This window comes from Colletotrichum lupini, chromosome 9 (genome assembly GCF_023278565.1).
Source record: "Colletotrichum lupini chromosome 9, complete sequence".
NCBI classification, from domain to species: domain Eukaryota; kingdom Fungi; phylum Ascomycota; class Sordariomycetes; order Glomerellales; family Glomerellaceae; genus Colletotrichum; species Colletotrichum lupini.
This window is the reverse complement of record NC_064682.1, coordinates 2,337,361-2,403,909: the sequence shown is the minus strand read 5'-3', so window position 1 is coordinate 2,403,909 and position 66,549 is coordinate 2,337,361. Positions and strand designations below refer to the sequence as shown.

The window sequence follows — 66,549 nt, the reverse complement described above, 5'->3', positions numbered from 1 at the left end:
TACCTAAGGGCTATAATATTAATTATAAGCCTTTTTTTCTTTATCGTTCCTAATTTAATAAAGTATTTATATAATAAATAAGAATTAGTATAAATAACTATTAGAATAAGTAAAAAGCTAATTCGATTAGTAATCTTCCTTAGCGTTATTAAAATTGCGTAAGAGAGGTTAACGCCGTTAATTATATTATAAACCTCCGATATTAATATACTTCTCGTTACCCGCTTATTTTTAATTAACGAGTAGTAAATTATATTACTATATATAGTAAATTCGCTCTCGCCTATACTCTTATTAGCTAGGATAATAATATACTTTAATTACGAAATAAGGTCGTTATTATTTATAAATAACCTATTAACGAAGACGTAGAGCTTATTAGTTATAAAGTCGATTAAGTAGTAAACGAGACCTCGATCGAGATTCGTTTATTACTACTTAAGCCGCTTATTAAATACTTCGACGTCTTATTTAGTTAGATTTATAGTTTACGCTACTTTAATATAATTAAAAATTACCTTAGGTTAATAAATACTTATAATATATACCCCTCGCGCGAGCTTAGCTTTATACTACTTTTTAATATTAATTACGTTCGGATCGACGAGGTTAATTTTCTCGCCCTACCCCTTTTATTAAAAAACGACAATTTCCTTTTTAATTATAAGAATCCTATTATTAAATACTAGGGGGGTATTTATTATAAGAACCTTTTTTAGCTTTATTATAAAGCCCGCTTTTTATAGCTCCTTATCCTCTTTTTTTATAAAGTTAATATTAAATAGGCCTAATATATCGTTAGTTTACATTCCGACGATCCTAAATTAGTCGCCTTCGTACTCCGTAACTAATAAGTACGGGTTATATATAGAAATAACTATTAATAGTTAATTAATATAAAAATCGTAATAAGTAGCTTACTAATAGGTGCCCGATTCTGCGAGCCTATATAGTGGCTTAAGCACTTTAATAATCGTACTTTCTAGGTACTTACTAGCTATTTCCTTTAGTAAATAGGCTAGGATTTTCCTTATAAGCCCTGTGGCCGATTAGGTATAGGCCTAGGTAATATTACGGCTCTAAATCTCGTATCCCTTTTTCCGTAGCGATACTATTAATACTATTATTAATCGTTAGCTATAGCGCTATATAATAAGTAATTATATAAGTAGCGTTACTTTTTTAACGTCGCTATACCCCTAAATTACGTATTTAGACTTCTTATACGGCTAGGGTATTCCTTTCTTTTTAATTTTACGAACTATTCGTAATTTAAATATATAGAGGTTTATATATTTTTCTAAGTTATATAAAATAAATTAATAGACCCCTCGATCGCAAAGAGTATTTACTTCGATAAGATCTAATCCCTTATACGGCTTTTTAGTAATTATAATTACGCCTTCTTTACGTAGTTTAACTACTAACTCGAAATCGGCTTTCTCTTTTACTATATAAAAAGTATTCATTACCTCGTTACTAATAATAAATTGCTACGTTAGGGCTTACTATCGTAGTTTTTTATCATGTTTTATTAGTAGTATTAGTACCCTTTTAGCAATTTCCTCTTCCTCGTCGTCTATTAGTACTACTATAACGATTTCGTTAAAGATAATTTCCTATGCCTCTACCGCGGGTTATATAATTTCCTCTAGCTCTTTTTTTTTTTATAAATTAGAAATTACCTCGTTAGGATCTATATAGTACGGTCTAACTACCGTAATTAATATTTTAAGTAGCTAGTTACGATCTCTCGTAACTATATAAAAGCGCTCGTTAATAGAAATTAATTTATATAGCCTAGCTTATTATCAAGTAATTTCGTACTATACTCGTATATCCGAATTTAATAGTATATCTAGATTATCCCCTATATTAGGCCTATTACGCATAGTAATTACTTCGTTAACTTATTTTTTTATACTTACCTCGCGCAGTGCTCGTATTATTTTTTTAATTACTCGGGCTCGTTAGCTTATACCTAGCGACGGTAGCAAGGCTAAGGTCGTTTTTAAATATGCTCTAAATATTAATAGCGTTAGTATAAGTCCGTTAGGCCCTATAGTATTATTATAGTATTTAAGTGCTATTTAGAAGCATTCGTCGTCGGTGGAATCCGGATTTTCCTCTTTAATAATTCTAAACGCCCTTTTTAATTATTAGTATACCCTTTCTACTTTTTTAATATTATAGTGCGCTTTAACGGGTACGATTTTTAGCTATATACCGTAAGCCGTCGTATTATCCCTAAATTCTACTAACTTAAAGCTAATATTAGCGTTAGTTTTAATATTATTTAGCGGTCCTTAGTATATATTAATTTAGCTTTTTTATAAGGCTACTTATACTATTTTTATTTATAAATCCTAGAGGAATTGCCCTACTTAGAAAGATATAGCTACGTCGATTATATATAGTACTAGCCGACTATTTAAGTAGAAGATATCGACGACTATTTCCTAATTAAAGTTAAGCTTATTACGCAATTTAAACTTAAATTTGCGTAGGCTCTGCGTATTTATTTAGTATTAGTAATATACTTTCGTTAACTACTCTAGTGCCCCTATTTTAATATTATTATTATTTAATTACTTTAGGAGGTTATATAACCTTATAACCGACGGGTACCTAAATCTCTAGTATAGTTTTCTAAGCTCACTTTCCGTTAGGTAATTAATTAACTTCGTGTTATTAGTAAGTTTTATAAACGTATGCCCCTATCGTTATTTAACTATTTCGAAGTACTTATTACTAGAGATTCTATTCTTTATATTATCGAATATAATACTTAGTCGATCTATATTTTTTAAATATAAGAGAAATAGGGTATTAACGGGTAAAATATAGAAAGTTATCGTTCCGAAGTATATTTTTATTTTTATTATACTTAGGGCGACGATTTCCCTACTTAGGCTAAAACTAATCTTTATAATACCCGCTATTAACGTATTAAGTATTACTAGCGCGATCTTTTATAGCGCTTAGAATTACCCTTTTCTTTTAGTTAACTATTACGATGCCCTAGTATTTAGGATAACCTTATAAAAATTGTCTAGGCTATACCTTTTGCTCGTATAAAATACTTATACGAGCTTAGTATTTAAAGGATCTAAGTAATATAAAAAGGACCCCTCTAGCTACCCTTAGATTTACTTAGTATTATATTCCTTTTTTTTAAATATTAAAAGAGATAGCGTCTTCTCCTTAATCGTTAAGAAAATAGGCTTTGGCCCTATTAAATTCGCCCTTTCGGCCGCCTCTATATTCGTTATCTAAGGGACCTTCTCTTACTATTTATAAATAAAAGCCTACTTATTAAGAGCTTTTACTACCCTTTATTTATTTAGCTTTATATATCCTCTAGAGGCTAACGGGGTAAAAAAAAAGTAATTAATATCATTAATTTCGTTATAATTTAATTCGTTAGTATAGGGGGTAAGATCTTCCTTATTTTCCGAATCTTTTATAGGGAGTATATACTTTAGGCTACTACTTTAGCTATTATTACTAGGTTCTATACCCCTAGATCTACTCTTATATATAACGAGGAATTAGTTAAACTAACGAGGGCTAGTTTTGCTATTTACTACTCTCGACTTTTTATACTATTCGTATAATTTAGTACGCTCTTTTTTAAAATAGTTACTTAACTAATATCTATTTTTTTTATAAATATAGTATTACCTCTTTTATTACCCTACTCGTAAGTTAAATCTCTATTTATTTAACGAATCTAAGCCTCCTTACTAGCGATTACTATATCTAGCCTCTTTTCTTTTCTTATTATACGTTCGATCGACTTAATATTATTAATAAGGGCCGTTATATACTTAGAAATAGGTTTAGTATAGTATTTTCGCTTTAATATTAAAACTAAATCTTAGCTTTGAGTAGAGCGTTTCGTAGTTTTTAGGTACTTAGTATAGGGTAATTTCTATTTTTAATATACGCTAGACTACGATATAAAGATATCCGATTTTTTATTCGTTTATTCTCTTATTTCGCTAGGTTTTTACTAGCTTATCGATTTAATTAATAAGCTTTTTAAGGATCTCTACTCGCAATTTACCCTTTATTATCTTAGTTATAAATATAAAAAAATCGCTCGTAGCTTAAATAGGAGCTCTAGGTTTTTATTATAAATCTTAAAGTAGCTTTAGATTATATTAATTATATTAAAAAAGTCGTTTTAATCGAGATTATATACCGCTTCGTAATAATAATTAAAGGCTTTACTTACGAGTACGATATTAATTACCGAATAGTACTAGTGTTCCCTAATTCTAACTTTTTCGTAATAATCGTAAAATATCGTTAGGGTTTTTTATAAGACCTTATACTTCCCCCTAGAGTATAATTTCTTTTTTAGGAAGATCTTTTTGAGGTTTATAAATTACTTCGTATTTATTATTAGATTTTTAGTATTTATATATAAACCCTGCGTTGCTATGTACTATTAGTAACTTCGGGTCGTTTACTTCCTTTTTTATTAGCTAATTGGCGCCGAATTTCGTATTAATAATAGTAACGAGTTATAGATCGAAATAAATAGAATTATCGATTATTATACTTTTAGTACTATATTTTGCCCCGGTATATCCTTTTATAACGATAGATTTCCGTTAGTTATTATAGGGAGGAAATTTAGGTCGTTTACCCTTTTTTTAAATTCGTTAAAGCGATTATATGCTCTATTAACCTATACTTAGTTCTATAGTACGAATTCCTCCTTTATAATTATCGCTATTAGTATTTTATATAGCTCTTACGATTATAATTGCGCTAATAATACCCCTCGCTTATAAAAAGATTTATTAACTACTTTCGCAATTCTTAGGCTTACGCTCGCGAACTATTTATCTAGTTAGTAACTAAGGTCGTTTACGATCTCGTAAAATAGGGGTTACCCCTATAGCCCCTTTTTCTTATAAACCTTAGTTAAATAAATTAATACCGCGTCTATTTACTTACCGTTAGGCTAATTTATAATTTTATATATTTACGTCCCCTAATAGTCCAGGTTAATATTTACTTATTTATAAGGGATTAGGATTCTATTTAGGATCGGGTTTCGTCCTTTTTTTCTTTACCTTAACTCGCTAAGGGTCGTACTCTAACTTATACTTATATTAGTAATTACTAGTATATTTAATTTTAATAAGGATATATTTAATTCGCGCACTAGTCGTAATAAATCCGTACTTTTACTACTTAATAAATTTATCGGGGTTTAAGAGATTCCTATTTCCTCTCGCCGTCTTATTACTACTCTCGTTTTTATTATTTTTAGCGATTATTATTACCTTTTTAAATCGCTAGCTATCGTATTTACTAAGATCTTCCTTTTTATTTAGTAAAAAAGGGTAAGTTTTAGTAATTCTTTTTAATAATAATAGCGGTAGACGTTTATATTACCGTAAAAAGATATAGTAATTAATCTCGGGATCTTTATTAGTTACCGATTTTTACTATCTTATATACTTCTAGTTTCCTAAGCCTCGTGCTCTTTATAATCTCTAAATAGCTTCCTTCCTTAACTTACCTCTTTTAGGGCGGTATTCCGTAAGAATAGTTAAAAGTAGACGCCGGGTAGCTCGTAGAGGAGCTATATAGGCTATTAAGAGCCGTATAGGCTATTAAGTACGGTTAACGAAGTTAAGCCCTCTTTTTTATAAAATCGTATATTTTAAGGAAATTATTAAAGATACTTATTTATTACTCGTACGCAGTAGGGTTAAATACTTTAAAGATCTTATCTTTTGCGGCCTCTCGGTACCCTATTTTATATCTTTTAAGTAGTCTTTTTCGTAGCTTAATTATAGTTAAGTAATTATCGCTTACTAGCGATCCCTTTTATTACTTAGTTAATTTCTCATTACGGGCCGGCTACAGAAAAGTCGTTTAGTAAAAAAGCTACTCGGGGCGATAATAAAAGGCTAGTTACTTAAGCGGTTCCGTTAATTAACGTAGTTTAATATAATAAACGTCGACCTCTCGTAAATAATAAAGGGCTATAATTACTTAATTCCGTACGGTATTCGAGAATCGCCTCTTTTTTTTTTTTTTTTATAAAGTTAATTAGTACGAATCTCTTATCCCGTGTAGTATTAAAAGGTCGTCTTTTTTACGTAGCGAGATACTTTATTAATTTATAATAATAGAATTTAATTACTAATTAGTATTAGTATCCTTATTATAGGGTAGTTAGTTCGAACCGTAGTTAATAAAGAGATTAATTAAACTATATAAATATTTACGTAATAAGTATAAAAAGGAGGTTCTAACTATAGGTTAGGCTAGCTATAATAATCGTAAATAGGGCCCCTAATTGGCCCCTGAGCAGTCGGCTATATGCCGCGGTCGAATTAGACTTCTAATCCGATACTATAGGAGCGCTACCGAAGCAGCCTACTAGGAAACGAAAAGTGATCAGGCTTTCTAGGCTATTACTACGGGCGCACGCCACCGTCTAACTAAAATAAGCAATAATATATAGGCAATATATACTAACACGCCCGTAATAATCAGTAAGCGGCGCCAAAATGAGGGGTCCGACGATAAACCTAAGAATATAGACTATAACATAGAAAGAGCCCAGAGCCTTACTACTCCCTTCTAGCCAAAAGGTCTCTAGGACTTGCGGGACGCTAGGTACTAGCATCATCGAGACAAGGAATCTGAACTTTGGTCAGTCTACCGAACAGCCTACCTTTTGGCATTAAATAGTTCTTTAACAAGAGATATACGTGAGATATTCGCAGTATGCTGCTAGGCCCATAATGGGCCATTTCCGTAATCTAGGCCATAATTGTGGGTTGTTACTTGTTAATACTTGCTGGTCTTCATGCTACTTTAAAGTAAAGTAAAGAAGATCCTAAGACTTAGAGTCGCTAGTAGGGGAGTTGTCCGATATAGTAGATAGGAGCCTAGTGTGCCGATTCAGAAGCATAAGGTGCTACCTCGATTACCTAAAATCCTCTAGCGGGCAATCGCTCTATTTGTTTACTAATAATAGGGGCGAGCACTTTACCTAATATCGCAACTATGCAGAGCTAATAGAACACCACGCCCGGGTTTCTTACGGCTTTTGTATAACGAGACGTCCCTGCTAATATAACATACTACCTTATATAGATATATACTGGGATAAACTGCGCCGCACCAACCGTCTTAAACGGCCCAGCCTGCTACTTTAATAATAATATCTATCTTAAGATCGGAGTATTAGTAGTATATATAATGGAAAAGCTATTAATTATGCAGTATACGGTAAGAGTACAAACGTAAGCACACCTACCTATATATGAACCACAAGGCAGTCTAATAGGCTATTTTCTAAGGCTATCGCTCACGCAACACAACAGAAATGAGGGGTCGACACGTTTCCCGAGCAAGAAACGATAAGCCATAATTGATTTTAGTCCCGGAAAAAGCATTCCTAGCGGCGTCCGAAAGTAACACGCTCTTCCCCGAGTCACCAACCTACCGTAAATAAAAACAGGGCCCTCTAATAGCGATTTCTGTGGTTCCCAAAGCCGGAACAACGGCTAAGCTAGACGCGAAGCTCCGGTAGGTCCTAATTCTTCTATATCTTACACCTTTTATACTAACGTAATAAAGAATCATCCTAGTTCCTGGCGTAGGAACGTCGCCCCCGGTAGAGGACTAGGGGTTTCTTAAAGGGGTCTGGAGCGAGGAGCTTTTAATCGACGGTAACCATATTAATATCTCCGGGCATTATCCGACTGTTAGCAATAAGACCAGATTCAGCGTTCAGTAACTAATAGATACTAGAAACGAACTAAGCAAAGTCCTAGACAAGCTAGTAAAAGAAAGCCCGGTGGGCACTAATTCTTCGAGCGATATCTCTCGTGTCTTTTTGTTAGTATCCCTATAATAGGGTAGTTAGTTCGAACCGTAGTTAACGAAGAGATTAATTAAACTATATAAATATCTACGTATAAGTATAAAAAGGAGGTTCTAACTATAGGTTAGGCTAGCTATAATAATCGTAAATAGGGCCCCTAATTAGCCCCTATATAGTCGGCTATATGCCGCGGTTAAATTAGACTTCTAATTTAATACTAACTTTCTCTTTTTTTTATTAATTTAACCGCTACGGTTAGAGGTATAATTCGACCTCGGGCCCGTTTACTAAGTCGTCTCCTTTTCCCCCTTTTTTTTACTCTTTTCGTATAACCTATCCCTCTATTCGTATAGTAACTTTTCCACTACTTACGAATTACTCTAATCCCTTATTTAGTACTACTTTTATAAAAGCGTCTACGAGGTTATTTTTATTATTAATCTAACGGATCTCGAGTATCTCGCGCCTTTCGTACGATTACTTAAGGGCTATAATATCGATTATAAGCCTCTTTTCCTTCGTTATTCCTAATTTAACGAGGTATTCGTATAGTAAGTAGGAATCGGTATAAATAATCGTTAGAATAGGTAAAAGGCTAATTTAATTAGTAATTTTCTTTAGCGTTATTAAAATCGTATAGGAGAGGTTAACGCCGTTAACTATACCGTAGACCTCCGATACTAATATACTTCTTATTACCCGCTTATTTTTAGTTAATAAGTAGTAAATTATATTACCGTATATAGTAAATTCGCTCTTATTTATACTCTCGTTAGCTAGGATAATAATATACCCTAATTATAAAGTAAGGTCGTTATTATTCGTAAATAACTTATTAATAAAGACGTAGAGCTTACTAGTTATAAGGTCGATCGGGTAGTAGACGAGACCTCGATCGAGATTCGTTTACTACTACTTAAGCCGCTTATTAAGTACCTTAACGTCTCGTTTAGTTAGATTTATAGCCTACGCTACCTTAATATAATTAAAAGTTACCTCGGGCTAATAAATACTTATAATATATACCCCTCGCGCGAGCTTAGCTTTATACCGCTTCTTAATATTAGTTACGTTCGGATCGACGAGGTTAATTTTCTCGCCCTACCCCTTTTATTAAAAAACGACGGTTTCCCTTTTAATTATAAAAATCCCGCTGTTAAATATTAGGAGGGTATTTATTATAAGGACCTTTTTTAGTTTCGTTACGAAGCCCGCTTTCTAAAGCTCCTTATCCTCTTTCTTTATAAAGTTAATATTAGATAGGCCTAATATATCGTCGGTCTATATTTTAATAATCCTAAATTAGTCGCCTTCGTATTCCGCGATTAGTAAGTACGGGTCGTATATAGAGGTAATTATTAATAGTTAATTAATATAAAAATCGTAGTAAGTAGCTTACTAATAGGTACCCGATTCTGCGAGCCTATATAGTGGCTTAAGTACTTTAATAATCGTACTTTCTAAGTACTTACTAGCTATTTCCTTCGGTAGATAGCCTAGGATTTTCTTTATAAGCCCTATAGCCGATTAAGTATATACCTAGGTAATATTATAGCTCTAAATCTCGTATCCCTTCTTCCGTAGCGATGCTATTAGTGCTATTATTAATCGTTAGCTATAGCGCTATATAATAAGCGATTATATAAGTAGCGTCGCCTTTTTAACGTTACCGTACCCTTAAATTACGTATCTAGACTTCTCGTACGGCTAGGGTGTTCTTTTCCCTTTAATCTTACGAACTATTTATAATTTAAATATGCGGAGGTTTATATGTTTTTCTAAGTCGTATAGGATAAATCGATAGACCCCTCGATTACGAAAAGTGTCTACTTCGATAAGATCTAATCCTTTATACGGCTTTTTAATAGTTATAATTATGCCTTCTTTACGTAGTTTAACCGCTAGCTCGAAATCGGCTTTTTGTTTTACTATATAAAAGGTATTAATTACCTCGTCGCTAGTAATTAATTGCCGCGTTAGGGCTTACTATTATAGTCTTCTGCGACGTCTCGCTAGTAGTATTAGTACCCTTTTAGCAATTTCCTCTTCCTCGTCGTCTATTAGTACTACTACGACGATTTCGTTAAGGATAATTTCCTATACTTCTACCGCGGGTTATATAGTTTCCCCTAGCTCTTCTTTTTCTTATAGGTTAGAAATTACCTCGTTAGGATCTATATAGTACGGTCCGACTACTATAATTAATACTTTGAGAGGCTAGTTACGATCTCTCGCGACTATATAAGAGCGCTCGTCGACGGAAATTAACTTATATAGCCTAGCCTATTATTAAATAATTTCGCGCTATACTCGTATATCCGAATTTAGTAGTATATCTAAATTATCCCCTATATCGGGCTTATTATATATAATAATTACCTCGTTAACTTACTTTCTTATACTTACCTCGCGCAGTGCCCGTATTACTTTTTTAACTACTCGGGCTCGTTAGCTTACGCTTAGTAACGGTAATAAAGCTAAGGTCGTTCTTAGATATGCTCTAAATACTAATAGCGTTAATATAAGTCCGTTAGGCCCCATAGTGTCGTTATAGTATTTAAGTACTATCTAGAGGTATTCGTCGTTAGTAGAATCCGGATTTTCCTTTTTAATAATTCTAAACGCCCTTTTTAACTATTAATATGCCCTTTCTACCTTTTTAATATTATAGTACGCTTTAATAGGTACGACTTTTAGCTATATACCGTAAGCCGTCGTATTATCCCTAAATTTTACTAACTTAAAGCTAATACTAGCGTCGGTTCTAATACCGTCTAGCGGTCCTTAGTATATATCGATCTAGCTTTATTATAGGGCTACCCACACTATCTTTACTTATAAATCCCGGAGGAATTGCCCTACTTAGAAAGATATAGCTACGTCGATTATATATAGTACTAGCCGACTATTTAAGTAGAAGATATCGACGACGATTTCCTAGTTAAAGTTAAGCTTATTACGCAATTTAAACTTAAATCTACGTAGGCTCTGCGCATTTATTTAGTATTAATAATATACTTTCGTTAACTACTCTAGCGCCCCTATTTCGATATTATTATTACCTAATTACTTTAAGAGGTTATATAGCCTCGTAACTAACGGGTACCCGAATCTCTAGTATAGTTTTCTAAGCTCACTTTCCGTTAAGTAATTAATCGACTTCGTATCGTTAGTAAGCTTTATAAACGCATGCCCCTATCGTCGTTCGACTATCTCGAAATGCTTATTACTAGAGATTCTATTCCTTATATTATCGAATATAATACCTAGTCGATCTATGTCTTTTAGATATAGGAGAAATAGGGTATTAACGGGTAAAATATAGAAAGTTATCGTTCCGAAGTATATTTTTACTTTTATTATACTTAGGGCGACGATTTCCTTACCTAGGCCGAAACTAATCCTCGTAATACTTATTATTAACGTATTAAGCGTTACTAATACGATCTTTTATAGCGCCTAGAATTACCCTTTTCTTTTGGTTAACTATTACGATACTCTAGTATTTAGGATAATCCTATAGAAATTGTCTAAGCCGTACTTTTCGCTCGCGTAAAATACCTATACAAGCTTAGTATTTAAGGGATCTAGGTAGTATAAAAAGGACCCTTTTAACTACCCCTAGATTTGCTTAGTACTATATTCCTTTTCTCTAAATATCGAGAGAGATAGCGTCTTTTCCTTAATCATTAAGAAAATAGGCTTTAGCCCTATTAGATTCGCCCTTTCGGCCGCCTCTATATCCGTTATCTAAGGGACCTTCCCTTATTATCCGTAGATAAAAGCCTATTTATTAAGAGCTTCTACTACCCTCTATTCGTTTAGCCTTATATATCCTCTAGAGGCTAACGGGGCGAAAAAAGAGTAGTTAATATCGTCGATTTTGTCGTAATCTAATTCGTTAGTATAGGGAGTAAGATCTTCCTTATTTTCCGAATCTTTTATAGGGGGTATATACTTTAGGCCGCTATTTTAGCTACTATTACTAAGTTCCGTGCCCCCAGATCTACCCTTATATATAATAAAGAATTAGTTAAACTAACGAGGGCTAGTTTTGCCGTCTACTACCCTCGACTTTTTATACTATTCGTACGATTTAGTACGCTCCTCTTTAAAATAGTTACTTAACTAATATCTATCCTTTTTATAAATATAGTATTACTTCTTCTATTACCCTGCCCGTAAGTTAAATCTCTACCTATTCGACGAATCTAGGCCTCTTTATTAGCGATTACCGTATTTAGCCTCTTTTTTTTTCTTATTATACGTTCGATCGACCTAATATTATTAATAAGGGCCGTCGTATACTTAGAAATAGGTTTAGTACAGTATTCTTATTTTAATATTAAAACTAGATCTTAGCCTCGAATAGAGCGTCTCATAGTCTTTAGGTACTTAGTATAGTATTATTTTTACTTTTAGTATATGCTAGACTACGGTATAAAGATATTTAACTTTCCGCTCGTTTATCCCCTCCTTTAGCTAAGTTTTTATTAGCTTATTAATTCGATCGATAAGCTTTTTAAGGATCTTTATTTACGATTTACCCTCTATTATCCTAGCTATAAATACAAAAGAAATCGCTCGTAGCTTAGATAGGAGCTCTAGGTTCCTATCGTAAGTCTCGAAGCGGCTTCGGATTACGTTAATTATGCTAAAAAAGTCGTTTCGATCGAGATTATATACCGCTTCGTAGTAGTAATTAGAGGCTTTGCTTATGAGTACGATATTAATTACCAAATAGTACTAGTATTCCCTAATTCTAACTTTTTCGTAGTAATCGTAAAATATCGTTAGGGTTTCTTATAAGACCTTATACTTCCCCCTAGAGTATAATTTCTCTTTTAAGAAGATCTTTTTAAGGTCTATAAATTGCCTCGTATTTGTTACTAGATTTTTAATATTTATATACGATCCCTGCGTCGCTACGTACTATTAGTAACTTCGGGTCGTCTACCTCCTTTCTTATTAGCCGATCGGTACTAAATTTCGTATTAGTAGCGGTAACGAGTTATAGATCGAAATAGGCGGAATTATTAATTATCGTACTTCTAGTACTATATTTTACCCCGGTATATCCTTTTATAACGATAGATTTCTATTAGTAATTATAGGGAGGAAATCTAGGTCGTTTACCCTTTTTTTAAATTCGTTAAAACGATTATACGCTCTGTCAACCTGTGCTTAGTTCTATAATACGAATTCCTCTTTTATAATTATCGTTATTAGTATTTTATATAGCTCTTACGATTATAATTACGCTAGTAATACCCCTCGCCCGTAGAGGAATCTATTAACTACTTTTACGATTCCTAGGCTTATGCTCGCGAACTATTCGTCTAGCTAGTAGCTAAGGTCGTTTGCGATCTCGTAAAATAGGGGTTACCCTTATAGCCCCTTTTTTTTATAAATCTTAGTTAAATAGATTAATACCGCGTTAATTTACTTACCGTTAAGCTAATCTACGATTCTATATATTTACGTCCCCTAATAGTCCGGGTTAATATTTACTTATTTATAAAGGATTGGGATTCTATCTAGGATCGGGTTTCGTCCTCTTCTTCTTTACCCTAACTCACTAAGGGTCGTGCTCTAGCTTATACCTATATTAGTAGTCGCTAGCGTATTTAATCTTAATAGGGATATATTTAATCTGCGCGCTAGTCGTAATAAATCCGTACTTTTACTACTTAACGAATTTATTAAAGTTTAAGAAATTCCCGCTTTTTCTCGCTATTTTACTACTACTCTCGTTTTTACTATTTTTAGCGATTATTATTACCCTTCTAAATCGCTAACTATTATACTTACTAGGATCCTTCTTTTCGTTTAGTATAAAAGGGTAGGTTTTAGTAGTTCTTTTTAATAATAGTAGCGGTAGACGTTTATATTACCGTAAAAAGATATAGTAATTATCCCGGGATCTTTACTAGTTATCGCTATCCCGTATACTTCTAGCCTCCTAAGCCTCGTGCTCTCTATAATCTCTAAATAGCTTCCTTAGTTAATTTCTTAAAATTAGTAATCTCGCGCTAAGAGCTAATATAAAAAAGAAGCCCTTTAGCGGCTTTCTAAAGGATTCTTTTTTTTTTCCCTTAGATCCTCGTCTTTTTAGCCTTTTCTTAGGCTAATAATAACTCTAGCGGGAGGTCGTAGGACTACTTTAGGGTAGCCGCCTTCTTCCTAGGTTAATATTTAAGATCCGTAATACTCTTAACTCGATACTATTAGGACCTCTAAATCCCCTCTTTTCTTATTAAACCGTCCTTTATATTATATTCCTAAGTAATACCCGGGGGGTAGTTAAGGGAGCTACGAAGAGGTTATTTAGATCGCGGGCTTAAGGTCGTACTTATAAGATCCTCGTAGTAATAGACTTTTTTATATACTATAAATCTCTTAGCTTAATAACTCCTATAAAGTTACTTTCGCTACTAAGTAAGAATATTTACGTTTAGAGATCCCCTTTTTCGATCGCGCGGTGCTCTTTTATATTATATTATTAAGCTCGTTCGTTATGCTAATTAATTAAGTAGGTAGTCGTTACGTAGGTATTTCTTTTTACTAATTTAACTAGTTAATTTCTAATCGCAGGCCGGCTATAGAAAAGTTGTTTAGTAAAAAAGCTACTCGGGGCGACGGTAAAAGGCTAGTTACTTAAGCAGTTCTATTAATTAACGTAGTTTAACGTAATAGACGTCGACCTCTCGTAAATAGTAAAGGGCTACGATTACTTAATTCCGTACGGTATTCGAGAATCGCCTCCTTTTTCGTCTATTTTTATAAGGTTAATTAGTACGAATCTCCTATTCCGTACGGTATTAAGAGGTTATCTCTTCTACGTAATAAGATACCTTACCGATCTATAATAATAGAATTTAATTACTAATTAGTATTAGTATCCTTATAATAAGGTAGTTAGTTCGAACCGTAGTTAACGAAGAGATTAATTAAATTATATAAATATCTACGTAGTAAGTATAAAAAAGAGGTTCTAACCGTAGGTTAGGCTAGCTATAATAATTATAAATAGGGCCCCTAATTAGCCCCTGCGCAGTCGGCTATATGCCGCGGTCGAATTAGACTTCTAATCCGACACTTTTGCTAATACTTAATATTTCGCACAGATACCCATCATCTTCGTGACGCATAGCTTAGGTGGTATTGCATTGAAACATGTCAGCCATTCCGGTTTCTTTCCTACTTTATGATTGTGTGGAATATCACTGATAGGAAGTCACCAATAGGCTTTATCACGACTAAGTCATAGAGTTGAAAGCAGTGGACCGAACACAATTAGTCTCGTGACCGGTATTGTCTTTGTGGGTTGCCCGCATGGTGTTGATCCGAGTCATCGTGAGACACTCAAGAACAATTGCTCCTACCTGCTTCGACAATGTCTCCAAGGCAGGTCGATCCGGAAGTTCCTAGAGATGAGGAATTGGGAAGAGAACATCTTGCACGTCAACAATATGTTCACTAGCTGCCAGTTCAGCTTCCCTATCCTTAGTATCTACGAAGGTCGGCCTACCATCAAGAGATCCTTCATTCACAACAAACAACAGACTGTAAAGCCCCGAAGACTTTCGAATTTGTGGCTCTCTCACTAATTGTTTGACAGATCGTCAACTCACAGCTGGCCAGAACGGACGCTACTATTGAGAAGCTAGTCGGCATAGATGCAGATCATTTTCAGGCTTGTTATCTTCTTGAGTGCGGAACTCCGAATTGGGAAGTCCGGGCATGGCTCCGTCAAAGGATCAAGGCAGTCGTTCGGGCTAACGAAACTACTACGGGATGTACGATTGGCTAAAAATGTCTTTTCACCATGGTAACTTACTGACTATCAGCTCTACAGCACAGCTTTCATCCAATGTTCTAATCCAAAGTCCACGGAATAGTATTGGAGCGGGGCAGAAACCCTCTGTATATGCCCTGCAGCAAGGTGATTACATGACCCATTATTTTTCACCTGTATTCTGGCTTACAGATCATAGCCTTTGGCGCAACATCCTTAGATGACGACGCTACGACCCAGGTATCACTGCCGACACCGGATCCGCCGAGCATGGAGTCAATTTTCCGTGGGTTTTCTAGGTCGACCGTGGAACTCGCGCTTCCTTGTCATATGATGGAGCAATTATCCCTGAATAGAGACTTCCTCGGCCGCGTAGACATCATGGACAAGATTGATGCCGCGTTATTACCAGCCAGCACAAGGAGCAACTCACCGGCAACACAAAGCCAAACACCAACCATAGCAGCGGTTTTCGGTGTAGCCGGCCTTGGGAAGACTCAGCTTGCATCGCAATATGTATCCACCCGCAAGCAGAATTTCGATGCCATCTTCTGGATATGTGCTGAAAGTGCCGAGAAGCTGGAACTTGGCTTTTGTAAGATAGCCACTCGAATTCGCCTTGTCCCGGAGAACGAGCCCAGCAACCCGACATCAGCCAAAGAACTTATCCACTCATGGCTCGCTAAACCAACTTGGACAATTGGCGGTAAAGATGATCACGTCTTGTCCCCCAAATGGCTCTTGGTATTCGACAACGCAGAAGACCCTCAAATTCTGGACGATTATATTGATGTAGACGGGCCGGGGTCGATCCTCGTAACGTCGAGAAACCCTCTAGCTTGTGATCTTCCTGGTAATGTTGTCCCAATACCGCTGCCTCCTTTCTCGGAGGAGGAATCCCTGGAGTTCTTGAAAAAGACTTCCAAAGGCTTGATCAGGTCCCCCAAAGATCACAATACCGGACGCCAGCTACATCATCAACTTGATGGGCTTCCTCTCGCTCTAGCTCAAATGGCGGGCATCGCGAAGCAACAGTTTCTTTCATTCTCTGTCCTTAAGCAGCGATTGGACGATCATACTGATCGTGGAAATCTTTTCGAGGTCCAAATCAACAAGAACTCTCGCGGCAATCTTTCGTCCTTGTTCACGATGGATGGCTTAGGTGCTGAGCCACAACTCCTTGCTGCCATCATTTCTTGCTTCCACCCTGATCACATTGAAGGGTCCATCTTCGATCACCTGTCCTCAGATGATATTTTTGGGGGGCACTCACCAATGAAACGCAACGACTACTTCAGGGCAAGAGCGACGCTCCTTTATGCTTCAATCATCCGAGAGAACAACGATTGCACCGCGACACACCTATCGATGCATCGAGTACCTCAACAGGTTATCAGAGCCAATTTATCCAAGAATCCAGAACAATTATCCAAGGTTTTCTCCATCGCGGTAAAACTTATCCGCAGCACATGGCCGATGTTACCATTTGAGCAAAGGCATGCGAGGAGACAGGGGCCTGTGTCACGGGAATTGCTCAGTGATCATGTCAATTCTTTGCATTACATGTACGAAACAGAGAAGTCTCTTCTCATGCCTCGAGTTGAATCTTTTGAAGACACCGAGTTTGACCTCGGCACAATTCTGCAAGAAACAGCCTGGTACGTCTTCAAAGGGGTTGGGGAAGCTCTAGTCTTATTCGTTACTTTCCAAAGTCTTTGATGTTTATGAGCTCACGAATATCAATTTAGGTGGCTATACGAGCGCGGCAACTTCCTCAAAGCGCGTGAAACAGCTGCAAAGATACTTCTGTTGTGCGACAAGTACGAGGGTGTGGAGAGATGGCTCGATCTATCTGCTCTTGTGTACGACGTCATGGGATGCGTTGCGAATGGGACTAATCGCCCTGAAGAATCGGAGAAGTTTAACTCTAAGCAGCTGATAATCCGAAAGGAGATCTCCGGCAAAACGGGTAAGGAAAACTTCCAACTAGGATACGCATTCAATCAGATGGGATGTTCCTTGATGATGTTCAAGAAGTTTGAAGAAGGTGGTCAAATGTTCCGGCAAGCATTGGACATCTGGCATAGGGTGCCAGGGTATCGGAAAGGTCTAGCTTTGATGGAATACGCCAACTTTGGTATGAGTCTATGGCTTCAAGGGAGAATAGGCGAAGCTGCTGAGGTCCTTGAGGAAGGACAAAGAGAAAGCGAAGAAGGCCTTGGGAGATTGAGCATGGCCTCATTCAGGTAACGCCAATTGACTCCAGAAATTCTCAACTTTTCAAAGGTTCTCTAACAGATTATTGCAGGCCAGGCAGAGTACTACACGCACTTGGAAACGTTCGACTCAGCCAAGGCCGCATGGAAGAAAGCGAGCAATTCCACAAGGATGCCCTCAAGACGTATCAGGGAGCTGTCGGCAGCAAGTATCATCGAACGGCCGACATGTGCTACAAGCTAGCACAACACTCTGTTCGGCGGGGTGATAGGGTTTCACTTAATATTGCCATGTAAGAGACATTTGACGCCTGGGCTTCTGGTGCTGATTCAAATGTGAAATAACCAGGACATTAGTTGATCAAGCTCTTGTTACCTATGATGCCAACGAAGGCGTACATGTGCCCGAGATCGCGCGGGCCACCTTCATGAAAGCAAAGATTCTCTACAAGATGAATCTTCTTGATTATCAAAATGAGGACACATCGCATGAGGAAGACATAGAGTTACTAGAGAAGGCTCACCTGATGTATAGGCAGCTTGTTCCGTCAACGCGGATACTGCCAGGGGCATTACGAGAGTCCCATTTTGAGGATTTGGTAACATTCTGGTCTAGACAGTGCCTTCCTCGTGTGCTATTTCCGCTTTCACTTCCAACGCAGACTAGTTTGCTAGAATAGATGGAGTCTTTCTCTACCAGAACAGCGCAAACATTGCCAAACTCCAGGTTTCCTTCGCCAAGAGACTCAGTACCCCTTTAACCTATTACTGAGCGAAGGTCTATATCATTTGGCTTGCTACAGATCAGCTAAGTGGCCGCTGACAGATGAATACCTAATGCGTTCCTTTGACACGATGTGAATTAACAGAGTTGAAGCTGTCAAATCATTAGGTGCATGAGTGATCAGAGTGGTCAAGATCACAAGATCAGCTATATTATAGTAGCCTCAACCGTCAAAGGTCTTCAATCACTTAGCCAGCCTTCATTCCCATTTCATCGAATTCCTAGTAATATTTTTAGCTAGCACTATCCTGATGAGTCAGGAACATGCAATATTTTAACGCCATTTCAGATCGTCGGCCGAATTCCAAGCTGAAAAATCCATCGACGCAGAGCCCTATTGATGTTAATACATGGTACTTATAATGAGTATCTCCGTGAGGCTTTAATTTACTAATCGTGTTCCTTCCAAAGATAACTAGACAGGATTGAGAGAACCTGCTAAGGCATAGATCGTAGAATCATATTTTCGAATACCCTGCGGATGACGCTGACTCCGTGTGTCGGCGATGTATTAAGTCCTAGTCTTAGTTGAAATCGCACGACCATGATCATCTCTCTGGAGACTTGACTGAACTCTTATGCAATGCAAAAGTTCCCATCGTCTTCCATGCCTGCCGAGATTATTGTTAACTGATCTATCGTAGTTCAACAGCAATGGCGCTGCCGCACTTGTGGTTTTACTCTGGCCACATCCCCCGTTGCAGATTTGTTGCATCGTTGATACATCCAATCTTACCACGTAGAGTAACCCTTGGATTGGAAGATCCTGAAATTCTCTGCGCATCCTGGTATATTATGTGACCTATCCTCTTGATATACTTAATGTCAACTACAATTCGACTCGGTGAACACTCCCATGCTATGCAATCGATTTTTGAGACTTCGACCGGTCATTGAAAGATGCTAGGATATCACCAGCATCATTTGGAGATATCCAGACGTCTCTGTTGAATTTCAAAAAGGTTTTATGGGCTTGTTGAGGGCACAAGCATTCTTGCGTACTTGTTAGGTAGTCCCAAAGGGTTACTTACGTGCCATGCTTTTGCGACATTTCTATCACACAAAGGAGAGAGCATTCTAGAATGGAGAGGGTGTCAGGGTGTAATTCTTAGAAGACTTCCGAATTAATCATGTCTTCTAGTACTTAAACTCTAACTTCGTCGAACGGACGTAATTATGACTGCATCACACGCTTTCTGATATTATAGCAGGATTAGTCCTCCTCAACGTCCCCCCCAGGTTGTGTGATAGTGTTTGGCCAGTGGCTGCAGAATCTCTCGCTCCACGTCCTCTTGGAAAGAACTTGCAGTTGTTGTGAGAGAAATTGCCCCAGTTTCCCGGACCACTTCACATCTCAAGCATGCTTCTACTACTGTCTGATAAGCCAGACTGACTTCGTCCTGCAAGACTTTCTGCTCCAAAATCGTCATGGCGGTATCATAATCCTTTGCATCTTCGCTGATCTCCCCGATATCTTCCACGACCACGCTGCTATACATCTCCTTTGTTCTTAATCGAGACAATCTCATCCCCATCGCTAACTCAATCAACGCAAAACCCAGCCGAATTAGCAACGGTTCCCTCAGGGATTTCCAGATTACAGCTGGCTTCTCTGTTGCTTTTCCCCGGCAATTTGGTGCTAAGATAGTCCGTGTCACGAAAATTTCGAGGTCCCTGGGTCCATGCTCCTTGATTGAGAAATTCTTCCATGTCCACCATCTTTCAATCCAGGACGTTGACCAAAATTGCACAATGGCCAGCGCAAGCCTCTGGGCAATATCGTGGCGACTTTGGCGGGACAAAAGCCAGTCTTCAGTTTCTGGAAGCTTCTCATCAAGAGATATGACTTGATCGTCAGGCACTCCTGGTTCCATGAGGCGTGCTGCAAAATGTCTGTCCCCGTACCCAAGTGTACCAATTGTTTGATACGATCTCCGGGTGTTTCCGACATTCCCATGTAGACTTTTCACCAGTTTGCACATATCGCCAATCACGTAGTCCTTAGATTCTGAAAGCGGACGGTAGAACATGATTGGAAGTGTGCGGGTAATTCGTTTTCGGTGATATTCGCTGCTTTTACTCTTTTGACTGGATCGAGACCATGGTGTCTTGATATTATCCTGGCTTCTGTATTGTCAGCCTCAGATAGATATTATAGGTAATACAAAGCTTCTTACCTTGGAGTTCTACTGAAATCCGTCTGTTGAGGTGTTCCAGGAGCTATGTTTTGTTCCTTTCTGTCGGATTGCCCCTCAATTTCGTCACCAACATGGAAATACACTTGGTAATTGGTGTCCCCATTGATGTTGAGATCCACTCCGTGTCCCCTGCTACATTTGCAACGGTAGCTATCTTCTAGAATTCGTGAGAATTCGTTTATGTGCGTTGGAAGTACGCATCTTGGTCTCGTCATGTTGAGGATCTGTCGTGTTCGACCTGAAGTCCAAGATTTCTGTTCAATCGTGATTCGAGGCTGTTCGAAAGCCTGTACAAGCTGCTGTAGATCCTTGTTGTGTTCCTTGAGTTTTTCAAATGATTTTTGAAATTCCGAGTGCGGCATGTTTATTCTCATCTGACGAAAGTGATGCTTCATCCGACTCCGACGTGTGCCTGGAATTGTCTAGCCAACTGTTAGATTTGCCATGATGATTGATGTACATAAATCTGGGCTCACAAGATCTGCTTGGCCGCTCTCAAGTTGGCTACGTAAACTAATCATTGTCTTTTCGATCTGCTTCAGGACAGACTCTAGCAACTCAAGTTCCCTTGTACCAAGACGCTTCCGCAGTCTGGTTCGAAAGGATAGATTTTGCCAAGATGAGGTGCCGAGTAGTCTGATCTCCATATTGTTCAAGTTATCGCCGATACCTTCCTCATTTTGTTGAACAAGCTGTCTTGCACAGCGTTCGTAGATAATCTGCTGAACGTCAAGTTTAAGCAGAAATAATTCGCGGTCATCGCCGTCCTTAGCCGCGTTGTAACCTTTGACAAGATTAGCAATAATTGGCCACAGCCCGAGGACTAATCCAACGGCCTCGATGCCCGACATTTTGCACTCGAGTTGTGAGATAGTGAGTGTTAAAGACCGTACACAAGAAGGGCGATATGAAGAGGAAGATATATTACCGTAGTATTTGTTGGTATCACGTTCTCCAAAGTAATCCAGGGCGAAAGAGCCTTGTCGGCCGCATCTTGGTTGAACCTACGAATGGGCTAGCGCTCTACACCCACACCTACTTCCTTACCATCAGTAAGGCATTTTATGCCGATGATGTAGGGTGGGGTACATTCGTCACAAAGTCTAGTCCTAAGGCAGTTTCTGAGGTTAGGTCAGACCCCGTCGCTGCGGCTCGCCGCTCACTATAATGTAGGCAGTCATGCCCCTCTTCTGCAAGTCTCCTCACTTCCGTCACCGAACAGGATGGATCAGGTGATAGTGGTGATCCTCATGCCAACTCGACACGCTCTGCATCAGACTACTCCTTGTTGCACAGCATGCTTACTGCATCCAATCTGCAACTTTCGTAGGCTCCGCACGCCCGGATGGTGACAATGATAATGCATTTATTGGTCAAGCCTCAGCCGGCTTTAACAGTACCGTATACCCCATTCTGTACTTGAAAAGCACGGTACTTTCCATTCGCAGGCTGTAAGCATTCCGCCTCGCACAATCCCATCCAGTCCTGTGCTGCGTCCCAAGGCACACTGCTTAGCGTGTTTACTGCGTTTGCCTCTCTTCTCACGAAAGAGGGCCGGCAGAGTGTTGCCCCATAATCTGAAGGTCGGTCTATACGACTCCTTTCGGTGATCTTTTCCAAGATCTTTCCAACTTCAATGCTTCGTTCGCCATGAAATTGACCTCTGTACTAACCTGGACTCTCCCTGGCTGTAGTTCACGGCCACATGATGTATCCTCGTTTCTCATCGACAGTGTATGCTACCATACGTCCTGGCAATGACCAGAAGGCAGCTTTCGGCGAAACCGCTCTGATAGCAGCCAAGTTCGAAGAATGTTGCGAAACTCTACAAATTATCTGTACGATTTGCGAAAATCTGAAGAGCAACCACCCTGATATTGAACTTAATGTCGCTGGTCAAGTTTTGACAGCATTCAGAACCTGGGGCCATGACATCGGGGCATCCAACTACAGTTTGGACCGAAGTCTCCGGTTGAATCAAAGGCTTCGTAATCAGGTCGTTGTGCTATTGAACGTCTTTCAAGATGAACTGAAGCAAGGTAATTACCACTCACTGCGCCGACCTCGGGCTTGTTTGCATCTGACCCCTGTTTTTGACTGACAATAATGGCATGTAGACATTGAAGCGCTTCAACATGGAACCTATCAATGGAACGACATAGATTTATCGGATCCTCTTTTTGACGATGCAATGGGCACAGCAAGCCCACTGCAACAGACCGAAAGCACACGCATAGCTGCTGAAATCCAAGAGGTCTTCCTGTGTGCGGAGGATTCACTGGATCAGCTTAAGTCTCTCAATCCTGCCTTGAGAGAAGCTTATCCAGAAGACCTAGATGACGTCCCTGGCAATCCGAATGCTCCCAACGACCTGCTGAATAACCCATTGCGCGAACATATAGAGTTGACTAGATCAATGTTTCCCGGCGCATCAGAAGTCTTGATTGAAAGGCTTGGACGGGCCAACTGGAGACGACAACAGTCCCTGCGTATTATGCGGGAGAGACTGACCAACGATTCGAGTATCAATGCCAGGACCTCAAGACCGGGTTCCCGGCAGGGCCTTCGGCGCGGTATCGCTGTTGATGCTATCAGTTTCCAGCATCCAAAGCCCTCGATTCCTCGAATTGAAGAGATTCCAGAAAGAACACACAAACACGGCTCTATCTCTGCGTCTGACAATAGCTGTTCAACACGTACAGAGACTTCCGTTGCACCGTCCCGGCTCCCTCATCCCCACTTCCCTCGTACGGCATCCTCCACTTCAGATACGCAGTCCACAGTTCATAAGGCAGATCCATCGCCTTTTGTTGAGGGCTTCCAGCATCGAGAAGTACCACTACCGCCCAGATCCTTGGATGGTCAGCCATTCACCTGTCCGTATTGTTGTTTCGAGGTCAATCTATACGAAGAGTTAAGAACCCCTGAAGACTGGGAAGCTCATGTATTTGAAGACTTACTGGCTTATTTCTGCACCTTTGATCAATGCGATTGGAGTCGCAAAACATACGGTGCGCGTGACGAGTGGTATCAACACGAGCTACGACACCATCTCATACCTCAAGTTTGGGGCTGCGAGTCTTGTCAGAAAGAATTTCAAACCAAACCACAACTAGCACAGCACTTATTTGAGTCACACTCGTTTGAGTTCTCGCCGGAAGAGGCGACTCAAATTGTGTCATTCTTGAGGCCGATCCACTCCCGAAAGTCCTTCTCGAGAGAAAGATGCCCACTGTGTCTGTCTCCGTTGGTGCCGGCACAGATGAAGGAGCACATAGCGGTGCACTTGGAGCAATTAGCTTTGACAGTTATTTATGGGGAGGGGTTTACGGAAGAACATGATAGCGATGATTTTATGTTACAAAGCGGTAATAACAACATGTCCGAAAGAGGAATGAAACTACGGATGCTGCACGCCTTTGCTGAAGAGCAAAGCGCACAGTTGGGACAGCGCCCGTACCCGGCCGAGAATATAGACGAAACCGAGGGTGATGATGTCTCAGTCGAGAGTGAACCAGTATCGGGCTTCCCTGTTGAAGCAGATAGTGGATTGCTCGTCCCCTCGGGTGCTTCGGAAGGACAGGAGGTAACAAGTCTTGGCACTTGTCCGAGCCGCCCTACAGAATATGCTTCAAGCCGATTCCACCGCCGAACTCGATCTAACACAGACTCGATGCGAAGATTTCCAATTGTCCAAACAAGGGCCTTTCCCAAAGATGAAAGTTTCAAAGGCCGCGAAAAAGAGTTGGTCAATCTCTACAAGATTTTGTCAGAACCTGGCCGGGTTTATGTTCTGAGTGCCGTTGGTGGCATGGGGAAGACAGCTCTAGCCGCTGAGTTCACCTACCGATACGAGCAGTCTTTCGAGTACATCTTCTGGGTTCAGGCTGAGACCCAAGTGGGTGCTTCGGAAACCTTCAACCAAATTGCTCTTGAACTAGGCTTAGCAGCACTAGGCAATGATTCAGAGGAGCTTACGAAAGTTGGGCGTGAGTTCCTGGAAAATACCGAGAAGCGATGGTTGATGGTTTTTGACAATGTGGAAAATTGGGATAGTATTGACGGGTTCACGCCAACAAAGACATCAGCGACAGCAGGAAGTATTCTGATCACCACGAGATGCCAAGGCTTTACGGCACCATCAAGGCCAATCAACTACTATCGCAAGACACTCGAAGAAATGTCGATAGACGAAGGAAGGGAACTTTTGCTTCACGGGCTTCCCCTGGATCTTCGCCCATCCACTTACTCCCTGAGAGATCCCGAGTACAAAGCCGCGGGAGATCTGGCAACACTAGCCGGCTTGCCATTGGTAATTGTTCTGATCACTGGGTACATGAAGGCAATGAACTGTAAGCCGTCTGAGTTTGTCAGCTACTGGGATTCTTGGTGGATGGACAACAACCCGGGCTCTGGTCTAGAAGACGGAATAAGCACCAACGGAAAGCTTGACACCATCATGAAAATTTCCACGGAAGATCTAAGCAGCGATGCCAATAAGGTTCTCCGTATTATGTCTTTCTTAGACAGTGACGGGGTTCCAAAAGACCTTCTACTCATTGAGAAAGGTCAAAGTGGGCCATCCTATCTACAAGCCTTCAGGTACGAGATTCAAGTGACGTTTCGGCCCATTGACTAATCATTCGTCAGGATCGAGAAAATTTTGAACCAGTTGATATCCAAGCATTTCATTTCTGAGAAGACCCAAAACAACAAGAAGATGTACATCGTTCACCGATCTGTGCAAATCAGAATCTCCCGAGAGCTTCACAAGAAGACTCGACAAGCTGAAGAGCTGTTCCAACTAACTGTCGAGTTGGTTCGTCGACGGCTCCCGCGGCTTTCTTTGGACTTTCCAGACCCGCACAACTGGAGTCATTTCAAGGAATACTTGCCACATGTTGCGACCCTTCAGGAGTTTTATTCCGATCCGGGTACGATCATCGCTTTGACACCTTTCATCGAACTTGCCGAGTTGTTCAAAGACGGCGGAGTGTTCCTGTGGCAAAGGCTCCTCCGAAGTGACGCCATGCGACTCTTGTTGGCCGCAGAGAGAATCCTCGACCAATTGGAAACGAATCACGACGAGCTAAGAAATGAGATCCATGTCACAATGAACCACTTGCTCCAATATCTTGGTATTTCCCGTCGCAAGGAAATTAGTGAGCGGGCAAAGAAGATACTGGACTTCAACCAAAATCGTGCAAGGCAGCTGGAAGCTTCAGGCAAGCTCAGCGATGTGGACAGGATCCGAGTCATCAACGCTTTCGCGGACTACGCCAACTCATTGCTCCAGGGCAACGACTTCAAAGCTGCCGAGTCGATCTACAAAGGCTGTCATGAACGACTGCTTACCATCACCTCTGAAGAATCGGATCCCTTCTCCTTTGCAAAGCTTGCCCATCACATGGCTTATTGTAGTATGTATCGGCACGATTTCGGGGAAGCCATCCTGCTTGCCGAGAGGGCTATTCGACTCATGCAAGTATTTGGCGACAAGTTGCTTGTTCTGCGATTTCAGTTCGACCTTGCCTGCATCGTGCTGCAGAGTGGCGACTTGAAGGGCTCCCTAGACCAGCATGAGATTATCCTAGCTGAGAGGATCAGGCTTCAGGGTAAAGACAGCTACTTCACTTTACAAAGTCAGTATGCTGTGGGTGCATTGTATTCCTATCTTGAAAGATGGAACGACGCCGAGTAAGTTAATTCAGTGTAATTGAAATCTCGTCCTGACTAATAGATTGCCAGGTGGCAGGTCAACAACGCCTTGCAGAAAGCTGAAGGTAAGCCGGGGAAAAGTGTCTGGTCAGATGCTGCGACCGCGAGAGCCAAGTTCCATCTATCCCAAATATTGAAAGCGCGGAATGGTGGCAAGATGTCAAAGGATGCAGAAAAGCTAGCCCAAGAAGGGAAGGACGTGTTATCAAAGCTACTTGTGTATGATGACATCTCTGGAGTCGAGGAGGAAGATACACTAGCACTGTTCGATCATTTGCAGCCGGTCTTCGGAGGACGTTGGACGGGAATGAGTCTTTTGAAGTACGTATCCTAGCCAAGAACAACTAGTTTTTGGCGTGGCGAAGATGTCGCGTTACCAAACTCTTCTCGTTCTCGGTCTTGGATTCTTGACGAGGTGGTGAAGCAAATAGGCATGTCACCAAACTACAGAATGCGCATACTGGGAGTGAGCTGGCTCGTGTTTGTGGACAAAGGTGGCAATCAAGTCACCTAATTGACAGGACATTACGCAAAAAAAAAGTACATAACCAAAGTCCAAGTTATAGACTCAGAGTTTGGTTGCTCTCAAGTAAGTGTTATTGAGTACCTGAGAGGTACATGCACTGCACCAACAAATGCTTACTCACGTTAGCATTGTCAAGACAACACTGAGTAATGCAGGCTGACAGCTCCCAAAGCAAATGCTCACTTCAGGCCTCCTGTTCGCCGAGGAGGGCAAGGTGCGCGGTCATGTAGTCATGTAGGTGCTGCAAAGTTCCTCTGCCTGCAGCCCCTTGAAATCAGCCTCGGAAATCTATCCAGCCCTCTCCACGGTCCATGTCGACAAGACCGCCTCGCCAGGGCGACATGTGACTATGGATTCGCCAACAGCGAGGTTGGTTCTAGCCGCGCCGTGTGGCATCCGCAATGCCAAGCCGGCGATGAGTGACCTTGCACCAAGGTTTTGCTCCATCCTCTGTCCTTCAGATGGATCCCCATCTAAAGGCTCTAGTGGGTCGGAGATGTCAATGTCAGGATAACCGATCGCACGCAGTGTGCGCATCAGTCTAGACGCAGCCCATCATGCGTTTCTCTTCTGCAGCTTGGCTCCCGGCCACTTTTCTCGTCCATCAGGTACGCCCTACGGAAGCAAATTCGGCCTAAGGAAGAGCTACATGTGTAATGAAGACTTTCGCGAGTAGCGACTTGCAAACTTCTTTAGTAATGTTAGTGATCGATTCTTGTCAAAAGGTAGATTTTACCAGACTAGGCGAAAAGTCAGACCATGCCCATCAGGGGTGCCCCTTGAACGCGCTCTCATTCTTGCTCCAACTTGAGACGAACCGATTGCCACATGCGAAGTAACTCGGTCTGTTCCGAAGAAAGAAGGCGCCAAGTCATTTCCCACGATGCAAAGGGACTCTTGCAAGTTGCGGACCCCCCATGTCTAGCCCTCGGTTAGACAAATGCAACCCCAGGGCTGAAAACCTCCCTTGTCTAGCGTTGCCACTAGTCTACGCTGAGATGATCCTCCGGTAGAGGACCTTGCCTGGACTCCACGATGCCGAAGGCCGGATTGGACGGATGGATCAGATAACGAGGGTGGTGGGGTAGCAGAGCGGATCTGATAACTTGACTTGGCATCATGTGCAAGAGAATAATTCGGCGAGGAACTTTGACTTGGATTTGTGGCGTTTGCGCCACCAATTCTAAGCGAGGCAATTCGTGATACTTCTCATTTATGAGGTACTTGGAGACCGTTGAGGGTTCTTCGTGTTCCTCTTGGGAAGTTTTAGACTGCACTCTAGTCTGGTTGCTTTAGAACCAATCGTTTTTAATATCATGATGTGGATGCCAACACGCACAAGGCCCGCACAAGGCAAGACATGAGGTACCTTGAATTACACTCGCTGGGCCCAGCTGTTGGTTGTAGCTATATGTCTAAAGCTTGGCAACGACACGGCGGGGAACAGTTCCACAGACACGTTGGCCATGGATCAGTGGTCTTTTGCTAGTTCATTCGTATGTCGGGTCGGCATGAGTTCATAGCTGTCCCGCCCATTTGGGTGGGTGGGCGAAATCGAGTCACAGAGTCTGAGAGTCCGCAAAAAAGGTTGCAGCCATCAACACTTGGCCGAACATCCTCAGGGGTCTAGGGCGTAGCAGAGCGGGGGACCAACACGAGGGCGCGAGCAGACTTTTGCTGCTAGAATGGCGGATCTGATAACTCTAAACGAGTCTGGACTTTGGACCAGGTGGAATCGCGCCGAAGTGCTCGCTACCTAACTTAGCAACTTGACTGGCCCACTGGCATCTCCCTTTGGAGTTTCCGTACTAACCTGGTCCACGTAGAAGACTTGAAGGTCCGCATCGCAGAGACTTCTCCGTAGGTTGGTTGAGCCGGAGGCTTCTTTGGTCTGGGCGAGACCAGACCATTTTTACCTCCTTTGGTAAGCTGGTCGGGAGGAGACTCCGCATGAGTAGGGCAGGGGTTGACTTTGAAGCTCTATCGTACTCCATCGGAGTGGTTGGACGGGTTGGACTATGGGTAGATGATAGATACATGGATTACTCCGTACAAGGAGGGACAGAGAACATATATAAGTCCAGATTCAGTCCTCGGTCACAGCTATCACCCCAAAAGATAACTCAAATCATTGTTCTTTGCCATCTTCCATTACTCATATTGACATACTTCATATCCATATTTCTCAAACATTATTGAACTAGATTGGCTTCGAACATCAGTCAACATGGGTTACGCAATTCTGCCAGCGCTGATTCCCGACATCCAGAAGGTCTACGATTCATATTTTAGTGCCTTCACTGGTGATGAGATGGGAGAGATCATGGTCAAAGTTCTCTTCCCCAACGGCGTAGACTCTGAAGAATTCCGCAAGGCACACACCGCTGGCACGTTGGCCTGGTGGCATCACAGCGACTGCCAGTACACCTACAAGTGCGTCGACACCGAGACTGGCGAGATAGTGGGCATGGCCCTGGGCGACATCTATCTCAGAGAACGTACCGAAGAGGAGCGCAAGAACCATGGTGTTGGCTGGCTCGAAGGCAAGGACAGAGAGCGAGCCGAGGCTGTTCTCAACCCCCTGCACGAAGCTAGAGAGAAGCTGTTTGGCGGTCGCCGCTACATCTGTAAGTCGACGAAACCTACAAAAGGTACCCTGGCAAAAAAAAGACTGACTCGACCTTCTCTTTCCAGACTCCCATGTTATTGCGGTCGATCCCAAGCACCAGGGCAGAAAGGCCGGTGCCCTCTGGTGTAAGTGGGGAGCGGAACTCAGCGACAGCCTGGGTCTCCCTCTGTACTTTGAGTCGTCCCCTTCCACATACAAGCTCTACGAGAAGATGGGCTACGAGACTCTGGACGAAACGATTGTTCACAGCGCGGAGCTCATGGGACAGCCGGAAGACACAGTCGTTCCCCTCATGGTCAAGATGCCTGCATGCGCGGGGGGTATGACTTTCAAGGAGTGGCGTGCTGCCGGGTACCCTGCCTTCAATGAGGTCAAGAGCGTCCCGGCCGCTTCCGTGGTCGATATGATTGGTGTCGACAAGAAGGCTAGCAATGGTACCATGGCTGTGGAGGTGCAGGTTCAGGAGGTACATGTCTGAGAGAAGACTGGAGGGACCTTGTATTTGATATCGACGTTCTAGCATGCTTGAAAATTCCCCAATTTGGTTAATGCAATCGACTCCTCTAATGTTTATTCTGTCTGATAATGCTCCCCTCCCTCCCTTTCAAAGGGTCTTTTGCACGCGAGGTCCGTCATGGAGAACCATGACTCGTTGCTTGGATGGCCCTGGCTCGGTTCTCGGAGTGGAAATTAGGCTCCTTGTCCCGGGACAGGGGCACCGGCGTCGGCAAGATCTCGTCCCTGTTGGCCGTACGGGCCCACGGAGCTGCTTAAGCCGCCTTTGGATCTTCGTACCGGGTGTGGTGAAAACGCTGCAGTTTTATTTCCATTAGAGCTTACAAGTAGAACGAAAATGGGCGAGGGATTCTCCTCCGGCGGAAACGTTTGTACGTAATAAACGCTCACAACCGTCCCAAAAGTGTAGCACGTTGTCTTAGCGCCCGAACTCTTGAGGGACGATGGAAGTTATGGGAGAGTAACACCTGGTTATTTCATGCTCAGCGGCACTGCAAATTCTCTAGGTCAAGTCAAGGCCGAGGTCAGTACCAAAAGCCCGAGGAGCTGCCTCTTTTAAATCCGCCTCGCGTGCTAACCAACAACTGAATCTGAGCAGTTCCGGGGATAGCGTCGGCCGATGCGACATCGGTCAATTCAGAGCCGATTCGTCCGCCGAATGACAACACGCTACTAAACGAGGCCAGTTCCTGTTTTGATCTAATCAGATGCATCTGATAAGTATTGAGACCATCCGCTTAATCGGATCTCTGTCAATAATCATTGTACCACACCTCCCTTGACTATTTCCCACCAACAAGCCCGCGGACTCCGGTTATTGGCCGTGACTCAACGATGGACAAAATCAGGAAGGTCGTCCTTTTCGTGAGGCTTGTGGGATACTCGCTACGGCTTTACGCGGACTTTTTCTCGCGATCTTACACCACCAAGAAACTCCCCGCCGGTCCCGCATCGAAAAACGGCGAGCCGATCAACATCGTAGTCATCGGCGCTTCTTTTGCCGGGTATCATGCTGCCAGGGTGATCGCAACCTCCCTTCCCACAGACGGTCCGTACCGACTCATCATCGTCGAACCGAACCAACATTGGCAATTCACCTGGACGTTGCCTCGCTTCTGTGTCGTCGAGGGGCATGAGCACAAAACATTCATTCCCTATGGCCCCTATTTGCCAGCGGGCTCGGAGAGAGTTGTACGATGGGTTCATGATCGCGTCTCTACGATCACCGAAAGTACGGTGACGATCCAAGGCACGGGAGAGAAGATTCCATACTCGTACATGGTCATCGCGACAGGGTCGGGCGTGGGCATGTCTTTGCCGTCAAGAGTGGGATCAACAGGCAAAGCTGAAGGAATCAAGCTGCTGCAAAACTTCCAGCAACGCATCAAAGCCGCCAAGAATCTTGTTGTTGTTGGCGGGGGCGCTGCAGGCGTCGAGCTTGCTACGGATGCTAAAGACCAGTACCCGGACAAGAATGTTACATTGATTCACTCTAGAGACGCAGTCATGAACCGCTTCGGCCATGATTTGCAGGTGGGCGCTCTCGCGGGCTTGAAGGATCTAGGAATCGAAGTCATACTCGGGGAGCGGACAACATCCGAAAAACCCGTGGATGGTTTCGTCACACTTCGCTCTGGGCGAAAAGTCGAATGCGATTTCATGGTGAGCCAAGTTTTGAACCTCCATTTTCTGGGTAGCCTTGTAACAAGTTTCGGACGTCTAGGTGAACGCCACTGGCCAGCAACCTTCTTCTCAGCTCATCAGCGATTTCGTTCCCGAGGCAATCGCAAAGTCAGGCAGGATCAAGGTCAAGCCAACAATGCAAATCGACGTCGACTCGCTACCGCACATTTACGTGTGCGGCGATGTTGCCGAGGCCGGCGTCACCAACCCCAATGCCCGAGCCGCTATGAAGCAGGCCATCTACGCCGCGGATAACCTCGTTCTTGCCCTTCAGTCGAAGAAGCCTTCCAACATTTACGAGCACTACTGGGCAGACGGCGTCATTAAGCTGACGCTGGGTCTCGTAAGTTTCTATCCTAAACACTTTTCCACAGTCTATGAAGCTTCACGTCTAATGCTGACCAGCATAAATCCATTACGGCCTTCGGTGTTGGGGACACAGAGCTGCTCTTCCGCGGAAAGGAGAAGGATGTTACGCTAATGATCGAGCGTGCTTGGACGAACATGGGAGCTAAGCCTTATGAAGACAAGGAGTATGACACGGGAAGAGCGCAAAGCAGCGTCGCTGATAAAGCTCTCGAGGTGGCCAACGAAACGGTGTAATACGCATCTAGCGCAACCGAATTTCACTGTGAAGAGCTTGCTTTCGGAGTGTTTAGATATAGAGATGTTCTTTCGGGGTTCAAAGCTAGAGGATACCAGCACAGGTGTACAGGATCAACCAATGCCCTGTCTAATGCATCGATTGACGTGATTAGATCAGACCCTCATAGGCTCCGCCTTTCTAGAACATCGTGAGATACGGCTTCTCCCACATTCCGGGTGGGACAAGACCAAAGCCCTGCCAGGCTGCCAGTCCCCAGACTATACGTTGCAACCCGCTGTCCGCCTTACCCCATCGGCTTCGAGACGCCTGCAGATCTGCCGGTCACACAGGAACCAAGTATACTAGTGGGATGGGCTTATTTTACGTGCAGGAAACCTTGATCAAACCTCATGGTTCTGTTTCTCATTGGCACTAGAGAGGTCATGCGCTCTTCAGTTGCAATACTCGAAGAAAACGACTTGCCAATCCCTCCGTATACCCATCCTCCTCTTGAGGCTAATTCATTTCACAAGAAGTTTACTGATCCTTGTTGCACAATGCTCGAGACTTGCTATTGAGATCACATTTGGCCATTGCACACTGTTACCTTACACTTCCGCCCCAGGTCCTTCTCCCCATGTACACCATCAACCTTGATCCAAACATCCACCTTCCGGCACCTCTCCTCCTCCATCGAATTCCACAATTCCCCACACCGCCAGCAAAGATAAAACACTTCTCCTCCCTTCTTAATCGGCTGCAAGTGCCCATACCACCTCTCACGAACAGCACAATCCCAGCACCGCCTCATCATCAATGTCGGATTGGAAGTCCAATTCGACCGCGGCGTACGGCCGACTGCGCAGGGGCCAATTGGGGGCCCTATTTACGATTATCGTAGCCAGCCCAACCTACGGTTGGAACCTCCTTTTTACACCTACGCAGATATTCATATAGTTCAATTGATCTCTTCGTCAACTACGGTTCGAACCAACTACCCTGTAATAGGGATACCAACAATCAACGACTTGCGGAACCACGACTTTTCATACCTCCGCATTCGGTCGCCGAAGCATTTCCTCTCTAGGATACGACCGCATTCGTAGCACGGCCATCGCCCTCCGAACCCGCGGTGCCCGTAGCGATAGCCGTAACGCTCCGTCTTGTAGAGGTACTGATTCCGTTGGTGTTTCGGTATGAGGGTTTGGACGTTGAGGTGGTCGTGGAGGAAGTGATTGGTGGCTGAGAGTTTGAGAATGTCCGCGTATTCCAGGTAAACGGCAATCTGATGATGAATATCGAAAGGCAAATTCTGGAAGGGACAGGATATTTTAGGTGTTGTACCGGGGTCAAGCTCCCTTGCTAAAGCCATACTCGTTGTGGGCTGGATCATGAGTTGTAGTATTTTCTGTGGTCCTCTTTCCTGCCATTGAGGGCAATTATTTCCCAAAAGCAAATCGAAGCTCTTAGACGTTCCAAAGTTTCAGTGGTTGATGATAATGTTACTTTGACCAGGCGAAAAACGGGTTCTTTAACTCGTTGCTGCCTGGAATTGCTGATCGCGGTGTAGGAGTCATCGTTGCAACCGGCTTAACCGGCCCGGCTTACCGTGCTTGTGTTAAAAGTGAGGACCGGTGCATCTCTTTAGGATTGAATCATACAGGAATCTTTGGATCTATTCCTCTCTTTCAGATCTACTAAATTCATACAGCAAAAGACTACGTTAATACTGTTAAAGTAGGGTTCGAGGTTGTTTCTCGGGATTAAGGGGTCTTGCCCAATATTTTGTCGATGTCTATTCAGTAGTATTCAATGCTTAATATGAATACTTTAAAATGCCCTTAGTCAAACAATTTTGTTTCCATGTACCCATGTTACCCATTACACCCCGTGACTCCGGACTCTCGCCATGCACATGGCACAGAGAAGCAAACTCATCCCAAAAGTCCTCCATTTTACCACAATACCGATATGAATCCCATGGACTCATCAGATTTATCTCCTCATGTCAACGACTGCTGCAAATTATACTCTCTAGGCTTTCCACCATTGATATACTCCCATAGCCTGCTCTTTTGGCAAACCTTGTGCCCTTCGACGTCGCAACTGCCATTTCCAGCTTTCATACGCTTGGCCATGAAAGACTCCTTGCTCTCTACGACGCCAGTGAGGGTTTCATTCAAGGGAAACAGTCTGTCGAGATAATGCTGGTTCAACAGGTGACCCAACACGTTGTTCTCGAAAAGTAGTCCAGCAAAAGTGTTCTGTCTCTTATCAAGGCGTAAAATGTCATCAACGATGGGCAAGAAAGGATGCCTTCCATCCATTGGCTGAGGATTACTTTGCTCGGCAACCAGAGACTTGAAATGAATGACTCCCCATTGGGATACAAAGTCACCAGTGTTGCCATAATGCTCGATGTGCCCGATAACGTGTTCATTTTTAGAAGTTTCGGGGTCGTTGAAGTGGTTGGCAGCATTACCGAAAGTGTAGATCTCCAGCTTATGCAAGGTCTCTCGGCGGTAGTTGGAGAGGAGCCAATCGAGGATGATGCTTCCCTCAAGGCCACCTTGAGAGTGAAGGATGAGAACCGTTTTGTCTTTCTTCTGCGCAGGGTCCAGGGCAGCTGTGATGAGCGCATAGCAAGTTCTGGTGTCCGAGGTACCAAAGTAGAAGCATCGCTCTAGGAGACACTGGATAAGGTCAAAGATGATTCCAGACCTGCGGCATTTTGGTTTAGCGAAGGATGCACCTAAAGTCAGAGGTTGGTACAACCTACGTTCTGTTATGGACACCGGTGATGGGACGCTGAAAAGTGCGTGATAGTCTGTTGATGTTCCCCTGCAGCCAATGCGAGCTAGCCTCCCGTCAGAAGCATATTCACAAGACATAGCGTGATCAAGGTGCGCTTACCCAACGGACACGCCGTTAAGAAAGATCCATTCTTCGCTGTAGTTCTCGTTGGGGTCCAGCGACTTCCATTTAGCCGCCTCTGGCCACAAAGCATGCTGAGACTTGAGCAAGTTGTTCTCGGTTCCGGCATTGAGCTGTAAGCAGAAGATATAGTTGACGAAGATGAATCCGCCGACGTACAGCACGAAGAGCTGGAAGGGAAGGGTAGCCAGGAACGGTAGTGAAATCAAGAAAGCCAGTTGCGTAACGATGAGAATACCGTGTATAAAGAGACACCAAAGGTTTCCGACCGAAGGATACAGCTCATCCATCTCGCCGGAGGGATAATAGGGGTCGACTTTGCCTTGATACCAGGTTTGGATACCCGTGATGGCGCTGTCGATGGGGCCCCATAGGAGCAATCTCGGCACCCATGACTTGTCGAGCTTTGGGTATTGGACTCCATCTCGCCGAGGATACCATAGGGGAGTGATGACGAAGGGGATGGACCCGATGCATCTAATGAAGAGTACCAAATCATCCCAGAGAAGGCGCCATGGCGGTGCAGTATAGTATTCGGGCAGCGTGGCCTTGATTTCTTCGGTGTCGCCCGATGGCGGGCGTGGTGATCTCGCGACTGCCAGCGATGTGGTAACGGGGCGCTTGGTTTTGTCGACAGACTGATAGACGTTGACGAAGTGCGCCGATGTCGTTGGGGCCGCCATGGCGAGGAAAGGGACGGACGTGACGCAGTCTGCGATGACGTACAAATTTCACCAGGTTTATTTAGGTTTGGAATGTTGAAGGGTTCGGATTACTTCAAGGCCGACGAGAATTTCGGACATTCGCTTGCCTTTTTGTACCTCCTGCCTACCTGCGCGCGCGCCTGCCCTCTCTGTGTTTCGGATGCACAATCCGGCCCGCCCTTGGCACTAGCGGAGGAGGCTGACCACAGGCTGTCAGAAGAAGCAATAATTCCTCACTTGACTTGGAATAGTAACATTGAGGCTGTCTTGCATCACATGCTCTTACTGTTCAGTATTCAACTATCTCACTGCCTTGTTGGTTGAATCTGACATAAGAGAGCCACCCATTGGCTGCGGTCACTTGAGTTGCCTATCTGAGCCATGCAGTGGCACGCGTGGCACGCAAATCACAGCGAGCGTGCCCACAAGCGACACCATCCCTTGAAATCTGGGCTGCATGATGCGCCCACTGCCCGCCACTTGTCAGCCCGGCATCTGAGTCTGATGGGTCGCGCTTGAATCCTTGCCGCTGCACCGTTTGCCTTCTTCTGCACCTATGAACGTGCAAGACAGGCTGGCGAGCCGCATTCTCGGCTCCCATCCTCTCTTCATGGTGCGCCTTTTTCAACGGCTATGTCCGTCTGACGTACAACCGATTCACTTGTGCGATTCGATTTCTGACATTGAGGCAGACTCCTATGCAGGTAGACGTCGGTACTTGGTGAGGCCGATTTCTGCCATACCTTATAAGTTGTTAGTTTCTGTGATGAAGTTTCGCCGGCAGCTATCTTCGCCTTCCTCCCGCTCACTCACCTTAGAAAAAGTCTTCGAGTCGTGGTGCTCCTGGGGGAGACGGGCGTTCTCCTCGAGGGTGTCGAGATCCCAAAACTTCGTCTTGGTCAGGAGCTGCCGATCAAGCTCGTCTTGGGCCCGCTCGCGGGCCGCGGAGTCGGCGAGCTCGGACGCGCTGGGCGATAGCTGAAATTGATTCGGAGTGAAAGGTCGACATGCCACTCCATCCGTCTTCTAGTCTTATTATCGAGCGAATACGCCAGGCGAGACGGGAGACGGGATCACCATAACTGTCGTTGTGCGGCAGCAGGCGGAGGTTGCGGCCACAGGGCCCCCAGTGCTGCCAAGGCAGCCGGCACCAAGCCCGCCTGAGCCTGCGGCTGGTACTGAACCTGCGGTTGGTACTGGACCGGAGGCTGATAGGCTGGGGCCGGCGCTTGATATTGCACCGGCGGCATCTGATACGCGCAGTACGCCGGCGGAAAGGCATTCTCGAGGTCCGGGTCGGGACCCTTTTGTATGACGACGCATTTGTATACGCCGTAGAGTATGCCACTCCCTACTAACGTACTGAGCACGGCGATTGTGACTGCTAAGCCGGTCTCCATGGCGATGATCTGTCTCGTAGGAATTCTTGAGGTAGGTGGTTAATCGAGAGGATATTAGTGATTATTAGTAGTTATCGTTGCTAGCTGCAGTAACGCTGCTGAATATACACGAGAAGATGTCGAGTATGGATGTCAGGTTCTAGAAGAAAGTACTCAGCTGACATGCGAAGAAGGGATGATGTTTTCGTTTGAATATTTGGTCTGCAGATAAGTTGGGTCATTGTATATCTTTTTTTGCAAGCTTCGGAGATACCAACCAACCACGACTTCCGAATATGTTAACGGAGAAAGTTTTCACGACCGCTGGGCATGAAGTGCTTGATGCTCGTCATACGAAGTCTTATAAACCTTGTTTAGTTCCGCTAGCAGGCACTCCTTCGCAGGACCCCTGCGCAGCCATGGTGCAGATCATCCGGCTACCTCGACCTTCCCGTAATGTACCTTACCTTGCGATGAGGTTATATCTAGGATTCCGCAAAGGTCGGGTTCACCAAAGACATTGAAGGACCTTGAGGGTCGAAAGATGTCAATCGGTCCCCAAGGTAAGGCCTCGTGAACATGACAGGGCCCTAGGATGAAGTCTCATGGATCGACAGTGACAAGCAGTAGGTAGGGCCAGTCCTCCGAAAAGCATCCCCACTTCCCACCGATATTCGGGCCCGGGGGCGGGGCCGATCGGACTACTTGCGACGGGCCTTTCCCGCGACATGTCCATGCTGTAACTTAATCGTTTCTTTGCTTTTTCTAAACTCTCTCACACGGCAGTCTTGTCCGTCACTTAGTTAAAATCGGAATACCACCTCAATCTAATACGCGTACCGAGGTACCCCTGCCCGCGCGGGGTTATGCGAACCGAGGATCGTCCTCACTTGGCTACGGTCCTTCTCCAAAACGAGACGAAAACAACACCTTCTTTTTCTGGTTCCGCCTAGATTGGCCACCAATCTCATCTATTATCCCGCCAAAAAGCCAAGCAGATCCGCAATATATATAGGACAAGAGCCAAGATGGAACATCCCCAACTACCGACCATCGCTGCCGAAGCTATGGGCGCTTTTTCAGATTCTTGGATACTCGGGGGTAATTTGCCAACCAACCTCAACCCAGCAAATCGCAACCTTCCCCCTTTATAGCCTTGAACTTGCCTTTTTGATATCCACGGTCCCGAGCCCGACTTACTTCCCCCTCTTGACAAGTGTTGCGTAGGAGCTCTTTGCTGGTCTCTTTGATGTGACGATACTAAACCAGGGAGGCGCTTACCATGCGTTTGGTTTGGTCTTCTGCATTGAGCCGAGGCCCTGGACTTTAGGCAAGTCACAACGGCTGTTGAGAGATGTCTCTGACTTCTGATAATCGGACTCGAAGGTTCCAAATCTCCTGTATTTAAACAAACTCATTGTCGATAGACTTTCCATCTGATCTCTGCATCTCCATCTAGAACAAGCTTGTGCAACATCAAGATCCGCAAATCACTACTCACAAAAACGCTTCTAAACATGCATCCCCTCACCCTCTTCGTCGCCGCCCTCCCGCTGGCAACCCAAGCCAACGCAGCCCTCCAGCGCGTCACAAACTTCGGCTCAAACCCAACAGGTCTAACAATGGACATCTCCGTGCCCCCAAACCTGTCCGCCTCCCCCGCCATCATCCTCGCGCTTCACGGCTGCGGCGGCTCCGGCGCGGCCTACAGCCGGCAGGCAGAGTACATCCCCTTGTCGGACGCGAAGGGCACCTTTGTCGTGATCTACCCGTCTTCCTCCCGTGACTTCAACTGCTGGGACGTCGCCACAACCGCCAGCCTAACCCGCGACGGCGGCGGCGACTCCACGGGGCTAGCCAACATGATTCGCTACACCATCGCCCAGTACGGCGCCGACCCGAAGCGCGTCTTCGTCACAGGCAGCTCGTCGGGCTGCATGATGACCAACGTGCTGACGGCCACGTACCCGGACCTCTTCGCCGCCACCTCGTGCTACTCGGGCGTCGCGGCGGGTTGTCTGGCGGGCTCGCCCGGCTCGAGCCCTATCAGCGCCGATCCCACGTGCGCCAATGGGCTGGTCGTGAAGACGGGGGAGCAGTGGGCCGCGCAGGTGCGCGCCATGTATCCCGGCTACAACGGGAGCTACCCGCGCGTGCAGACGTTCCACGGCACGGCGGACTCGCTTGTCAAGTATCCCAACTTGGCTGAGCAGCTCAAGGAGTGGTCTACCATCCACGGTGTGAGCTTTGCGAAGAACAACACCAACACGCCCATCAGTGGATACACGCAAATAATTTACGGAGACGGCACTAAGCTCGTGGGATACTCTGCGCAAGGTGTTGGACACACTGTTCCGGTTCAGGAGGATCAGGACTTGAAGTGGTTCGGCTTGTGATAGCTGTGGCTAGCCAAGAGGATTGAGAAAACAGTTGCAGAATGAGCTGACATTGATGCCATGCAACATGTACAGCGTAGATATGGAAGCAGGCGCTAAGTCTCCGCTAGATACATGAAATCAACAGATTCACTAAATATGGGATGTGAAGGAACTGCTCGATAAACACTAGAACATTTCCCTAAAGTGGTTGAAGACATTCTCGACGTATGAGTTCGATACAGCAGTGGTCGGCGGCATGCTGGCGTCAGACTGGCCACCGAAACCATCGTCCCCATTAGATGCGAAGCCGTTGAGCCCCAAGTATCCCTCAAAAATGCGACTCATCTCGTTTTGAATGCGGACTCCGTTATTTGGTGACTGGGCCGTATCCAGGTTTGGCGTTTGTTGTTGGGGTATCGTTGGCGTTGTGGATGAGCGTCCGAAAGGCGCAATCCCCGCCGGGCTGTTTGGCATGCGTCCGCCACTCGCGAGTCCAGCCATTGTCAGAGCCGCGGAGCTGTGCGCATCTTCATCTGGCAAGTTGCGAAGACCAATGCTTGGTGCAACTTCTTTGAGGGAACTGATGGTACGCCATAGCCGCTGGGAGACCCAACTTTTGGCGGATAGGTCCTTGACAAGCTCCAGGGCCATGTAGAACTCTTCTCGGCACGTGGAGCTAAACCTCACTGGTGCATGGACAGAAGCCAGGAAGAGAACAGAAATTGCCGATGTCAGAAATTGGTGGTAGAATACTTGTATCTTACGATACAAATTCGTGGTGTTGTTGAGATGGCTTAGATAGCGGATCGTGTCTTTCGCGAGATCAACTACACGCTGAGCTTGAGCAAAGTGGCCCATGATGCTAGTTGCGCTATGCAGGATTGGTGTATACAGCCAGATGCGAATCTGCAGACAAGTCAGCATCAAGGTCATGGCCGCAATCTCTTATATAGCAACACAAACCTGATTAAACCGGAGATATGTCCAAATGCGCAGGCGTTGAAGGTTATATGACGGGGTCGAGGTCATTTGCTTCTCCTTATCCCAATTGCGTAGTTTGACTTCTTCTGGTACGTTCTCATACCATTGAAGGATCTCTTGGTCTAACTGCTCCATGTCTTCATGGCGGAGCTCACGGGCTAGGACAGGGCCAAAGTCTGTGACTTGACGCCAGACCTTGGCTCCCAACCTCGAGTAGCTGATCATAGCAACCAAGTACGGATATTCTTCCTGTGCAACTGTGAGTAAAGACACGCCCAGATACTTCATGTTGGAACAGGGTTACTCACAGGCATGGGTAATTCTGGATCGATTTCTTCATCCGGAACGACGAACGGCAAGCCAGTGTTGAAAGCCCACCGCCGATCCAGAACGTAGGCCGACCAGAAACTGTTCAACGCATTTTTCCTATCCTCTTCGTTCTTGATTTTGGCGATGCCGGTTGTTCTGTGGATGCCCATCTCCAAGCACAGTCTGGTGACTTGGCCCATTACGCGCCATGCCAGGATTTCCTCGTTGGCCAAGAATCTGTATCCAGCGAGAAGACACAAGGCTGGAAGACTCACAAAGTCGACCGCCTCGACCATGAGCTTCCGATTGAGAACGGCGTCCATGCTGTCAATGAGCTTGCACGCTTTTTCACTGTGCCCGTGCTCTTCCACCACAAGAGCGCAGCTCATGACGATCTTGAGCTGCAGTGTCTTGTCATCATTGAGGTTTGGCGTGATTCCCTGCTTTCGGGCTGATTCCATGTAAGCCGTCAGGTGACGGACATGCTCAATGACTGACGGTATCTTGATGACAGGATACATGATGCCGACCTCTTCGTCATGTAGGCGACACAAACGAATCATCTCGTCCTTGCCAAAGTCCCACAAGGGGTCAATTTGACTTTCTTGAGGAGGCATGCGGAAAGGACTGTCTTCGGGTACACCCAGGGGCGTGCCTTGTTCATCCTCCCCAATGCCCTTGTAACCCATATTGTGAATGGTAGTGTTGGCGATGTCCAGGCTGTAAGCCATACTTGTTGGGCCACGGAAAGTTGCCTGCTTCGTTTGGGTCAACTCAGGCCGGTGGAGAGGAGACAGCGAGCTCGCCGGGGAGGCCTGAACTGTGCTTGAGGGGAAAGGCAATACTTTGTCCTGGATGGGCGCCAGACGCAGGGTTTCAGATCGGAGGGTATTCATGTTCTGATAGAGGTTATCGACCTGCTCTTGCAAGCGGGCCATCTGCTCCGTCATGGTCTTGTACTCGTCCGAGTCCTTGAAGCTGTTGGAGCAGCAATTCGGGGCATAGAGGCACTGCAGGTTGAGATTGCCACATCGTTGGCAGGGAGTTTCGCCATTGCATTTGATTTTGCGTCTTTTGCATTCGTTACTGTTGGAGAGAGCGTGGGCCGAATTAGTGATCTCGTCCTTTTGTACAGATGAGTTTAGAGACTTGGAGGAGCTTATGACAGCCAATGATTTGTGTAGGTAGACGGTTGGGTCAAGATTCTCCGACCACAAGAAGAAGAAGTTGCAATGGTATTCGGCTGGGTGCATGCCAAAGACATGGCCGGGATGGAGGTATCCTTACCAGGCAATGGATATGTACTGTTACAGCGGCAATTAGCTTTCTGGAGTTCCACAAAGTTTATCAATGACATGGCACACGGCGGGAAAGGTGTTCACAGGGGAAGAGTGACAAGAACAAGGAGACGATGGGTAGCTAAGGTAATGAATGGTAAAGACGGAACGACGTATAGACAGCGGCAAAGACTACGCACCCGGTTCCTCTTGCTTCTCTGCTGCTTAGCAGCATTGCTCTCATCCTCTGACTTCCTCTTGGAACCAGTAACGGAGCTTGAGCCAGGCGTTCCAACTTGAGTTGCACCTCTGGAGGCCCCTGGTTGTTGTGCGGAATTGCCTCCGGGGGTCGCGGAAAGGGGGGAATGGACAGAGTGATTGTGTGGAGAATAAGCGGCGGCATTGGCAGCGCGGTCAGGCGGCAAAGGAACGGCTGCTTGGGTCAAGTAGCGCAAGTCGCTGACCTGCGCATCAATCTGCTCCATTGCGCATGGCGAGGCCCCCGGCGGACCTGTTTTTGTTTGTTTCTCGCGTTCGATCGTGAGCGACTGTTGAGCGATGGGGAGCAGGCGAGTAATGGCGATTTTCTCCCCTGTTTGCTCAGGCAGGTACCTGGGTACCTCACTGTCCCCCCCTTAGGCTCTTAGCCTCACTTCTTTTTTCGGGTATCGGGGCTTTCCTGCTCTCAGCTAATCCCGCTGACCTTCACGTGACCGGTTGAGCGTCCGGTCACGCGTTATCTCCATCAAGTCCACTTTTACGTGATGCGATCCTTGAATGATTGGTCGCCCTATCGAGGCTTTCATTTCGAATGACGGCATTCTACGCATTGCCCAGGTCGTCAACCGAGGCTGAACCGCTAAAGGGCGTGGTATCGACTCTCAGATCCTTAGCCAGAAGAGGAGTCTGCCTTGTGCTTGTCCGAGTACCGGAAATGGAGGGTTGCCTTCCGTTCAGCTAGGTAATAGGTAGACACGGAATCGGCTTCCAACACCGATACATCATTCATCTTACAGGTTGTGGGCCTTGAGAGTCCAAGTCCAAAAGGTCGGAAGTTTGAAGATTGGAGTCTACGAGGTGTTCCTCAAGTCCCAAAATTAATCCCCGTTGGCTTGAATCACTTTCTTTCTCAAAGATTGAGTGTTCCTCATCATCAAGCATGTCCCAGAGTATTACTGAACATGCCGACACCACCTTTGGCAGCCAGCTGTACAGGGGTCCACGAGCTGAGCTTACATAATGCGTCAAACTTCCTTGGTGGGGTTCTTGGTTCTGCCGCTCCTCACCACCAAAAAGTTTCTTGAAGCCCAGAAAATTCACCTAGCATTGCGCAGCAGGCCCCTCTGCGAATTGCCATACAAGCCGTAAATCACATGCACGATGTCGGCCCGTAGAAGAACATCCGATTGGGAAGACAAGCCAGCAAAGGGTATGCAAAAATCTGCTAAGCACATCATTACAGTACTGACTCTGACATTTTCTAGATCTCGATCCTGAGGCTGAGCCTGTCGAGCAAAGCGAAAACGACAGCGGCAGTGAAGAAAGCGCAGATGAGAATGCGGGCACCGAGCACTATGTCGCAGTCGGGTACGATACACGCTCAACAGAAAGCATGCATATCTAGCCTGGGGGAGAACTAACCTTCCGTCACAGCAAGAGCAAACTCCGGGGAAAGGAGGGTGTCTCGCTAGGCCCGAAATACCGCGGCGCTCGCGTCAGCCGCGACGCACTGAACGAGTCGAGCGACGACGATGATAGCGAGATATTCGAGGACGCGCAGGAGGACCTAGACTCTAATGGCGAGGAGTACGACGACCCGGACGCCGCCGACTTGGCTGCCGACACTGCAGCCACCGGAGACGAAGACGTCGAGATCTCGAGCGATGACGCACTCGGCGAGAGCGACGATGAGAAGCTCGAGGCCTTTGCTTTCCGCGGCAGCTCGCAGCCCAAGGATAAGAAGGGAAGCCGAAGCAAGAGACCTACCGCTGCTGACTTCATCTCCGACGAGGAAGAGGAGGAGGAAGATGATGACGACGAGGACGGCGAGGGTGCTGCATTGGATGATGAGGACGACGAGATGGACGACTCAGATGACAACGAAGGTCTGACGGACGGATTGGAAGGGTCAGACGAGGACGAGGTAGACGAGTTGGGCTCAGATGAAGAATCGGAGGAAGATTCTGAGGACGACGACGACGAAGACGACAAGCCTCGCGGCAAGTCCTCCCAAGCCGACGCCAGAGCCGAGCAGCGCAGGCTCATGAATGAAGGCTCCAAGGTCCTCGCCGCCTCCATCTCCGCCGCCGCGCAGCAAGACGCCCAAAAGGGCCTCGCCGTCCGCGAGCAGCGCAAAGCCTTTGACGGCCTCCTCAACATCCGCATCAGGCTGCAAAAGGCCCTCGTTGCCACAAACTCGTACTCCACCGTCGAGGACGACGAAGAAGAGCAAAACTCTGAACCGTATGAGGCGGCCGAGGAGGCGGCGCTCAAGCTGCTCAACACCCTCGACAGCTTCCGCGCCAGCCTGCTCCCCGCAGAGCTACAGCAGCAGCAGGCCGGCGGCAAGCGCAAGAGGGGCGAAGCGTTCGACGCCGCGACCTCGAGCCAGGAGATCTGGGAGGGCATCCAGCAGGCCGAGGAACGCGCGGCCAAATACCGCAAAAAGGTGCTCGAGACGTGGTCCAGCAAGACGCGCAGCGCCACGGTGGAGGTCAAGTCGCGCAACCTCATCTCCTCGCAGACGTCCATCGTCGCCTCCCTCGAGGAGCAGCTCCTCTCCGCCGACCGCCTCATCAAGCGCACCCGTACCCCGCGCTCGTGCGCGCCGGCGCAGGTCGCGGCCAAGGTCAACGAGGACCCGGACATTTACGACGACGCCGACTTTTACCAGCTCCTCCTCAAGGAGCTCGTCGAGCAGCGCACCGCCGACTACGGCGGCGCCGGCGCCTCGGGCGCGCAGCCCACAGTGCGGTGGGCGGCGATGAAGGAGGCAAAGACCAAGAAGCACGTCGACAGGCGCGCGAGCAAGGGCCGCAAGATGCGCTTCAACGTCCACGAGAAGCTGCAGAACTTCATGGCGCCCGAGGACCGCAGGGCGTGGGAGCAGGATGCCGTCGACAGATTGTTCGGCACGCTGTTTGGCCAGAAGATGGAGCTCGGCGAGCAGGCTTCTGATGCGGAGATGGAGGACGATGAGGAGGTTGATGCTGAAGAGGCCGGTCTACGGTTGTTCCGCAACTAGGGCTGTGTAGGAATGCGAATGGCCAAAAAGAAGATGGGAAACTGGACACACAAAAGTTTGTACATTCATAAAGATATCCCCATGATATAAACCGGGGCGAGAATTCGCATCAATGATCTCGAAAGACCATTGTTCAACCGTTCCCCCTAAATCGTAACACTGGTTGACTTTCTGAGCGGCAGCCCAGCCTTCTCATACGCCATGTCAATCATCCTCATCTGACTAATACTATCCTCCCCATCAACCCACACGCTCGTCTCCCTGCCCCTGACGCGGTTGACAAACTGCTCCAGCTGATGCCGGTACGTGAACCAATACTCCTCGCCCTTGCCAGCCAACCCGGCCTCATCAAAGGTATACGCCTTCTTGGACGTCTTCTCCGTCCACCTCTTGACCACCTCGCCCGAGCCCGTCCGCCTCACCACAAACTCGTCCACGACGTCGATGCGGTGCCAGATCCCGCCCAGCATGAAATTCGCAAACTCAATCGTCCGCTTCCGCGTCTTCTCCTGGCCCGCGGGCAACTTGTCGTCGTCCGCAACCTCGACCTCTTTGTGAACGACGCTCAGCCGCGGCAGTCCCATCCCCAACGTCCCCGTCCGGAACGCACCCTCGGCGTGCGCCGTCCCGCCGTTGGCCATCCGCCACGTGATGTCCCACGCGTAATCCGCCCTCTCCTCCGGCGGCGGCATCGTCTTGAACTTGGCCGTCAGGCACTCTTCCGGCTCGACGCCAAACGTCTGCCGGATGCTCGAGGCGGTATACGTGCCCAAATCCATCAGCCCGCCACCGGCAAGACCGTACTGGAACCGGATATCGTCGTCCCCGAGCGCGAACCAGGGGATGTACGCCCGCGCGTGCACGTGCTCGACGTTCTCCTTGTCAACAAGCCCCATGAAGTACTGCCAGCTCGGCTGGAAGCGGTAATGGAACGCCTCCAGCAGGACGGGCGCTCCCTTCTCCTTGAGCAGCGGCAGCCGGAACAGGGCCTCGGCCTCCTCGGCGTTGGAGACGGACGGCTTCTCCAGCAAAACGTGCTTGCCCGCCTGCAGCGCCTTGATGGCCCACTCGTAGTGCAGGCCGTTGGGCAGCGGGACGTAGATTGCGTCGAGCTCCGGGTCGTCAATGACGGCCTGGTACGAGTCCTTGACGTCCGGGATACCGTGCTTCGCGGCAAAAGCCTCGGCCTTTTTACGGTCGCGGGCGGCGATGGACTGGACTATGACCTCTGGGTGAGTTTTGGCCGGGATGATGAGGGCCATTGGGCTACGTCTCGGGTTAGCTTCCAAGTATTGATGATAAGGTAAATTTGTAGGAGTTCTCTTTGCATGAAAAGACAAAGTCCGAAATGGTACTTACGCAATATTGGCTGCACCCAGGACGCCGAAGCGGATGGCGCCATCTTGCTTTGGTGCGACGGGCGGGTTGAAGATGAGATAGTTTCGTCGTAGGAAGCCGAAGACGGAGGCCATTGTGATGGAGGTGAGATATGCAAGAAGCGTTTTATGTGTGATTACAGATTACAGCTCAGTCAACTGAAGCCAGTTCACAACTCCAGCTACTAGTGGGTATTTATGAGAGTTTTAATAAGATTAATTGAGTGATGAGTGAACCAACAAACATTTGCAGGGGAAAGTTGATTAACAATCTGGGGGCTGGTGTTGCAAGGCATGGGATGTTTCTCCTCACCGGCTTTGGTCCGCCGACGGATATGAGACGACGTAGCAGCACAAGGGAACGGAAGGGTTAGCTCAATCCCGGCGGGGTTCAACGGGCAATTGGGCCGACAACATCAAAGCTTAGTGCGGGCAGCTCATATTCGATTGCAGACTTTGGTCACATAATAATGAGGTGTCGCCGAGCTTGAAGTTGTTGGTTCAAGTTGTCAAATATGGGCCTTGCATCCATCGTACCGCTTCTGGCAGGTGTTTTCCGTGTGCACCGTTGGACCGACCGTTAAAACCCCTGCAGGTATCCTCATACAAAACCCCGCCGTTACTGCTGGGCATTTCACGTTGTGGGAACGATGCATGTTGTCACAGTCACCATCTGCATAGGTCGGTTGGTTGTCTCTTTTACTTCATTTTGAGAACTACGTAGGTGGGCTTTTCGCCATCATCATCCTACGGAACAGAGCAGACCACATCCCGTTTTTGGTCTCATCTCTGTGGAGGTATCACCCATGAACTTTTCCTTTACAAAACATCGTTGGCGTTGAAGTCGAACAGAGCCTGCTTGACGCGCTCCTTCATGGTCTTCTCGCCCTCACGGACCCAGACTCTGGGGTCGTACTTCTTCTTGTTGGGCTTGTCGTCACCCTCGGGGTTGCCGACCTGGGTCTTCAGGTAGTCGATGTTCTTGGTGACGTAGTCGCGGATACCGGTGAGGTAGGCCCACTGCAGGTCAGTGTCAACGTTGACCTTGACCACACCGAAGGAGATGGCCTTCTGGAACTCCTCGACGGCGGAGCCGGAACCACCGTGGAAGACAAAGAAAACGGGCTTCTTGTCGTCGGTGCCCAGCTTCTGCTGGACAAACTCCTGGTGCTTGCCGAGGAGCTCGGGGTGAAGCTTGACGTTGCTGCAATGGGTTAGAGCTGTGGTTTGCAGGTTTTTGAGACACACGCGACTTACCCAGGCTTGTAGACACCGTGGACGTTACCGAAACCGGCAGCGATGGAGAAGAAGGGGCTGATGGGGCTCAGGGCCTGGTAGATGGCGTAGATGTCCTCGGGCTGGGTGTAGAGGGAGTTGTTGTCGACGTCTTCGTTGTTGACACCGTCCTCCTCACCACCGGTGATACCGATCTCCATCTCGAGCCACAGCTTCATCTGTGCGTAATGCGTTAGTGATAGGCGCAAGAAAAAGGTTCTGTTTGTGACTTACGGGAGCAGAGCGCTTGAGGTACTTGGCGGTGGTCTCGATGTTGTAGGCGACATCCTCTATGTGTTTGTTAGTGATGGTCATGGGGAGGGCGCGGCGAGATTGGAACCCAACTACATACCCTCGGAGAGATCGATCATGTGGGAAGAGAAGAGGGGGTGGCCGGAGCGCTTGAACTCCTCCTCATCGGCGGAGATCATGCCATCGAGCCAGGGCAGAAGCTTCTTGCTGTGGTAGAAGGTCAGCTTGCTGGGTCTTGAGATTAGGCAGTTGTGCTGAGTGCTTACGCGCAATGGTCAGAGTGAAGGACGACGGGAACGCCGTAGATGGGGGCGATAGAGGTGATGTAGTGAGCGGCAGCAATGGCACCGGCGACGGAAGCCTCCTGCTTGTCGGCGCTGTTGGGAATGCCCTTGCCGGCGAAGTAGGCGGCACCACCCTGGGAACTGTAAAGCTGTCAGACATGTTGCTGAAGTTTATGGTGTGGCTGATCTTGGATCCACGGGATCGGTATAGGATTTCTACGCACGTCTGGAGGATGATGGGAGACTTGGCCTCGCGGGCAGCCTCGAGAGCGGCAACGGCGGTGGAAGAGGAGGTCTGGGAGGCGGGGTCGTTGTTAGCCGATTGTCACCAAATATTATTTCCCCTCCATTCTTGGACCGCACGGCGCCAACTCGGCACGCGTCACAGGATCGACAAGATTGGGATTGAGATGGTCCAAGGAGCCAAAGGGAAGCAAGCTACTTACGACGTTGGCAGCAGGAATGGCAAACTGCTTGGCCTTGGCGTAGTTGAAGAGCTTCAGGAGGTCATCGCCGTAGACGACACCAGGCTTGATGTTGAGCTCTGACAGGAGACCCATGGTGAATGGCGGGGTATCTGACGTGGGGTAGAAAAGATGTTCAGGTTGATTGCGTATAGTAACTTGTCCAGAGTAATGTCGGACTGTTTCTAGATTGATGCTCAGAGGCAGAAGGATAAAAAGGTAAGAGAATATGCAGGGACAGGTATTGGAGAAGAGGGAGAAGAATCAACAGGAGAGTTTGGATCGGGGTTGAGGTGGACGCGGGCGAGTTATGTTTGATTCCCACGAGCGGGATTTTACTCGGGCTGAGCAGGACTGGTCCAGTGTACTGCAGCTACTGACCGTACCAAGCCAGCCAGACCCGGTCCACCTTGACCGTCCGTCGATGGGCCACGCCTACGGCCAAGCATCGGTCCAGTTACCGGCGGGTGCTCTCCCACCTCTTCCAATTTGACCAAGCGTTGGCTGGTTGGCTGGGCGTGTTGCGTGAGGTGCGAGGTAAGGTACATGGGTGACGCCGATTTGGCCGTGGTTTCCCCTTCAACTGCTCCGAGCGGGAGTACTACTGCGTATACCTGGTGGTTCTGAGGTACCTGACTCCGTCCATGAGGAGCTCCGCTCTGCCAGCTTCAATTCTTTTGGGGGAGGTACCACCGTCCACCGAGCATCCCATGCTCCCTCGTTCTTTCCTGCCTTTGGTCACTCCGGTAATGGGAGAAAGTGGACATACCTGTCCTGGCACCTTCCATCGAGAATTGTACACCAGTCACGAACATGAACCTGTGACATGATAGAGCAATCTTAGGTAAGAGACTTTAGGCAATACATCTTCCTTTTTACACACTCAATTACCTACTGTACACCATGACAGCAAGCAAACGGTTTGACCTGTGGCTGAATCCGAGCAATGCTTCCATTGAGAGAAACAAGCCATCAACAACACTGCGCCTGTCTCAACCCAATGGAACACTATGAGTTGTTGAGGGGCAAGTACCTCGACCGGTCGGACAGCAAGAGGGGTACTTCGGACAGCTACGAACAGCCCCTCTATTTCCTCTTACCACCACGTCAAACGCGAGTAACCCCTCCCCCCACCCGGCCATCAAATTGACGTCAAAAAATTGATACTGCACCACTTTCTGCAGGGATCCAATCGTCGCCTCTGCTTTTTTTGGTCTCTCTGGGTCAAGGAGCCATCAATAATGGCGGGGGCCTAGACCTGACACCACCGAAACCGCCTGCAACAGACCACCTGAACCTGGGCAAACGGTACGGACACACCTGCGACCTTGGTGCAAATGGCGCGCCGACACCGCCATTGGCCGGAGCGCAGACTGCTGACAATCATGGCATTTGACTTTTCCACCTCCAGATCTCTCGGCCTTATTATTTTGTGTCCACCACTGCGATATTTAATGTACAGTAGTAGCCCCGTCGCCCATCGAATGACTCAACTCTCTGACCTCTAGGGTTGCGACTATTATCATCACGCAGGGTGACGTCTCACCGAGACTGATTCTCGGTGTAATTTTCCCATCTACACCTCAGATACTTGGTAGGTGGGAAACCAAAGTGATACCTGGAACTAATGTTGTTCTAGGTTCACCCGCAACAACGAATCTCCGCCTCACAACCCCTCCATCCCACCCACACCCAGCCCATGCTATCCCGACCGACCATTTCCTTACCTCATGTGCGCCGGGCCCCGGAAAAGCCAGACCAATCGCGCTGCTCCATGACGATAACCTCCCCCGGGGAGCCATGAACTCATCCCGTCCGCTTCCCGTCTGCGCCCTCACGTTTCCACCCCCAGCCTAAGCCCATTGCCGAAGGCCCGGAAAGATGCGGGATCGCGTCCAGCTTCCATCCTTTGCCCGCCGAAAACCGACTCTGCACGCCTTCAAAACGCCCCTCGACGCCATTCTTTCCTCGGCACAATCGACCTCCAAGGCACGATACCTTCTTTCATTGCCGGAAGAATTACCCACGCTTCGGCTCATCTCGTGTCTCTGATATCGTGCCTCTCCACTTCCAACAACTCGCCTGTCCACCTTCCGGCGCAAACACGAACTCGCAATCTCGAATCTCGGGTCCAAACCACGAGCTTGCATAGAGACATGCCATGGCTTCGCGACCTCACAATAAGTCAACCAATGGATGACGCCGAAACTGGGAATCTCTTGGAGCTCATCTATTCAGTTCTACCGCCGTCTTAACCAATATCTAGCACTCGTCATCTTCGCCAGCGTTCCATCCCGGGAAACGCTGGCCACCTCGGCCATCTCTCCGCCCTGCCATGTCTTCATTAGCGCCGTCAAGTCATGGGTATGTATCCGCACGTCCTGCTCTTTCTCGCCTCGCTATATACGATCTCCCGCTCTAAACCAGAGCACCCTTTCCGAACCTAGCCTCTCAAAACCCCCTCAGTCGAGATCCAGCTCCTCCATTGCCTCTGCAACAAAGGTCTGGTCTGCTTGACGCCCCGAAGATGCCCGCTCTTCCGATCGCACCGCACCGTCATCCCCAGCCTCGCTAGTGCTGCCCTCACTCTCCGTCTCCCGTGGCGCCTCGCGCCCGCATGTTCCGCTTCAGCATGCACATCTCCACCGAGATCCCCGGCCCGAACGCACACCCCACCACGTAGTCCCGGGCTCGGCCCTCGGGCGCCACGGCGTCCATGTCCTTGGACCGCAGCCTGTCCATGACGCTGAAAATCGTTGCCGAACTCGAGTTACCGTGATTGATATATGTGTCGTAGCTCGCCCGCATGTGGTACGATGTGATGCCCATCGTCGTCTCTGCCCCTGATAAGATCGTCGCTCCTCCGGGGTGCATCGCCCAGTCGAAGTCTTCGGGTTTCTGATAATTCGATGGTAGTGATGGTACATCGGAGAGCATCTCTGCAAATGTTGACGGGATTGCCGCCGATGCGAGCTTTGGCACTCGTGGGGTAAGAATCACTTTCCAACCTGGGTTGCTTTAGTTACGATGGTCGATTTCCTACTTTGCTTGCTTAACCATGGGGTTCTTGAACTCACCAACAGGGTCGACATCGAAGCCGAGGTCCTGATCCGTGTCGGGTATGATCTTGTGCTCCCAACCCAACAGGTCATAGACGGGTTCCGTTGGCACGCCGATGCCATTGCTGAGCACCACAGCGCTTGCGCAATCAGAGAAGAGCGCGACACCGATCCGGGTTTCTTGCAACTCGTCGATGCTGTTGAGCTCGCTGCGCACCATGGTGGTGCTGACCTCGAGCGCAACGCAGAGGATCCTCGCGGGTTTTCCGCGCGCCTTGTGCCCCAGTGCCAAGTTCGCTGCCGTTCGAAGCGTTGCCAACCCACCGCTGCAGCCAACGCCGTGGAGCAGAACCTTTTCGACTTGGTGTGTGATTCCGAGGCCGTTGACGACGTAGTGGTCGAAGCCCGGGTTGGCGCTGTCGGTGCAGGTTGTCGATACCACATGGGTGATTTCAGAGAGGTCGATGCGCGCTTCTTCAATGGCTTTGCGGGATGCTTCTACGGCGAGAGGCACGCCGTCACTCATGAAGACCTTGTGGAGTTCTGCGATGGAGGGGGCATCTTTCTGGTTGACGACTTCGTGCTCGTGTGTGCCGATGGAGGAACGGTAATCAATACCGGTGAATCTGTTGATGGATAGAACCTTTTTCATGCTACATGGTAGCTGTGGTCAGAAGATGTCTTGCTACGACTAGATAGGCTACTCAATCTGCTTACGAGGGCGATTCTGGATAGAACTTGTTGCTGAGGTAGTCTATTGAGTCTGTCTTGAGCGAGTAGGGCGGATACTGGCTGGCGACGCCAATGATGGAGAGGCCAAGCTCCCCGAAGGTGTTGGGAGCGGCCATTGTGGATTGTGTGTACGAGAGTTGCGATGCGGGGGAGGGGTAGCTCAGCAGTTTCTCTCGATTGGATGTGTCGTTTCGTGCGTATTAATTTCTGCTATGTGAAATTCGACGTCCAACCAGAACAGATATAGTGTCAATGGCAGGTTGAAGAAGAGAGAAAGCTTGTTAAAGCTCTGGAGAAGCTGCGAGAGGCGTTTGGCGAGGGGGTAGAGCTATGTGCGACTCGCAATGGGCTTGGGCGCAAGAGAGAGAGAGAGAGAGAGAGAGACAAGGATGGATGGGTGCTAGGCGGCTAGTAACTGAGGTGCGCGTACTGGGAGTGATGATATCACTGCGGGCGAACAGCAACACAGGAATTGCCAGTGTAAAACGTAAGACACCAACGTTGTAGCGCGAATAGAATTGTTGGTCTAGTGTATTGTGCCAACGTGGTGTAATTCGTTTGTTGCCAACGGGAGAAACGATGGGCAAAGGCGAAGCGGGTACTGAAAGAGAGCTCTAGGTCTCTGGCATGTCGACTTTAGGTGTGCTGGAAGGGAAAATCGAAAAGTCGGTCAGGTATGAAATTGGTCAGGCCAGATGTGTGTTCAGAGCCAAAGGATAGAGAGCGAGCGGGAGGCGAAGAAAGATAATAGACGAGAGACAGGCCCGTCATGCATTAAGGAAACATAATAGTGACGCCGGCATTAAGCATGGGTGGTGGTGGTTGGTGACTTGGATGGTGGTGGTGCCCGTGGTGCCGTGGTGGGTGGGATGAGGCAAAGGCGACGGGGGGTGGAGGGGGGGGAGAGAAAAAAGGACAGTATTCGTATGTAAGGAAACACAAGCGCCGGTCGTAGTTGCACCTTGAGCTCGACAAAAGTGGTTGGCCAAGAGGAGCTACCCTTGCCGTACCTTCTCCGTATGGCGGTGCTCTTTCTACCTGCTGGTTACTAGGCTTGCCTTAGGTAGACCACGATGCTTCCTCCAAAGTCCATACACTACAGGCACATGGACACTGAAAATAGTAAGAGAGAGAGAGAGACGGCAAGACGGGGGCTGGTCAAGAGACGCGCCGTGTTTGCTTGTGGCGATAATGGCAGTGTGGCCATAGTGGGCGAGTCGGGTCGATACTCGATACCAACAACAGAGTCGGGGGAGTTGTTGCACCGTTTCGTTTCGCAATCATGTTATCCCACCCCATCTTGGGTTCCCCCGACTCGGGGTTCTGCCTCATCCTGGAATGTACGAGAGAGAGCCCCCGGAATGACTTCCGTGCCCGGTTACTGCTCAGGGGTCCAGCAGTGCTACGCTGCGGTGCGGTTAGCTTGCAAGGTTAGAGGTGAAAAAAGTAGGGTAGCCAACCCCGGAACTGAAACATTGTCTGAATCCAATCTTCGGGGCCGGGCTCACGCGAGGCGGCGAGGAGGCGGAGTTTTTGTTTATCTGGGCTGCTTCTTCTTGATAAGTGATAATTGCTTTGTCGTCGCTGTTGGTTCTTGAGTTGGTCCTCGAGGGTTTGATACCACACGAAGAGGCGTCTTTATCGCGATGAGCAACATGATCCCTGTACGACGTTGATCTAGTAAAGGAAGCTGCGAATACATGGCTGGAAGGGCAGGAAAGCTAGAAGCTCCTCTGGGCTTGCTCACGAGCCGCGATTGCACTGCGGCAGATCGGTCTGGCTGTATGTACCATCTCGCTGCCCAAAAAGTAAGTGGGTGTGAAGGGTCGTTCCTAGATGGGATCGGCCGCCAGCTGTCAGGAACCAAGATGTGGTTATTGGGAGGCCATAATCTGACGTGCGTTGGGATAGGTATCCGAAGGGCTGGGCTGGGTTGGTTGGACGCTGCTCATGGTCGCTTGTGTGCCAGTTAGTGGCCATTCACTTTTCTATTTTATTTTTTTCGTCTCATAACTTTGCTAAAGACTTGCCATGACCAAGAGGTCGGCACGTCTCATCCGATACTGTGTTCCATCCCAAGTCACTCTCCAACAGTCTTCCCGCCTCTGATTCCCAGTCCATGCCTTCCAGAAACGGAACTGGTTTGGGAGTCCATCCCGCGGCCCGCGCTCACGCTGCCATCTCTTTTTCACTTGACCTCTCTACGCAGTCCATGTTACCGAGCAGACAAGCCATGACCTCGGGATACATAAAATGGTAAGAAACATAGCGCAGAGACACAGGCTGACGAGTTGTGGGAGCTTCACTGCGAAAAGACACGCGGCATGATTCATGAATTGGCTCCAGGCGGGGCTTCAAGGCGCCTTACGAGAGTTGCAGCTGCTTGAATGAACCCCAGTAGCTTAAATCCTCAACCTCGGCTCCTAGAGCTTTCCGAATCGACCGCCATGGCACCAAGCTTGCGGTGCATGTCACAACTTTTCATGCGTAATCGGCAAGGTTGCTGGGCCTTATTCTCCTCGACAGCCAGTTAGCCAGTCAAACGCAGCTCAATGGAGCTGACCAGGTCTCATAAGGCATCACAGGTACAACTTTACATTATGGGTCTGTAGAAATACTATGTACAGGTGTCGACAGGGCGATTGGACCTGACTTACAGCATCCTTCATGAGTCTCGTTTCCCAAGGCACGTGTGCTATGTAATTAATCCGGACAATGGCCATTCGTACAAGAAAGACAAAATAGAGTAATGTAAACTCAAAACTTCATCAGAACCAAGGCCTGTTGCAGCCATCGTTCACGAGCAAAGCCACTGTAACTTACGTTGGCGCCGGGGGGAGGTTTCCAAAACAAAAGTATCAATCCCTCCGCTCGGACTTTGAAGTTGCTCCACGTCCGACCGATCATTTCAAGTCTCAACGTGCCGGTGAACCTTTGCGGATCCAGTCAGCTCCGGATTCTGAACTCCGGACCGACCGTCTCGCTCTTCAATTAGGAAATACCGTGTATCCAGGTGGCAACAGAGACAGAGCACCAGTGGCTGAAGCCTGTAGGTAGGTGCCACTGTGGACGAACTACAATGATCAGCCAAGGTAGTCATGCAGACTCAAAAGCTCACTGCATGCAATAGTTCCACTCACACACCCCCACTCACCACGTTCAGCTCCCGAGCTGGGGCTGACATAGACGCATCACCGATTCAACCCTCCGTACGACGCTGCCGCCAATGATCCAACCCGCCAAACTCCCCTTCTTCTTCCACATCGCAATCGAAACCGCCGCCGCGTGCTCCTTCATCCACGGGCCAGGCAGTCAGCTGGCTAACCCATCGATCGCCGCACAGCTGGTGCTGCAGCAATTCGGTGGGCTGCTGCTGACGACGAACCTCATCTGCCTCATCTTTGTGTCGCGGCCGTTTGACGAGACGAGCAGGCAGGTCGCGGCGGCGCTGGCGTTTTGGCATGTCTGGCCGTGTTGGCGCGCCTATGTGCGGTTGACGAGGCCCGAGGTGGATGACCTGGGGAAGGAGAAGGGAGGAGAGGTGAAAGCTGCTACGCAAAAGACTCTCGGAGGGCCGGCTGTTCATCTCGCGGTACATATTGGCATGTTTTTGTTATTTGCTAGGACTGTTTTCATGTGACAGCCTAGAATGTAACCACTGCTGCTGATGAACCTTGTAAACTGACAATAACATTATTGCTTCAATGTTAAGAGGAAACCTGGGCAAATCCAGTGCCTGAATAAGGTGGGCGATTTGGTTCGCCGTCTCTCTCGTCGAGGCCTTTGAACACATCCATCCCATCCCAACCTTCCCTTTCTCTCATCGACATGCCAACAAACTCAACCACGTCCAAACCCGCCCTTGGCAACCTCAATAAATTCCTCCTTACTAACCCACCCCTTCCCCGAAATATCCGCCATGTCAATCATCCTCCTCATATCCGCCTCGCTCAGCGTCGAGTTCACCTCGCCACACACGGCCCGCAAACTCTCGAGCGTAACCCGCCCCGTGCCGCGGGGGTCAAACATCTTCCACGCGTCCTCGGCCTCCTCCTGCGGGTCGCGACGCATCAGCAGCCACGCCGCGATGGCGGAGAAGTGCTCCTGCGGCATGCGCAAGCGGGACGGGCTGCAGGGGCCCCGCGAGGGGTCGTGGTCGTGCGGCGGGACGCCGTGGGCGAGGAGGAGGGCGTAGGTCTCTGTGCGGGCCAAGTCGAAGCCGATGGCGCGGAGGGCAAAGGGCCACTCGCGCGCGTTGAGGGAGCCGAGGCCTTGTTGATCGACGACTTCCCACTGGTGAGGGGTGTCAGCGATGTTCACGCGTAGGATGAGGAGGGAGGGAGAAAACGGAGGTACGCGGATACATGATTCGACTAAGTGGACTCTCGGATTATATACGAGAGCATGATGCAGTAGTGCTAGATAATGCAAGGACTTACAGCTTCTCTGATGTTTTGTTGCCAGTCGGAGGGTAGGGCGGCCAGGTCGCGACGACCTTGCGCCATGTCGAACATTGCCGATGGGGTAGACATCGCGTCGTTTGTATATGTAATATGTTTCCTTCTCCCCTTCTCCTTGGAACCGGTTTCGGTGCTTCGGATATCTCAGATGTAGGTGAGTCTCGAGACTTCCTTGCAGCGGCTGCTAGCTTCACGAGGTAAGGCAGGCGCAAAGAAAACGAGAGTAAGTGCCAATGATGAAAACAAAAAGCGTGGAATAGCAAAGGGGTATCAGAAATATGAAACTTGAAGGCGAGAACTGGGGGAGGATGTCACTATGAGTTCTTCATGTGTGAGATCTCATGCTAAGCGGGTGGTGGGGCTCGGCTTTTTGAACGAGAGCATTCAGTGAGTAAGATGTCGCGTCTGCAGCTCAGTTTCCTCTCATCGCGAATTCGACCGCGATGAAAAAAGGTACGTACACGAGCCATGGAGAAGGTTCGGTGGGGTCATATACACCAGATCACGTGATGTTCTCGACGTCCTGAGGACTGAGACGTCCAACAAATGGGTTATGCACTGTTGTTTGATCTTTCTCGATGGACCAAAGATGCATTGTGGATTCAAGTCACTTTGAAAATGATAGATCGCATTATTCCAGTGATGTGCTACCGTCTCAGGCAGTGCCATTATAAGTGATTGAAGCTGAAGCTCAGCCGAAGATACTCCGCAAACAGGTCCAGTCTACGTAGGGCCAATCAATTACATCCTCTCATCACCACCCCAGAGGCATTGTCCGTCTCCCGGGTCTCTTCGATGACATTGTGCATTGCATCGCTCTTTGACGTTCAAGGTGATTGTATTTCGCCTGTCAAGGCCACACAATGAGGCCAACATTATTCCGTCCGTTTCAGTCGACTCTCCGAGTCCTGGGCCATGAAAACCCCTTGGTACAACTCACGCTTCTCTCTTGCTGTTACTCTTGCTCACTCTCACGCACATGCATCACTTCATACCTGAGACCGACTAACATGGCATACAGGGTCTGCCGAAATCCGGCACACCGCCCAACTGGCCCAGGAAGCCCGTGAAGAGGAAGATTACTGGCGTGGAGAAAATCATTGCTGTTTCTTCCGCCAAGGGTGGCGTTGGCAAGAGCACAGTCGCAGGTAGGTTACGCAGCTCGGACCGAAGCTTGTATGCACAAAGGCAGAGTAATAATCAATATTCATAGCAAACCTGTCATTGGCTTTTGCACGACTAGGCTACAGGGCTGGTATCCTGGACACCGATATCTTTGGCCCGTCTATTCCGACACTCTTCAACCTCTCCGGAGAGCCCAGGCTCTCAGAAAGTAAGGACTCGGACCTCTTCGACCATCCCAGCTCGTCAACTGACAATGTCACTAGACAACCAGTTAATCCCAATGACTAATTACGGCGTCAAAACCATGTCCATGGGCTATCTCGTACCAGAGGACGACGCCGTGGTATGGCGAGGCCCCATGGTGATGAAGGCCATTCAGCAGCTACTTCACGAAGTCGACTGGGGTGGATTGGATGTTCTCGTGCTCGACCTGCCTCCAGGCACGGGCGATACGCAGCTCACCATCACACAGCAGATCATACTTGATGGTAAGTCATGTTTGAACGTCGCAACACTAGGCACATGAATGCCGGCCATCGCTTACAATAGCCAGGGTCCATTATTGTCACCACACCCCATACACTCGCAGTCAAAGACGCGGTCAAGGGCGTCAACATGTTCAACAAGGTCAATACCAACATTTTGGGCTTGGTGCAAAACATGTCACTCTTCAACTGTCCACACTGCAACGGCGACACACACGTTTTTGGGTCTAACGAGAGAGTCGAGCGCATGTGCAGAGAGCACAAGATCGACTTTTTAGGCGACATCCCCCTGCACCCATCCATCGGCGATGATGCGGATCTGGGCAAGCCCACCGTCGTATCGGAGCCGTCGAGTGCCAGGGCGGAAATCTTTCTCAAGATTGCCAAGGATATTGCCCCGAAGATTGACCTCCGCTCACCGTAGCTCGCCACTGACATGTGACGGCCAGTAAGCGACGTATTCTGAGGACGAAATGAGAGTGTAGGATATCCTGTATAGCCAGATGTTTAGTCAAGGTGGCCAAGAAGCTGGGGAAGTTGGGCATCTCATGTATTTGTAACAAGGGACCCCCCCGCGCTTGATGCGCAGAGTCCAGATGAGATCATAATCCCATGGTCGCCTGGAGTGAGTAAAACACATGTGTACAAACCGTTAGCCTATGTAACGCGGAAACAAGACACTTTACCATGAAGAGATTGAGAGTGCCAAATCACCCATGAACGCCAATGCCTTGAACCTCCTTCTCTCAAGATCCTCCCGCATCCCTATGCCCTAGCAGCAGTTAGTCGAGCTCATCGTTTTGTTGATAAACGTGTCGACTGCGAGCAGTGTCTTTCCGCATAGCTTGGCCAGAGCCTGTGAAACCAACTGTGATTGTGTTAGCATCATCCTCAGTATTGGTTCAGCGCGAACAACGTACCTCGGCCGCCAACGCCGTCAGGTGTGCGGAACATGCTGTCCTTCTTCTGCTTTCCAAACTTGGACTTTGAGTTGAACTCCTGCCACTTGGATTTGCCCTTTTCCAATTCTTTCGTAGCTTTGATCTTCTTGGCTTTAGGGGGCTTTGCGGCGCCATCGGCAGCATTCTTTTCTGCTTCAATCTTGGCTTGTTGCTCAGGGTACAAGCTAGCTGCTGCGGATGTAACGACACCATTCGAGGGGCCCGGCGGACGTGCGGTCTGTTGTGCGGTGCTAGATGCGGGAGCTGGTGCTCCGTCAGCCTTGCGTTTGTTGGACATGGGGCGGATGTCCTTGGCTCGCAGCGTTTCCGTGTTGTCATAGCTCTTGAACTTGACAATGTAGACGGGATCTGTTGAAGAGCCGGTGATTGATGTGATTCGGGCAGGATAGAAGCCTCTGTCGCCCGATGCCCATTTCGCCATGACAGTGTCATTCACCGAGTACGTAACGGGTGGTTCCTCCTTCTCTTCGGGGGCGGGTGCAGCCTTCTTGAAAGCTGGGTGGTTTTCCTTGGACCACTTCTCGGGCTCTGGCGGGCTGGGCGCTTTTTGAGGGATGGGCTTGGGCGCCTGCTTCGGCTGCAGCTCAGCAAGAGACTCGTTTAGGAGGGAAATCATGTCATTCAACTCCGCCTGAAGATTCTTGAGTTCGGCATTTTCGGGATCATCTTTGAGGCCGGCGAGAACAACATCGAGCTGTGAGTGTCAAGTTAGCGAAGAACAGATATGAGGTCTGAAGGTCGAGAAATTGCGTACCTGCTCTTGATACTGTTGGCGGTCCTCCTCCAAAGCTGCAATTTGGCCCGACATGATGGCGGCTACAGAAACGGTCCGTCGCGGGTTGGAGGTCTTGAACGGGTGGCAGGCGTCGGTTGTTGGGTTTATTCAATGTACAGTCGGACGTGACTGGAGATATTTCAGTGTTGAATCGCTGTGATGTTGCGGATGTAGGTAGAATGAAGCATGCGCCTGGTTGGTCTGTGACGAACTGGGAATGGCGTCCATTTGCGGAAAGAAGCTTATCCGGTAGAGTCACGTGGAGATAATGGTGAAGGCTAGATGAACCAACTGCATTGTCATTCCTGGTATTGGCCAATCACAGAGTGCCTGATTCGTGCAGCCACCCCAGACTCGAATGTGGGATTTTTTAGGAATCGTGGAATGCAGGGGTGGGAAGCGGTTGAAGTCGGGTCCAGGCGCACCTAAAAGCAGCACGCACAGGTGCTGACGATGGACGTCAGCGGGCGTGGCATGCCGAGAATGGTCCTGAATGGCGCCGGAGCCAGCAGTGGAGAGGGAATCGTGGGTGCCTCCCATGGTCTCGGGTACCTTGTCTAAGGTAATTTAGCCAAAGGGTACCTTAGACACATGGACGGGAACTTCGACCTGGCCCTTTTCCCTCTTCTTCACTCTCTTTCCCATTTTACACTACTTATTTCTCCTCGCAGCTTGGAGTGAACAGCGCAGCATCTTTCAATCTTTCCTCTCTTGAACGCAGATACCCGAACTCCCACTATACCTCGACTACGATACGACTCCCCTCCAGTTGTCATCCCTTTTACTGCGCAATTCCTCGCCGCAATCGGCCCCCAATTGGGCGCACCTTGTCCAGCCCGCGCTCTCCCAAAGTTCCAGTGCTCTCCCTCCCTGTAGTTTTCGACGCATTACCTCATTGAAACAGCAACGCGGGCAGCCACCACCGCAACCTGTCGGTCCTCCGAACGCCCACGCAACGTACCGCACCGCACCCGCGCATCAGAGAACAAGCCTTGCTACCACCCCCAAAGAACCTGTCGACACCCATGACATTGTTGTACCTTGGGTGCAACGGCACATCATAGTACCTATTCGTCAAGTACCGGTATCCCCCAGGGGGTCAAATAAGCAACCATGGTTCGAGACAGAGACAGAGACGGCGATGAATCTTCGGCGCCCAGCCAATCAAGACGCCCTCCTCTCAATCATCAGGAGAGCGATCCGACAAACAGCGACCAGGCTCACCGAGACCACCATCATCAGCACCGCTCGAAATCCCAAAAGCACGTTGTCGGCGGCGGTCGCCTGCATGCACGCGTTCCTTCCTCCAAAGCACTACACAAACACCATGGCTCGACGGCCTCCAAACTGAACAATCACCGCCGACAAGCATCTCCTTCGCCCGATCGAAATCGCGCCTCCGCAGCTGGCCATCGCCGAGTCCAATCTGAAGCGAAACTCTCCCGCGACAGCTCCTCCGCGAACCTCAGCAAAACCGCCTCCGCGACGAGCTTACGGAGGAACAAATCCCACGGCGAAGTCAACAAGCCCGCAAAGATCAAGTCGGTGGAGAAACTCAAGCGAACGAGCTCGAATCCGGCCGTGAATAAGGTCAAGTCGCAAAAGTCACAGGTACATTTCGACTTGGGGAACGACGGCCAAGACGACGAATGGTTTGACGCCAGCAAATCCGCTTCACCATACCTATCAAGACGAGGATCGCTCGCCAGCACACAAGCCTCTGCGAAGCCAGACGACGGCAGCAGCAGCGCGAATAACTCTGCCAGCAACTCTGCCGGCAACTCTGGGAACAACTCCAGAGCAGAAACTCCCGCAGCGCATACATCACCCCTGGTCTCAGCGACACCCGACCGCGAGACCGTACAGCACAAGGCCTACCTAACCTCGAGATTACTTCAACGCACCCCTTCCCACGGCGCACCTCCCAAGATGACGGCAGACACAGTATCCGTCTCACGGCGGGGCCACTCCTCATCCCCCGACTCCATCGGCCGCGGCTCAACCCTAGGCGACTCGCACAACGTCAGCACCTTACCGGGCAGCGCCGGCGACGAGCTTATTTCGAGATTTGTCAACGCAGGAAGCTCCGGCGCGGCGCGCGAAGGATCTTTCTACCAGCTCCCAACGCCTGGGCCGGCGAGCTTACGGTCTGAGGAGAACCCCTCTCGAGGGCGACCGCAGTCCTCGGGGTCCGGACGCCAAGGAAGAAACCGCGATCTGCCATTATCAGACGACGAAGACGGCGACAGTGCTCTAGAGACTCGCAAAACCCGCGATACCACTGACGGTACAGCGCTCGCGCCACGGTCGGGAAGGCGATTCGCCCCGCCCGCCGAAAAGTCGCGAACGCAGCAGAAGCTCAATCTTCAGCGCGCCAGCTCCGTCATTGAGCCGGGCCAGGCAGTAGGAGGAGGCGTGGGCGCAGTGGGCGCGAGCCCCCTGGTCGGCATTGGCGGGCCGGGCTACGACGGCGGCGCGAGCCGCGACCCACGCGTCGCGAAGCAGCTGGAACGGACAGGGATGGAGTACCTCAGCGTCCGCCGCTTCCAGAACCCCGTGGTGCGTTCGCTGGACCGCCTCGCGCAGGTGAACCGCGCCAACAAGACGCAGCGGATACCGCGCAACGGGACCGCCAACGGCAACGGCAAGGCCGCGTCGGTACGGGGGGGCGTTACGCCGGGAGGGCAACATATGCGTAACTCGAGCCTGAACGAAGCGGCTCTGGCTGCGGCATCGGGCGGCACCGGCACCAGCACCGGCTCCGCCCGTAGACCCGTCACCCCGCGCGCTTATTCCATCCGGACCAACGGGGCTGGATCGAGCTACGAGGCCGACGGGGACGACCATCAGAGCGGACGCGCCCTTCACGAGGGAAACGGCGTCCAGGGCCTCAGCGGGTCGAGTCTTGTGGGTGGAGAGGAAGACGAGGGTATCACGGCGATCCTCCGCAACCTGTGGGAGAAGAATCCGGACCTCAGTGCCAGCCAGGAGTAGGTTGACCAGGCTGGCTACGCGGATCTGGATATCATTCCGTTTGATTCATGAACTCTAAGGAGATGAACTGGTCCTACACCCAACGTTGACAAGCAAGCCGGGTCACGACTAGGAGCGAAGCGAAGGGAGGATACGTGTTTTGACAACGGATAAGGCGTACTACAAATGAGGTCTTCAACGGGCCTGGGCAGGACATGGACGGGAGGATTACAGTGATGGGATGGCCCCGCCCGGGTTGGGTGATTCTTTTGAAAAAAAAGCATCAGGTGGCTGGCTGAATGCCAATCCAGCCTCTGATATCCAAGGTTTTGGTTCGGCACTTCTTTGCAGATAAGAAAGGGCAGGCGAAATGGCAAATGGCGGTATACACAAAGAAAGACTTTAATAATTCCAGCACGCTTTTGATTTTCAGAGACGATCAAAATGTTCCCCTTGGGGATTTATCAAGTGCTCAGATTGAACTCTAGGAAGGGTATTTGATTCACATGCATCCTTCAACGGCCGTACATGTTTAGCTTGTACCCCAGACATGAACGTTGAGTTGGCCAAAGAGCCACATGGATATGATGAAAGATGTCACATGCATACACGCACACACACCTCAACTGGTGAGCTCGGTGAGACCAAGTGGACCAAGGAGACTGGCTCTGCACACCTCAGCCTCTCTGCTGGGACTCACTCTATAGGCGAGCTTAGATAAACATCTGCCTCTAATGGTTGATCCGCTCAGACCAGAATCTCACCAAAGGCATGCCACTGGCTCACACAGACAATGTTGAGGAACACACAAACACCGTCATTGGTACTCAACCCCCCACCCGCTCTCAAAAAAACAGAAAAAGGTTTCACATGCGCAGGCACACACAAACATGCAGATTCACCAAGAGACACGCAGACATGGCTGAATTCCTCTTTATTTGATCCCCTAAAAAGCGTGGGGGGTCATACGCCCGTCAATGCCCTTTCAACGGCCGGGCGGGGGCTATGTACGTTTGTATGCTTCTCTCTCGTCTCGTTTCCTTGTCCAAACCATTGATATAAACCCAAAACGCAATACTATTTACCTCCAAGAAAACCCAACTTGCAATAACACCAAGAGCGCCAAGTCATTGAGAATGACTAATCAGAATGCGATGCCCAATTGGCTCAGAGGGGAGGCTATGCTCTACTACACTCCAGCCACAAGAAATATTCGAGACGACTGAAACCTCGTGGGCGCCGGCGATTGAATGAGACTCTCGTTCGTGTCGTTCGTGCTAATCGTATTCCGTCTATTTGGTGATGAAGCCAAGGTAGTCGGCAACGATGAGTGTTACCATTCTGTTGGAAACGCACTATTGTTAGCACACAAACAAGGTACCTAAAACACGGGCACACGGGGTTGAGATGGTCCACTTACGCATGGGGAGCAATGCGGACGTAGTAGGTACCGAAACCGCGGTAGAAGCGCATAACGCCCTCCTGCTTAGCGACCTTGGCAAAGCAGTCGGCCATTGACTTGTACGGAAGCTTGCCATCGGGTCCCTTGGACTGCTTCTGTAGGCGGGTCTTGACGAAGTCGAAGGGCAGAGAGAAGAAACTGGCGAAGAATCCGGCAATGGCGCTGGCGGTGAGAGTCTGAACTTGAGAGGACAGCTGCGTATTCTGCTTGAGCTGCACCTTGGCCTCGCTGAAGAAGGCGAGCTGACCAAAGTTGAGAGCCATAGCACGGACGACCGTGGGGGCGGCACCGGCCCAGAGAGCGGCAACACCTTCAGACTTTGCAATGCTTGAGAGAGCGTCGATGACACTCTTGTAGTTCTTGCGCTCAGCAAGGGGCTTCAGTCCGTCACTCTGCATGCGGATGAGGGCAAGGTCGGCAGGATTTCCAATCATGGCGGCAAGACCTCCGGCTGCGAGGCCTGCGGTGGCACGTTCCTTGAAGCCAATAGCGTTCCCCTGCTCTTTGGCGCGTTGGCCGAGCTTGCCCATAAAGGTGTCAAAGAAGCCCAAGCGGGCCGTTGTGTAGACAGCTTGGCGCAGGAGGCCGGCCGACAGACCGGTGTAGAGGTCGAGGGCCTTTCCGCTAGCAAGGATTTCCCGGGTGACTGACAATGGTGTAGGCTTGGGTCCTCCGGCAACACCCTCTCCAGCGAGCTGAATGCGGACCTTGATCATGTCGACGGGCTGAATAACAGAGGTGGCTACCATGCCGCTGATACCGCCGTTGATGAAGGGCAACGCTGCCCTCATGACAGGAGTGTGGAGGAAGTCATTGGCGACAGCGGCACCGTCTCCCTTCAGAACTTCTGAGGTGCGAGTTCGTGCGGCCTCAGCTGCCTGCTTGATGGATGAAGAGCTCATGATGGTGGGTGTGTAAGTAGGACTGAATCACAGTATGGTCAAGTATCCAACTCGGTACAAGTTGAAGAGGTCGTCGAGAATAATAGCTGCTTCGGGTAGACAGTCGAAGAGCTAGGTTGGGAGGTAGAGAAGCTGTCAAAGAGAAGAAGAGAGGACACTAGTTAGCCAACGTTCGATCCAAGAGGTTTCACAGGTAGCTTTATAGTATGAGAGAGCTCCCTCGTTCTTCCGTGCCT

The 66,549-nt window shown here is 48.1% G+C and overlaps 21 protein-coding genes across 21 annotated transcripts; 10 read left to right on the top strand and 11 right to left on the bottom strand.

Moving 5' to 3' along the window:
* Nucleotides 1-2,723: 2,723 nt before the first annotated feature.
* On the bottom strand, nucleotides 2,724-2,951 carry CLUP02_16598 (uncharacterized protein; the record flags this gene model as incomplete). The annotated part of the gene is made up of 1 exon (XM_049295516.1): nucleotides 2,724-2,951. A coding segment is annotated over one exon (228 nt), but the record flags the coding sequence as incomplete, so codon positions are not given.
* A 12,092-nt stretch (nucleotides 2,952-15,043) lies between these two features.
* Nucleotides 15,044-18,773, top strand: CLUP02_16597 (tetratricopeptide repeat domain-containing protein; the record flags this gene model as incomplete). Its single annotated transcript, XM_049295515.1, has 10 exons — nucleotides 15,044-15,058; nucleotides 15,115-15,435; nucleotides 15,489-15,666; nucleotides 15,726-15,812; nucleotides 15,865-17,323; nucleotides 17,414-17,911; nucleotides 17,974-18,174; nucleotides 18,231-18,480; nucleotides 18,549-18,630; nucleotides 18,751-18,773. 10 exons carry the CDS (start codon nucleotides 15,044-15,046, stop codon nucleotides 18,771-18,773), a joined length of 3,114 nt encoding a protein of 1,037 aa, XP_049152662.1.
* Nucleotides 18,774-19,524: 751 nt separating this feature from the next.
* On the bottom strand, nucleotides 19,525-21,714 carry CLUP02_16596 (uncharacterized protein; the record flags this gene model as incomplete). The annotated part of the gene is made up of 6 exons (XM_049295514.1): nucleotides 19,525-19,637; nucleotides 19,697-19,718; nucleotides 19,857-19,967; nucleotides 20,060-20,789; nucleotides 20,843-21,285; nucleotides 21,340-21,714. 6 exons carry the CDS (start codon nucleotides 21,712-21,714, stop codon nucleotides 19,525-19,527), a joined length of 1,794 nt encoding a protein of 597 aa, XP_049152661.1.
* Nucleotides 21,715-22,042: 328 nt separating this feature from the next.
* CLUP02_16595 (uncharacterized protein) lies at nucleotides 22,043-27,783 on the top strand (the record flags this gene model as incomplete). The annotated part of the gene is made up of 12 exons (XM_049295513.1): nucleotides 22,043-22,095; nucleotides 22,141-22,314; nucleotides 22,379-22,425; nucleotides 22,558-22,902; nucleotides 22,981-25,465; nucleotides 25,514-26,560; nucleotides 26,612-26,902; nucleotides 26,930-27,075; nucleotides 27,142-27,228; nucleotides 27,296-27,341; nucleotides 27,372-27,592; nucleotides 27,653-27,783. The coding sequence occupies 12 exons, from the start codon at nucleotides 22,043-22,045 to the stop codon at nucleotides 27,781-27,783; spliced, it is 5,073 nt and encodes a 1,690-aa protein (XP_049152660.1).
* A 1,551-nt stretch (nucleotides 27,784-29,334) lies between these two features.
* Nucleotides 29,335-30,285, top strand: CLUP02_16594 (acetyltransferase; the record flags this gene model as incomplete). The annotated part of the gene is made up of 3 exons (XM_049295512.1): nucleotides 29,335-29,734; nucleotides 29,802-30,170; nucleotides 30,194-30,285. 3 exons carry the CDS (start codon nucleotides 29,335-29,337, stop codon nucleotides 30,283-30,285), a joined length of 861 nt encoding a protein of 286 aa, XP_049152659.1.
* Nucleotides 30,286-30,589: 304 nt separating this feature from the next.
* On the top strand, nucleotides 30,590-32,538 carry CLUP02_16593 (uncharacterized protein; the record flags this gene model as incomplete). The annotated part of the gene is made up of 5 exons (XM_049295511.1): nucleotides 30,590-30,619; nucleotides 30,759-30,775; nucleotides 31,053-31,914; nucleotides 31,976-32,278; nucleotides 32,341-32,538. The coding sequence occupies 5 exons, from the start codon at nucleotides 30,590-30,592 to the stop codon at nucleotides 32,536-32,538; spliced, it is 1,410 nt and encodes a 469-aa protein (XP_049152658.1).
* A 586-nt stretch (nucleotides 32,539-33,124) lies between these two features.
* Nucleotides 33,125-34,098, bottom strand: CLUP02_16592 (uncharacterized protein; the record flags this gene model as incomplete). The annotated part of the gene is made up of 3 exons (XM_049295510.1): nucleotides 33,125-33,327; nucleotides 33,536-33,939; nucleotides 34,028-34,098. The coding sequence occupies 3 exons, from the start codon at nucleotides 34,096-34,098 to the stop codon at nucleotides 33,125-33,127; spliced, it is 678 nt and encodes a 225-aa protein (XP_049152657.1).
* Nucleotides 34,099-34,524: 426 nt separating this feature from the next.
* CLUP02_16591 (uncharacterized protein) lies at nucleotides 34,525-37,559 on the bottom strand (the record flags this gene model as incomplete). The annotated part of the gene is made up of 6 exons (XM_049295509.1): nucleotides 34,525-35,242; nucleotides 35,301-35,378; nucleotides 35,435-36,167; nucleotides 36,842-36,893; nucleotides 36,973-37,126; nucleotides 37,237-37,559. 6 exons carry the CDS (start codon nucleotides 37,557-37,559, stop codon nucleotides 34,525-34,527), a joined length of 2,058 nt encoding a protein of 685 aa, XP_049152656.1.
* Nucleotides 37,560-39,055: 1,496 nt separating this feature from the next.
* CLUP02_16590 (PHB depolymerase family esterase) lies at nucleotides 39,056-39,934 on the top strand (the record flags this gene model as incomplete). Its single annotated transcript, XM_049295508.1, has 1 exon — nucleotides 39,056-39,934. One exon carries the CDS (start codon nucleotides 39,056-39,058, stop codon nucleotides 39,932-39,934), a length of 879 nt encoding a protein of 292 aa, XP_049152655.1.
* Nucleotides 39,935-40,102: 168 nt separating this feature from the next.
* Nucleotides 40,103-42,968, bottom strand: CLUP02_16589 (fungal specific transcription factor domain-containing protein; the record flags this gene model as incomplete). The annotated part of the gene is made up of 5 exons (XM_049295507.1): nucleotides 40,103-40,822; nucleotides 40,880-41,146; nucleotides 41,206-42,184; nucleotides 42,494-42,510; nucleotides 42,684-42,968. 5 exons carry the CDS (start codon nucleotides 42,966-42,968, stop codon nucleotides 40,103-40,105), a joined length of 2,268 nt encoding a protein of 755 aa, XP_049152654.1.
* An 895-nt stretch (nucleotides 42,969-43,863) lies between these two features.
* CLUP02_16588 (uncharacterized protein) lies at nucleotides 43,864-45,727 on the top strand (the record flags this gene model as incomplete). The annotated part of the gene is made up of 3 exons (XM_049295506.1): nucleotides 43,864-43,912; nucleotides 43,968-44,070; nucleotides 44,137-45,727. The coding sequence occupies 3 exons, from the start codon at nucleotides 43,864-43,866 to the stop codon at nucleotides 45,725-45,727; spliced, it is 1,743 nt and encodes a 580-aa protein (XP_049152653.1).
* A 146-nt stretch (nucleotides 45,728-45,873) lies between these two features.
* CLUP02_16587 (uncharacterized protein) lies at nucleotides 45,874-47,199 on the bottom strand (the record flags this gene model as incomplete). The annotated part of the gene is made up of 2 exons (XM_049295505.1): nucleotides 45,874-46,993; nucleotides 47,087-47,199. The coding sequence occupies 2 exons, from the start codon at nucleotides 47,197-47,199 to the stop codon at nucleotides 45,874-45,876; spliced, it is 1,233 nt and encodes a 410-aa protein (XP_049152652.1).
* A 723-nt stretch (nucleotides 47,200-47,922) lies between these two features.
* Nucleotides 47,923-49,474, bottom strand: CLUP02_16586 (fructose-bisphosphate aldolase; the record flags this gene model as incomplete). Its single annotated transcript, XM_049295504.1, has 7 exons — nucleotides 47,923-48,307; nucleotides 48,361-48,557; nucleotides 48,613-48,668; nucleotides 48,731-48,837; nucleotides 48,897-49,055; nucleotides 49,139-49,209; nucleotides 49,361-49,474. The coding sequence occupies 7 exons, from the start codon at nucleotides 49,472-49,474 to the stop codon at nucleotides 47,923-47,925; spliced, it is 1,089 nt and encodes a 362-aa protein (XP_049152651.1).
* A 133-nt stretch (nucleotides 49,475-49,607) lies between these two features.
* Nucleotides 49,608-51,895, top strand: CLUP02_16585 (uncharacterized protein; the record flags this gene model as incomplete). The annotated part of the gene is made up of 12 exons (XM_049295503.1): nucleotides 49,608-49,665; nucleotides 49,769-49,908; nucleotides 50,028-50,149; nucleotides 50,212-50,222; nucleotides 50,289-50,367; nucleotides 50,402-50,484; nucleotides 50,563-50,686; nucleotides 50,887-50,972; nucleotides 51,018-51,202; nucleotides 51,231-51,507; nucleotides 51,564-51,742; nucleotides 51,845-51,895. 12 exons carry the CDS (start codon nucleotides 49,608-49,610, stop codon nucleotides 51,893-51,895), a joined length of 1,395 nt encoding a protein of 464 aa, XP_049152650.1.
* Nucleotides 51,841-53,285, bottom strand: CLUP02_16584 (chalcone and stilbene synthase; the record flags this gene model as incomplete). The annotated part of the gene is made up of 4 exons (XM_049295502.1): nucleotides 51,841-51,984; nucleotides 52,055-52,386; nucleotides 52,456-53,090; nucleotides 53,155-53,285. 4 exons carry the CDS (start codon nucleotides 53,283-53,285, stop codon nucleotides 51,841-51,843), a joined length of 1,242 nt encoding a protein of 413 aa, XP_049152649.1.
* Nucleotides 53,286-56,395: 3,110 nt separating this feature from the next.
* CLUP02_16583 (uncharacterized protein) lies at nucleotides 56,396-56,913 on the top strand (the record flags this gene model as incomplete). Its single annotated transcript, XM_049295501.1, has 2 exons — nucleotides 56,396-56,761; nucleotides 56,884-56,913. The coding sequence occupies 2 exons, from the start codon at nucleotides 56,396-56,398 to the stop codon at nucleotides 56,911-56,913; spliced, it is 396 nt and encodes a 131-aa protein (XP_049152648.1).
* Nucleotides 56,914-57,009: 96 nt separating this feature from the next.
* CLUP02_16582 (uncharacterized protein) lies at nucleotides 57,010-58,438 on the bottom strand (the record flags this gene model as incomplete). The annotated part of the gene is made up of 6 exons (XM_049295500.1): nucleotides 57,010-57,462; nucleotides 57,609-57,762; nucleotides 57,824-57,927; nucleotides 58,006-58,034; nucleotides 58,091-58,276; nucleotides 58,375-58,438. 6 exons carry the CDS (start codon nucleotides 58,436-58,438, stop codon nucleotides 57,010-57,012), a joined length of 990 nt encoding a protein of 329 aa, XP_049152647.1.
* Nucleotides 58,439-58,492: 54 nt separating this feature from the next.
* On the top strand, nucleotides 58,493-59,663 carry CLUP02_16581 (uncharacterized protein; the record flags this gene model as incomplete). Its single annotated transcript, XM_049295499.1, has 5 exons — nucleotides 58,493-58,558; nucleotides 58,651-58,777; nucleotides 58,843-58,962; nucleotides 59,018-59,242; nucleotides 59,308-59,663. The coding sequence occupies 5 exons, from the start codon at nucleotides 58,493-58,495 to the stop codon at nucleotides 59,661-59,663; spliced, it is 894 nt and encodes a 297-aa protein (XP_049152646.1).
* An 87-nt stretch (nucleotides 59,664-59,750) lies between these two features.
* Nucleotides 59,751-61,516, bottom strand: CLUP02_16580 (uncharacterized protein; the record flags this gene model as incomplete). The annotated part of the gene is made up of 7 exons (XM_049295498.1): nucleotides 59,751-59,859; nucleotides 59,926-60,004; nucleotides 60,060-60,107; nucleotides 60,160-60,895; nucleotides 60,956-61,048; nucleotides 61,094-61,187; nucleotides 61,236-61,516. The coding sequence occupies 7 exons, from the start codon at nucleotides 61,514-61,516 to the stop codon at nucleotides 59,751-59,753; spliced, it is 1,440 nt and encodes a 479-aa protein (XP_049152645.1).
* A 573-nt stretch (nucleotides 61,517-62,089) lies between these two features.
* On the top strand, nucleotides 62,090-63,970 carry CLUP02_16579 (uncharacterized protein; the record flags this gene model as incomplete). Its single annotated transcript, XM_049295497.1, has 1 exon — nucleotides 62,090-63,970. One exon carries the CDS (start codon nucleotides 62,090-62,092, stop codon nucleotides 63,968-63,970), a length of 1,881 nt encoding a protein of 626 aa, XP_049152644.1.
* Nucleotides 63,971-65,241: 1,271 nt separating this feature from the next.
* CLUP02_16578 (mitochondrial 2-oxoglutarate/malate carrier protein) lies at nucleotides 65,242-66,313 on the bottom strand (the record flags this gene model as incomplete). Its single annotated transcript, XM_049295496.1, has 2 exons — nucleotides 65,242-65,290; nucleotides 65,370-66,313. The coding sequence occupies 2 exons, from the start codon at nucleotides 66,311-66,313 to the stop codon at nucleotides 65,242-65,244; spliced, it is 993 nt and encodes a 330-aa protein (XP_049152643.1).
* Between the last annotated feature and the right edge of the window lie 236 nt (nucleotides 66,314-66,549).